We start from the raw sequence: 72,089 nt of genomic DNA on the forward strand, positions 1-72,089 counted from the left end.
CGGTTCACATCCACGCTGTCGCGGCATGCTACCAGTGTTAAAGACTGCGATGGAGCTCCGTATGCCACGGCAAACTGGCTGACACTGACGGCGGCGGTGCACAAATGCTGCGCAGCTAGCGCCATTCGACGGCCAACACCGCGGTTCCTGGTGTGTCCGCTGTGCCGTGCGTGTGATCATTGCTTGTACAGCCCTCTCTCAGTGTCCGGAGCAAGTATGGTGGGTCTGACACACCGGTGTCAATGTGTTCTTTTTTCCATTTCCAGGAGTGTATTTAGGAATGGTGCTTAATCTTCGTTTAGGGCGAATCCTTCCAACCCTTGAGCAATCGATAAATCACAGGGAGCATATGAGTATTACCTTTGGAAAAGTTGATGACGTTTTCTGAGACAAACACCTCACCACATCAGGCTCAAAATAGTGAGTGATAATGTTCACTTTTCTTCATTCTCTCCATCTCTGCTTCAGACTCCATTATCATCATTGTAACACATTATTATCAGCATTCCATATGCGCAGTGGAAAGCCTCGTGATATTTCAGTGCATGGCATATGAATCCAGTTGTGTAGATGGACGGCACGAAGTTGAGCGAGCGGAACGTGAGCCCCTGGAGGTGCAGGCAACCCCGCAGTGCAGTTCACGCTGACCCGCTACAGCTGAGGACGTCTGTCGCCGAGCACGAGGCAGTCAGCACCGGAGCGAGGTGCGACATTTTTAAAACCGGGCACGGCGCAGTCGGCACGTCGTACCCCAAATGAGAACGCGAGCGAGATATTCCCGTGAAAAATACCGGCTATCATTTATATGAGGGGGAGCAGATATTGCCGCGAATATTTTACACGCCAGGGATACGCCGGCCCGCCGTGACGCCGCCCTCGCGTTGGGCTCGCCTACGAGGATTTTTATTAAAAAGAATTTTCATTGCACGAAAGGCATTTTCGGAATATTTATTACTCCTTTGTGATTTTTTTCAACGGTTGTTTAGCTGCGCGGGAATATCGGTGTATCGATCACTTCCAGTCTTAATGAAGAACGACAGAATCTCCTTTTGACGTACATCCACATAATCTCAGGTCGCCTTTATCGCAGGTTTGTTTTCTTTAAAAATCAAATTATATCCCAATAAAATATTTTTCGGGGAATGGAGGCACGTGCCGAAGCATTTAATACCTTCATATCGGCGTGAATTAGCCACACCGTGCTTGAAAAAATATGCGATGGGCGTTGGAAATCGAACGTCGCATATTTTTCTTCTTAATATTTGTCGCACGAGCTTAATGTCACTCTACCGAATCGGATATTTGAGCTTTATTCGATAGTGGAAACAAACAAAGTGACATTTTTGAACCTCTGACAAATGAAATGTGCTTTTCACGAAACGTATTGCCGCTGTGATCACGTACTGCTAACGGTACACTGGAGTACATACCATTCTATTTGCCCGTCGTATTTGGCAGTGCGCTCCCATCACCATCGGCCAAAAAACAACAACAAAATTTAAAAAAATAAAAGGAAAACTGAAATCACACACTGAAAAAAGGTTTCACGGCCAGTATATACATCCTTAGAATTTGTTTCTTTTCTTCCAGTTTACAGCAATCATAAGGCTTTTGTCCAGCACTATGGTTTTCGGTCAGTCCAATATGTTTGAAACATATCCTAATAGTATAATATGAAAAGGCCACAGCCTACAATGAGCCAAATATAGGCTTCAAAGTCGAACACGTTCAGCAAGTGGAGCTGTCTATACACATCAGTGCTACAGTTGGATTGTAACGTCATTACGCCTCTTCCTAAGATCACGTAGTTTCATCAACCTGTGTTATAGGACAAGTAGCTCTGACGTTTTGGCGACGACTCCTTTAACAAAAGCATTCCACAACTTTCCCGTTATCAGTACTTCTCCATTTCTGTTAAAGATGTGCTTTTGAATTTATATGGACTCTGTGTATGTCCTAACACATTAATCTTCATTTGCAAGACTACTCTGCAAATAACACTTCAGTACCTGGCAGGGATGTTATCGAACCACCTTCAGACTAATTTTCTACCATTCCACTACCGAACAACACATTTCTCATTACCGGTGCAGTTTGTTTGCTGCCCTGACTTGCAACTTTCGAAACACGCTAAAAATATTTTTATTTTAAATGCTACTTTCATTCCTTGTTTAGCCCGCCGTTGGGGCCGAGTGGTTCTAGGCGCTGCACTCTGGAACCGCGCGTCCGATACGGTCGCACGTTCGAATCCTGCCTCGTGCACGGATGTGTGTGATGCCCTTAGGTTAGTTAGGTTTAAGTAGTTCTAAGTTCTAGGGGGCTGATGACCTCAGCTGTTAAGCCCCGTAGTGCTCAGAGCCATTTGAACCATTTGACCCTTGTTTATGTTATTACCTTGTCTGTATCAGCTTTTTTTCTCGGTGAAGCCATGGCATAATTCCCATAATCGGTTCCCCAACTTTGCTACTTAGTTTCATACTCTTTTTCGAAAGAAACTAATGTATTACAATACATTTGCTGTAAGTAAGACTCGTATCCATGATTTTGAGAGGATCACTCCGGCATCTGATGTGTTGAAGAAGGTGTACCCAGAAATGAATAATGATTACATTCCCAATCTTTCCCGTTTTGGTTCTTACACATCTAATGCGAAATAGAAGGCGGTCATACAGACAGATGTTTTTGCATATGGGTTGTCCTATGTAATAGGATTTTCCTGTTTCGTTAGTGAGAATATAATTTAAACCATTTATGAGGTTTGTACTTTTATGGAAGACTCTTCCGGGTATTATGGCAAAAGACTAGTTTCTATTTATCTCTACTTAGCCTTCAGGCACTGATAATCTACAACATAATACATTCGAAAAGACTGGAATTCCGTAAATTAATAGATTTCGGTGCGAATAGTACATTTTCAAACTTTTATTCTTACCACAGCCATGTAGCAGAAGCCTCCCTGACTGAGGTGCTAATCGACGTTATGACAAAACACTTCACGTAGACGAGAGATTGCGACACCAGTCACAAGGCATGTAACAGCTAACACGGTGTGATCAACAGCGAAGTAATATTTTGTAACTTGGGCGCCTGCGTGCTACTGTGAAAACCACACGTTGCGAAGTTAACCGTGCCTAGCAATCCATGGGGACTGATGACCTCAGATGTTCAGTCACACAGTGCTCAGAGCCATTTGAGCCAATCCATGCTCGAAGAATAGAGAGCTGGGAGAAGCCGACAGAACAAGTAATAGGAAGCTAACTTCCTCGTCTTCCTCCAGTAGGACTACATGTGAGGCGTAGCTATAAGTGTCTAAACAATAGAGCTTAGAGGCTCAAAGCATTCAGTCGTGCCATGACGGAAATGGCGGGCATTTGGGTCTCAGAGAAATCTCGCCCAGTCCTGCTGACTACCTCCTCACTGACTGACTCATCGAGTTCCGGCGAGGTGCGCCTACCAGCGTTGTAATCAGAGGCTCGTGAAACTTCATCGACACGGGGAGCTGGTGTGTAGAATCAACCCTCTAACGGAACTGGACGTAGGATCACAAGATGTCTATGGTCCGGCCTCCTCTAGACGCCAATGGCTCCTGTCCTGGTCGATCCCTGGGAGGATGGGTGCACTGCTGCGTGGCACGGACGCCTGGTGTCGGTTTCCACACACAAATACACGGCAAGGGAACTACAAATAAAGGTAAGGTTGTGAAGCTGGCAAGGCTATGGAGAACCTGGGTGGACCACGCTCGTACTTCTTCAGAATTCATGCGTGGTGCTTCCCGGTGGTGGGCTGCTTCGCATCGTAGTAGCTGCCACCTGTGAACTATGACAATGGGCGTCACCAGAGGATTGGGGTGTAAGCTCATCCAGCAGTCGGCAGACACCGTGTGTCTGTGAAGATGGCTCAAGTGCTGCACAGAGTTGTTTGAATAAACACGTGTCAACACTACTATCCCGTGGTGTTCTCTGGTTCAAAAATGGTTCAAATGGCTCTGAGCACTATGGAACTTAACTTCTGAGGTCATCAGTCCCCTAGAACTTAGAACTACTTAAACCTAACTAATCTAAGGACATCACACACATCCATGCCCGCGGCAGGATTCGAACCTGCGACTGTAGCGGTCGCGCTGCTCCAGACTGATGCGCCTAGAACCGCTCGGCCACTCCGGCCGGCACTTTGGTTCTTCAGGCTGTTCTTGAGGTTTGGAGCGTGCCGGTCGAAATGCATTCCGGATCTGCTTCTCGGAGTACCCGTTCTGGGCCAACACAGAGCGGAGATGGTTAAGCCCTGCCGGTAAGCTATCCTGATCTGAGATGGTTCTAGCCCTATGCACTAGCGTTCGTAATACACCGCTGCACTGTGAGGGATAATGATAGCTCGTAGCTTGTAAATACATGTCTGTGTGGGTACGCTTCCGGAACACACTGTGACCCAAGGAGCCGTCTCCTTTTCTACGAACCAAAACATCCAGGAACGGGAGCTCACCATCTTTCTCTACCTCCGTGGTGAAACAGTTGCTTGGATGGAGGGAGTTCAGACGTTCGAGAAAAGAAGCATTGCTGTCCCAAGCGGCCATACCACAAACGTATCACCCTTTTTTTTGCTCATGTGTCTACTGACTTGTTTGAAGCGGCCCGCCAAGAATTACTTTCCTGTGCTAACCTCTTCATCTCAGAGTAGCACTTGCAACCTACGTCCTCAATTATTTGCTTGACGTATTCCAATCTCTGTCTTCCTCTACAGTTTTTGCCCTCTACAGCTCCCTCTAGTACCATGGAAGTCATTCCCTCATGTCTTAGCAGATATCCTATCATCCTGTCCCTTCTCCTTATCAGTGTTTTCCACATATTCCTTTCCTCTCCGATTCTGCGTAGAACCTCCTCATTCCTTACCTTATCAGTCCACCTAAATTTCAACATTCGTCTATAGCACCACATCTCAAATGCTTCGATTCTCTTACTCCAGACGTACATCCTCAGAAATTTCTTCCTCATATTAAGGCCGGTATTTGATATTAGTAGACTTCTCTTGGCCAGAAATGCCTTTTTTGCCATAGCGAGTCTGCTTTTGATGTCCTCCTTGCTCCGTCCGTCATTGGTTATTTTACTGCCTAGGTAGCAGAATTCCTTAACTTCATTGACTTCGTGACCATCAATCCTGATGTTAAGTTTCTCGCTGTTCTCATTTCTACTACTTCTCATTACCTTCGTCTTTTCGATTTACTCTCAAACCATACTGTGTACTCATTAGACTGTTCATTCCGTTCAGCAGATCATTTAATTCTTCTTCACTTTCACTCAGGATAGCAATGTCATCAGCGAATCGTATCATTGATATCCTTTCCCTTGTATTTTAATTCCACTTTCTTTTATTTCCATCACTGCTTCCTCGATGTACAGATTGAAGAGTAGGGGCGAAAGGCTACAGCCTTGTCTTACACCCTTCTTAATACGAGCACTTCGTTCTTGATCGTCCACTCTAGTTATTCCCTCTTGGTTGTTGTACATATTGTATATGACCCATCTCTCCCTATAGCTTACCCCTACTTTTTTCAGAATCTCGAACAGCTTGCACCATTCTATATTGTCGAACGCTTTTTCCAGGTCGACAAATCCTATGAAAGTGTCTTGATTTTTCTGTAGCCTTGCTTCCATTATTAGCCGTAACGTCAGGATTGCCTCTCTCGTCCGTTTACTTTTCCTAAAGCCAAACTGATCGTCACCTAGCGCAGTCTGAATTTTCTTTTCCATTCTTCTGTATATTATTCTTGTAAGCAGCTTCGATGCATGAGCTGTTAAGCCGATTGTGCTTTTCCGAAAGTCAGATGGTATATCGCCAGACTCATATATTCTGCACACCAACGTGAATAGTCGTTTTGTTGCCACTTCCCCTAATTATTTTAGAAATTCTGATGGAATGTTATCTATCCCTTCTGCCTTATCTGACCGTAAGTCCTCAAAAGCTCTTTTAAATTCCGATTCTAATACTGGTTCCCCTATGTCTTCTAAATCGACTCCTGTTTCTTCTTCTATCACATCAGACAAATCTTCACCCTCATAGAGGCTTTCAATGTATTCTTTCCACCTATCTGATCTCCCCTCTGCATTTAACAGTGGAATTCGCGTTGTGCTCTTAATGTCACCAATGGTTGTTTTGACTTTCCTGTATTCCGAGTCTGTCCTTCCGACAATCATATCTTTTTCGATATCTTCACAATTTTCCTGCAGCCATTTCGTCTTAGCTTCCCTGCACTTCCTATTTATTTCATTCCTCAGCGACTTGTATTTCTGTATTCCTGATTTTTCCGGAACATGTTTGTACTTCCTCCTTTCATCAATCAACTGAAGTATTTCTTCTGTTGCCCATGGTTTCTTCGCAGCTACCTTCTTTGTACCCATGTTTTCCTTCCCAACTTCTGTGATGGCCCTTTTTATAGATGTCCATTCCTCTTCAACTGTTCTGCCTACTGCGCTATTCCTTATTGCTGTATCTATAGCGTTAGAGAACTTCAAACGTATCTCGTCATTCCTTAATACTTCCGTATCCCACTTCTTTGCGTATTGAATCTTTCTGACTAATCTCTTGAACTTGAGCCTACTCTTCATCACTACTATATTGTGATCTGAGTCTATATCTGCTCCTGGGTACGCCTTACAATCCAGTATCTGATTTCGGAATCTCTGTCTGACCATGATGTAATCTAATTGAAATCTTCCCGTATCTCCTGGCCTTTTCCAAGTATACGTCCTCCTCTTGTGGTTCTTAAACAGGGTATTCGCTATTACTAGCTGAAACTTGTTACAGATCTCAATTAGTCTTTCTCCTCTTTCATTCCTTGTCCCAAGCCCATATTCTCCTGTAACCTTTTCTTCTGTTCCTTCCCCTACAACTGCATTCCAATCGCCCATGACTATTAGATTTTCGTCCCCCTTTACATACTGCATTACCCTTTCAATATCCTCATACACTTTCTCTCTCTGTTCATCTTCAGCTTGCGACGTCGGCTTGTATACCTGAACTATCGTTGTCGGTGTTGGTCTGCTGTCGATTCTGATTAGAACAACCCGGTCACTGAACTGTTCTCAGTGACACACCCTCTGCCCTACCTTCCTATTCATAACGAATCCTACACCTGTTATGCCATTTTCTGCTGCTGTTGATATTACCCGATATTCATCTGACCAGAAATCCTTGTCTTCCTTCCACTTCACTTCACCTACCCCTACTATATCTAGATTGAGCGTTTGCTTTTCCCTTTTCAGATTTTCTAGTTTCCCTACCACGTTCAAGCTTCTGAAATTCCACGCCCCGACTCGTAGAACTTTATCCTTTCGTTGATTATTCAATATTTTTCTCATGGTAACCTCCCACTTGGCAGTCCCCTCCCGGAGATCCGAATGGGGGACTATTCCTGAATCTTTTGCCAATGGAGAGATCATCATGACACTTCTTCAATTATAGGCCACATGTCCTGTGAATACACGTTACGTGTCTTTAATGTGGTTTTGTGGTTTTAGGGTTTTAGGGCGCAAAACTTCTAAGGTCATTAGCGCCCACGTGTCTTTAATGCAGTGGTTTCCATTGCCTTCTGCATCCTCATGTCGTTGATCATTGCTGATTCTTCCGCCTTTAGGGGCAATTTCCCACCCCTAGAACAAGAGAGAGCCCTGAACGTCTATCCGCTCCTCCGCCCTCTTTGACAAGGCCGTTGGCAGAATGAGGCTGACTTCTTATGCCGGAAGTCTTCGGCCGCCAATGCTGATTATTTATCAAAATTTTGGCAGTGGCGGCGATCGAACCCGGGACCGAAGACGTTTTGATTACGAAACAAGGACGCTACCCCCCCTTTTTTTTTAGACGCTACCCCTTTTTTATATTTTATTTTATTTATTTATTTATTTTTTTCCAAAGCCAAACTCTTTTTCCTTTAAGAACAAATTGGGAGGAATAATAACGAAAAGTTTTTTTTTTTCAAATGAAAACAAAGACTCCAATTCTACTGGTTTCTCCGTCCAGTAAACAAAAATGTGTCTCCTTCGTCTTGTTGGCGAAGAAGCAATCTTTTGGAACAAAAAAAAGTTTCTCAAAGCCAAAATCAATATTTCTTTTTCCTTTAAGAACAAATTATGAGGAATAAATAAGGAAAAGCTTTTTAAGTCGTCGTGCTACTTGTAGTTAAAGTCCAGTTCTTACAGGAGCTCCTGAAGTGTATCCGCCTACAGCATGCCAACTCGTCCAAACGTGTCTTCTCATGGCGTAGGCGTGGGTTCTGGGTAGCAGATCTATTCAGTTCGGTTCGGTTTATACAGTTTTCAGCTTCTCAGGGCTTGGACGTTCCAGCTACTAGGTGGGTCATCGAAAGTGCTCCGTAAGAAATTGGTAAAATATTGTTTATAGCGTGGGTTGCGTATCAGGACGCAGTGTCGGTCGTTGAGAGAAGTCCAATATCCTAGCGTAGACTTGTCGCCAGAAGTAAAATGACAGCGGATCGTGTGGCCACAGATCCAATTCACAGAGTTAGTTTTGGCGGAGGGGTAGAAAGTCTTATCGGGATACAAAAGCATGTGGACGTCGATCTGAGCCGGTGTCTGGCGAGTAAGAAATGCCAAAATTCGCCGCGCAAGTGTCCAGACGTCTAGCGCTGTGCCACAGTGGAACCGGTGGACATCCGTGTCATCCACTCCACAGTGAGTGCAGAGGGATGAATCGGCGAGATGGATGCGGTGCAGATGATCTCGGTTAACTTGTTTGCCATTCACGGTGATGTACCACGCTGATTGAACATCTGATTCGAGAAAACGCGCATGGATCGCCTTCCATATGTGTCGCCACACGTACTGTGGATACTTACGTTTGATGGGGTTGGACGGGCGGCACTGTTGTAACAATTCGGAGACTGTTTTCGTGAGGTACAAACGTGTAAGTGAAAAGGACCGGTAGATATAACTGAACTCCAGGAAAAATCGTTGGATGTTATAAAAGGGGGTTGGAATGGTCGATATCAGTACTGGGGTGGACAAGGAGGCCGGTGCAAGGTTGTGAAGCAGGAGGCTAGTAAGGCTCTGCGGGCAACGATGCCAAAGTTTTATTTGGGAGCTGACGTATAGTGCCTTGACACGAGTCGGCACGTGGATGAGTCCCACCCCGCCACGATCTCGTGGCAGTGCAAGGGATTCATACTGCACCTTGAATAACATCCCCGAGCTGACGAAGGAGCCGAAAGCCAGCAACAGTCGTCGCGCCAGGAGATTTGGGACTGGTAGTACTTGAGCCACGTGTGGTATACGGAAAACATGATACATGTTCACGTATTGCGCGCGTTGGATAACGTCGAGAGCTCGTAGCCGGTGATCTGCGAGATTTGCTCTGATTGTCTGTAGCAAGCGTCTACCATTGATAGTCGCTGAGCGGCGCAGGTCTGCTGTGAAACCAAGTCCAAGACACCGTATGGTGGCGGCGACACTAAGGGGGGCAGCGCATCTCTCCGGCAAGCCCTCACCAATGAGCAGGACCTTGGATTTTGACACGTTGAGGCAGCTCCCCGACGCTTCTCCGTAAGTCGCCACCCATGTAAGTGCTGCTCGTACTTCATATTCATTTCGCAGATATAGTACTATGTCGTCTGCGTAGGCTGTACAACAAAAACGGTGGTCTCGCACAGCCATGCCTTCCAAACGTTGGCGCATGCCCTGGAGCAGGGGTTCCAAGGCGAAAGCATACAAAATCATCGAAAGAGGGCATCCTTGTCGTACAGATCGTGCGATGACCAGGGACGGTGTAAGACGTCCATTGTACATGATTTTATAGGTTGCACTACTCAACAGGCGCACTACTCAACAGGTCCAGGAGATCTGTTATCGGAACCCGCCTTGATAGCGTCTACCACTTCATCTGTGGTTACGTCGTCTTGGAGGTCATGCACTGCATCCTCCGGAAGAGTGTTCGTAGTAAGATGAGCGACTTCTGTGACCAGTGCTGCAGAATGCGGAACGGCTGCGTAGAGCCCGGCAAAATGAGCATGGAGAGCACGACCGATGCTTTGTTGGGTGTCGTGCCGGCGCCCTTCCACATCAGTGAGGACTTGGATCAGAGCTCTTCGTCGTCGTTGTCTTTCCTGAAGGAGGTGGTACATCGACGGACGTTCTTCAGGGATTCGATTAGAAACTCGAGAACGGACTACAGTGCCTTCCAAGTTACGCCGCATGATCAAGGAGATTTGCGCCTTCGTGCGATGGACCATCGACTGCCGGGCTGGCGAGAAGGGCATCGTCGTACAGTCACGTAGAATGGTGTAGTAGAAGTGCAGGGTATTAGGTTGCCACGCCTTTAACTCCTTCCCATAACTCATCAGAGTCTTCCTGAGGGTCGGCTTCGCACAGGAGAGCCACCATGGTAGGGTGGAATCATAGGCGTCTCGACGATGGTGGCAGCGTGCCCACGCTTCTCCGACCATACGGCGACAGTCTGAGGAGGTCAGGTGAGCGACATTGAGTTTCCACAGACCACGACTATGCCACACTTGCTGTCGGGCGAGAGTGACATCACAGAGGTACGCATCATGGTCTGAAAAGGCCAAGGGCCAGACTTCCACATGACATGTGCCATCAGCAAGGGAGCGGGTAACGTAGATGCGATCTATGCGGCTTGACGAGTGAGAGGTGTAGAATGTATAGCCCGGTTGAATTCCGTGGAGCTTCTTCCATGTGTCAACAAGTCGGAGACGGTCGATGAGCACTGAGAGAGATGCACAAGGGGAATGTCGCGGGAGTTGGTCCGCGGGCTCTTGTGTCGAGTTAAAATCCCCACCGAGTACCAAATCGTCCTGCGGACCGGAGAAGAGGGGTGTGACGCTTTCGGCAAAAAAAGTTTGTCGGTCATGACGGCGGCCAGTGCCGGACGGAGCGTAGATATTAATAATACGCACGCCGAACAGTGTGAGGGCCATACCTCGCGCAGTGGGGAGGTAGATGACGTCCTCTGCAGGGAGTCCGTCGCGTAGCAGGATGGCGACGCCGCTACCGGTATCGGATGCGGGGGAAACATGGGCGTTTTATCCGGTGGGAACTAGGAAGTCAGCCACAAACACCTCTTGTAAGAGTGCTATATCCACATCCGCAGAGTAAATAGTGTCTCTGAACATGTCCAGTTTATGGGGGGCACGAATGGTGGCAAGATTCATCGTGGCGATACGATATTGCTGTGTACGGCCACCCTCAGTATTTGCAGAACGTGCAGTAGATGTAGCCGTCAGGTGGAGACCCGCCGGTGGTCCCGCCGTGGTGATAATTACTGGCGGGGCGCCAGCCCCAGTGTCGCTGAGGTGGACTCCTGTGCAGACACGCTGGCAGTCTGTTCCACTTCTTCTTCAACGTCATCGGCCCAGGAAGCTGACGACGTGGACATGTGACGGTCACGTACTTCCGGAACGGGTGTTGTGGATTCCGCAACATGAGTGGCAAGGGGACCGCCGTCATCATTCGTTGACAACGGCGAGGACACGTCCCTGGCTGGGAGAGTAGGCGTCACAGGAGGGGCGCCTGTTGCTGCCACATCGCGTGACTGGACGCAATGTGGGAGATCACCGTCAGACATCAGGTCGACATCTCGAGGGGCCGTCTGAGAAAGGGCGTCATCGGAAGGCGTTCGTCGTCGTTTCCTGTGTTTGCGAGGCGACCGCTGTTTTCTGATGTGGCCTTCTGAATCAGAATGTGGTCGCCCGTCGTCTGACGCCGAACCCGTCTGGACAAAGGCAGACGTCGGCACGACACCGAGGTCGACGTCCATGGTTCCAACAGCAGCATCGGGTTCGGTCTGCAAACCGGACGGTCCTGAAGCGAGCACTGGAGGCGACGCCGTGCTTGTGTCCTCGGCGCGTTGTGCTGCGGCGGGTGGCGTTGACGATGCTGCTAGCGCAATCGAGATTGGTACGACGGGGTCCTGTGCAACCTTGGCGTAGGTGATGGGTAAGGACGTGACCGTCGAAGCCTGGGTCTCTTCACGTAACGGCGTCTGTATTAAACGGCGGTGTAAGCATTCGGAACGTACATGTCCCTCCTGGCCACATCCTGCGCACGTTCGTGGCTGTCCATCATACATGACGATGGCCCTCACACCGCCAATCAGCAGGTACGATGGGACATGTTTCGTCAGCTCAATTTTTATTTACCGGACGCCATTTAATACGGGATAGGTCGTAAATGTTTGCCACTTCTCCGCGACGTGACCCAAGACGGTGCCATATGGTTGGAAAGCGGCAATGACTACATCCTGAGGCACCTCGAACGGGAGCTCAAACACCCGCAATGTCTGGAGACCGAATCCAGCATGGGCGACCGTCACAGCACCCATATGTCCATCAGAGTGTTTAAATTTCAGTCCGGTGGCATGACGGTGAATTATGTCATTGCAAATTTCCTTCGTCGACATGTTGATGTAGACAACACTTCCAGTGATGGAAAAATGTATGCCGATTACGTCCTGGGGGTTCAAACGTAGATCCTCACGTAGGAACTGTTCGACTTCGAAAGCTCTGGGTCGTGGATGTTCTGCCTGAAACGTTACTTTGATCGTTGCACGGCGGTACGAGTGCGCCATGGTGTACGTTAGTACTGGACTCGATAGACACAAACACCGCGACGCGGAAGTAAACACCGCCGAGAGCGGAGCGTCGGACGGCGCGTGGAGCAGCTCCGCACGCTAGCACGGCTGAGAGCCGACTGACTAGACCGGCACGTATCACCTACGTATCTCCAAAAACATTTGTGTTACAAAACCGCCGTCTGAAGTGCTTTGTCCTCGAAATCTTACAGAAAAATTTAGCTACTATGGGAGAGTAGGGCTACCCATAGCAACACCGTCAGTCTGCTCAAAATACTGGTAGTTGAATAAAAAGTTAGTCGACGCAAGCACGTGTTTGAAAAGGTGTAAGATGTCCTCTTCCAGCTTAGCTCCTGTGAGTTGTAATGGGCCCATCATAGGCACTAGTGTGAACAAAGAAACCACATAGAAACTCACTAGTAAGTCGGTAGATTCAAGGCGCAGGTTTTTCAGTCGTCGTATAAAATCTTCTGAGTTTCGAATATGGTGTTCACATTTCCCCACCATGAGACTTAGAAGAGAAGCCAGATGTTTAGCTAGGTGGTATGCTGGGGCACCTACGTTACTGACGACAGGGCGAAGCGGAACATTCTACTTATGTATCTTTGGCAGGCCATAAAGTGGTGGGGGAACTGGCACTCGTTCTCTTAAACTCTTCTTCAGATGCTCAGGAAATTGGCTGGACTTGAGGAGAACTGATGTCTTCCGTTGTACGACATCTGTCGGATCTTTATGGAGACGACGATATGCTGTATCCTGTAGTAAGTCTATCATCTTGCCAAACTAAGATGTGGTAGGCAAAGAACAGTGGCGTTACCCTTGTCAGCTGGTAAAATTACTATATCATTGTCTTCTTTTAAAGAACGAAACGCTCTTCTTTCTTCAATGGTGACGTTCAGCTTGGGTGCAGGCATCCTGGTTATTGATCTGCAAGCCTCTCGCCATATTTCTTCAGCAGCATCATTCGGAAGTCATAAAACACCTTGTTCAACGGCACTGATGAACTCCTTGATGGGCAAGGTCTTGGGAGTAGGAGCAAAATTAAGTCCTTTTTCTAACACTGACATTCCAGCGACACTCAGTAGTTTATCTGTGAGATTAAACACAGTACGTCTGCTAAATTTCTCTTCTTGCAATGACCGGTGTGTAAGGCGTTGAAACTTAGAAGTTTGACGCGCCGTGATTTGCTACCGCGCCCAGTCCGAAAGCGCCCAGTAGAGCTGTCCACCCACTCCCAGGAATCCTCTGACAGGCACGACGAGATCTTCAGATGAAGTGAGAGGAGGCTTCTGGAGACTTGGTATAATACTCGACTAGTATAACAGATTCTTTCTCTCACCAGTGCCTGCTTGTTCGTTGTTTAATTCTCCTGGTCGCCGCAGAGTCCACATAATGGGTAAACTTGGCGAAAGTAGGTGTAGTCTGCTGGTCCCGACATCTCAGAAAGAACACTAGAGAGTACAACAGTCTCTTTCTCTTGTTGCGAAGTTTATCGAACTCACGTATTGTGTTAACCATCTCATCCCGTAGAGGTACCAGATGTACTGTTTGGGGCTTTCCCGGCGCTGCATCTGCTTGATAGGTTCCCGGGAATTACACCGGATAATATTGTAAAAGCCGCAGAGCTTAGTCATCTTCGTTCTGAGTTAGCCCAGAACGGGTACTCCGAGAAGCAGATCCGGAATGCATTTCGATCAGCACGCTCCAAACCTCAAGAACAGCCTGAAGAACCAGAGAACACCACAGGGTTGGTTCCTCTACCGTATGTCGGTGGCGTGTCTTTTGAAATAGGCAGAAGTTTTAAGAAATACCGAATTAATCGTGTTTTCCGTTCTCCAGCACCAGTGTTTATGAATGCTGTGCTCTGTTAAAGACAACCTCGGCCTGAGGAGACCAGGAATATATAAAATCCCGAGCCACTGTGGGAAGTCTTATATTGGCCAGACGTGTCGTACGGTTAAAGACAGATGCGACGAACATAAACTTCACACGAGGTTGGGTCAGCGAGAGAAATCTGCGGTTGCTAAACACTGCCTTGACACGGGACACGGCATGAACTATGAAGAAACTAAGATCCTCTCGTATGCTTCCACATACTGGGACTCCGTTATCAAAGAGGCTGTAGAAATACGTATAAGCAGCGGCCTAATAAACGGAGACACGGGGTTTCACCTGAGTAAAGCCTAGTAGCCAGCCTTGGCGGCACTAAGGAATCGTTAGTCGCAGATTAGCAACTGCACGAGTCAAAGCAGATGGGAAACCTTAGTGCAGATGCTTAAATCGCGCGCCAATAACTCTCGCGCGCAAACGGGGTCCGTCGCTCCCGGCCGCACTTACCGCGCCGCGGCGCGCTTCCACAGACCGCGACCCGTTTCTCCGGCAGAGGACTCTGGTATTCGACGCCATCTACGATTGGTCTTCTATTACGTTATGCCTCCGCTGGCGCCTGCGCTTTTTTAGAAAGCCAACGTATAAATGGGTGAGCTTGTGAGCGACGCGACAGTAGCACTTGAAGATAGCGGGCAGTTGTCTCGCTGAAATATTGTGCTGTATTTACAATATTATCCGGCATAATTCCCGGGAACCTATCAAGCAGATGCAGCGCCGGGAAAGCCTCAAACAGCACAACACTACCGCTGTTTGACTGCAACTCCCAGAGTAAATTTGCCCTCTCCATTTCTCTCACCCATCCCGATGCATTGTAGCCTGGAATGGGTTGGGTCGTTACAGTTGGTGTCATAAAATGGCTATTACACTTGACGACACCGGTTGTATCAGGAAGCGTTCGTTCAGTGTCAAAACACTACAGTTTGGTGAGAGAATTGCAAATATTTATAGTTGGAACCACTACTGCCTCGTGAGCGTTAGCCCGGCGACTAGCCTGAAATAGTGCACGCAGTTCCACCGCGTTACCACGACATCCCTTACTCCGCGAGAGGCAAATAACCATGTTCAGTCCTTTTTCAGTGTTAAACACTCATCGAGATTCAGTGGGAGCTATCACAGGTAGGCGACAAACATCGAAGATCATCCAAAATAATTACACGTGCCGTCTCTTCAAGAGATGCTACAAAGACGTTCAACATTTGACTCAGTTTCGAGATTCTAACTATAGATTCTCCCCCCCCCCCAATCCTCTCTGGCCAAAAAATGGGGAAAGAACTTACTTCCAGCACTACTACTCCAGCGTGGACTGGAGACGATGGAGGCAGGTTCACTTACTATAAGAAAATTATTGTATAATTTACTGACTGTACAAGTTTTATTGTTTGTATGGATGAGGTTTGACTGGTCTGCCTTTTTCACATACTTTTTTTGAAAAAAGGACCTGGTTAATTCTTCGATTACAAATTGCTATTGACGAATGCCTTTATATAATTAATGGAAACCGATTTTCCGTAAAAAAAGTTAGTTTAATTCAGGTTTCCCATACACCATACATAGACAACCAATTCAAACAAATCGCATTAATGAGTTTTATTACCAAAAGGTAAATGACAATACTTATCGTTGACAATTACACAGATGTGTCGCAAGCAAATAGCAACATACAAACGAAGCAATTTCTTCAGTGCAACAGTTCTCAAATCTTTGTATACAAGCGAAGTAACAAGCGTTGACGCTTCTATCCAAGTCGCTAGTCCTGAACCTGCTATTCAACTAGGGCGTCACCAGTCGGTCGTAGTGCTTATGTCCTCTTCACATATGGGTGCTGCTGTTTCCATGTCGTCCTGGAGTGGGGTCGGTCAGCCTGCGATTAACTGACGTCTTCTCACAGGCATCTCTTCTCTATCGTTTCGACTGGCGTGCCGGCCCCTGACTTTACGCCGTAACACAGTGCGACTGCGTTACACTAGCTTACATGGAGGGCCTGTACGCCCGCACTGTACCACCATACGGGTCGATGTCAGAGCCAACGGCTCGCTGAACGCACAACCTCCTCATAGTCCATGTGCTGCTTCCCACGTAGTGCACTCTTCATTGGGCAAACAGATGCAAGTCGGAAGGTGCCAACTCTAGGCTGTAGGATGGCTGAGGGTGAAAAGTCCAGTGAAGTTCTGCGACCTCCTCTCGGGTGCACAGAGTGGTGTGAGGCCTTGCGTTGTCACAGAGAAGTTCGTTTTGCATTTTTGTGGAGAGGAAAATGCTGAAGTTTGTTTCTTGAATTTCCTGATGATAGCACGTTACACTTCAGAGTTGCACCATGAGGGAGGACATCTAACATAATAACCCCTTGAGGGTCCCAGAAGCCCGTCGTCATGAACTGACCGACTGAGTGTTCGGCTTTTAACATTTCCTTTGGAGGAGAGGGTGTGTGACGCCACTCCATGGATTGCCGTATGCTTCCGATTCGTAGTGACGAATACATTTTTTAACGCCTGTGATGACGTTCGATAAAAAATGTCTCGATGAGCCTCGTCACGCCCAAGCAATTCTACACAGGTGGTCTTCCGCAAGGCGGTGAGGACCCCAGCGGACATACACACATTTTGGTACCGTAACTGGTGGACAGTGTCACCACAAGCAACAGCGACGTCCAGTAGAGCAGCGAGGTGTTTTGAGAGTGTCTGCATGTTCCAACACCGCAGGAATCACAGCTGTATGCTGCCAGCTGGCGCTCGAGAGATCTCTCTGGTTTGCACGACCTTGGTGCTATGATGATAAACGCCTCATCGAATGACTCAGAGTGTTTTTATTCACTCCCAGGACGCCGTAGACATTCTGAAAGCCCCTGTAAATACCTGCTATGCTGTCGTTTTCCATCAAAAGAAACCCAATGACAGCTCTGCTTGGAACGCGTGTCCGTTACACGGTTCTAGGCGCTACAGTCTGGAACCGCGCGACCGTTACGGTCGCAGGTTCGAATCCTGCCGCGGGCATGGATGTGTGTGATGTCCGTAGGTTAATTAGATTTAAGTAGTTCTAAGTTCTAGGGGGCTGATGACCTCAGCAGTTAAGTCCCATAGTGGTCAGAGCCATTTTTTGTCCGGTACAAACGCCGCTTTAAAAGATACGTATAGCGCCGCCAACTACCGATGTTACAATAACGTGCCGTGAAACACGCTAATGCAACCCTCTGAGAGGATTTAGAAATTCGACAGCGCGTGTGTCTAATGGAAAAGGGTATCGGATTATAATTTCGAATTTTGTGAAGTTAACGGAAAAACCAAATGGGCCTTCACCGTGCATGTTGACAAAAGTAGTAAAATCATCAATGAATGAAAAGAAACCAACGGTCGCCAGCCTAATTATACACATGTATTTGGAAATATATATATGAGAAAATAGGATATTAGTTACTGAAGTTATTTTTGTTGGGATTTTCGTTTGAATAGCAAACAGGCTACAAAATGAAACAGTGCACTTTGTACTGTGTGTGTGTGTGTAGCAGCAGCTACCAATAACACACACACACACACACACACACACACACACACACACACACCAACACACAAGTAAATTATAGATAGAAAATTTTCACCGATGTCATACTAATGACAGCCATACTCAAGAGCATTACTTAACCAAATACTGAAACGTCACTGCATGAAGTGTAGGACTAATTTTGGACATAAGTGAATTCTATCTTGACTGACATGAAAAAACACAAAGACGAATAAATTTTTTTAGTATTGTGCAACTGTAAAATGTAACTATATTAGATTTTTAGCCTCCAGTTGCATAAGCAAAGAAACTTTACCTAGGATTCTGCTATAATAACGCAGCCTTCTTCAAATGTGTCACAATATAGAATTAAAATTAAAACATGGCAGATATTGACCTTGTCAAACTTTAAATTTTACAGCGCCTGTAGTACTACAGCACATAGTTATAAGACTGCGTCAGTAATACTAGTGTTTTGCAGATAGGCCACACAAACAGCCCAGACAGGGGGGCCGCGGGCGCTGAGTCGTACCTGGGCGCCGCGGGCAGCGAGCTCAGCTGGTGGTCACGCGCATGCGCGTGTGGAGTAATACTGACTTAAAACCAGAAAATTTTAACCGAGATTATTATGGAAAATAGTTTATTACAATATTTTGGGCTATTAATGGCATGAAAACCATAAGTCACTGAAATTACCATTTCATAAAAGGGAGAGGACGTAAAACTAGTGTACTTTACATACGTAAGAACAAAGATTAATTGATAATATTATTTGTTACAACAGCCAAAAATGTTACTGGTAAATAAACCACAATAACTGAAGGTACAGTTGCATGAGAGGAAAATGACATTATATAGCGTAATCGAAACTTTTAATAACAAAAGCTGCTACTGTACGGACAGCTGATCGCTCCGCCAAGTCCATTGCCCGTGGTTGTTCAGTTCGCAGCATTAGTCAAAAATCTTTGATTATTGCAATAGTAAAGACTATATCTAAAAGCTAATCATTCACTTAAATTACTTTTCAAGACAATAAAATACCACACTGAGCTTAATTAACTTCAAAAAGAAACCTTTCATGATGGTTACCAAAACTACACCTTCTTTGACAATGTGCGTAATTTTACTTCTAACAGCACTACCGTAAATGTGTTCGTTAAAGGTTTATGTCTACTTGAAATTAAATTACCTGTGAAGCAGGTATTCCTAGAAATAATATTTACACAATCTAACACTATAATCCTACAAAACTAAACTTTATAATAAAGTACGGACACTAGCAAACGCCTATCCAACTTCACTTTTGTGGTTTTAGCTTTTAAATAATTAAAGTCTTCACTTTCCCATTAATTGATCTTTGAATTTTTGTACTTAAACTTTCTACCTTAACAATTTCACTTGGAGTAGTTGATTAACAAATCATCCAAATGGCACTCTTACTTTAGCTTTCACTACTCGTTTTACTTTAGACAAAAACCACTTTTAAACAAATGAATACAAGAACTATTCGTTTAAATCAGGACATTCGGTTTTAGTAGAACTTAGGTGAGAACCCTGCGTAGGTTCATGATCAGGATTGAAATTATGGTTCCGGACACGAATTTATGTTTTATATGATTATTATTGAAACAACATACAAATTAACTGGTCTATACCCATATACATTACTTAACTGAATGTATTAAGTTTGTGAAGCAGTAGCGAAGTTTGGTGGCAGGCTCAATGGCGGCTAACTGTACTCATGGTTCTTGAAGTGCGAATGCTCTATCAATTCTCTTCAAGGCGTCGGATTTTCGACTTAGAGCCATTCCATTATTCCGTGAATACCAAATAATATCCACATCCACATCCTTTCTATTGCAGCTCCTAATTGCCTCTCATAGCACCGTCGATGTGTACTGTGCTAAGGCTAGCCACACACTGGGTGCAGTTCACACAAAGGAGCCGCTCAGTTCGACCGCCAAACCCACCTTTTACATTGCGCCACGCCACTTTCGTTGCGGAGGTACTTCTCTACAGCGTTTACACGTTACAAATACAAGTGCCCTAAGTATGAAAGAGCTTTTAACAAACGTACTCTTTTTGATAAACATATTCGTATTATAATAATTTGAAATTTCTACACATTCTTTTTCTGTTTCCATATATACATTACAAAACTCTAATTTTCTTGACATACATCAAGGAGTTTAAACCACACAGAATGCACAATTGACAAACTGAAGATATAAAGTTGTTGTTGTTGTTGTTGTGGTATTCAGTCCTGAGACTGGTTTGATGCAGCTCTCCATGCTACTCTATCCTGTGCAAGCTTCTACATCTCCCAGTACCTACTGCAACCTACATCCTTCTGAATCTGCTTAGTGTATTCATCTCTTGGTCTCCCTCTACGATTTTTACCCTCCACGCTGCCCTCCAATGCTAAATTTGTGATCCCTTGATGCCTCAAAACATGTCCTACCAACCGATCCCTTCTTCCAGTCAAGTTGTGCCACAAACTTCTCTTCTCCCCAATCCTATTCAATACCTCCTCATTAGTTACGTGATCTACCCACCTTATCCTCAGCATTCTTCTGTAGCACCACATTTCGAAAGCTTCTATTCTCTTCTTGTCCAAACTAGTTATCGTCCATGTTTCACTTCCATACATGGCTACACTCCATACAAATACTTTCAGAAACGACTTCCTGACACTTAAATATATACTCGATGTTATCAAATTTCTCTTCTTCAGAAACGATTTCCTTGCCATTGCCAGTCTACATTTTATATCCTCTCTACTTCGACCATCATCAGTTAGTTTACTCCCTAAATAGCAAAACTCCTTTACTACTTTAAGTGTCTCATTTCCTAATCTAATTCCCTCAGCATCACCCGATTTAATTTGACTACATTCCATTATCCTTGTTTTGCATTTGTTGATGTTCATCTTATATTCTCCTTTCAAGACACTGTTCATTCCGTTCAACTGCTCTTCCAAGTCCTTTGCTGTCTCTGACAGAATTACAATGTCATCGGCGAACCTCAAAGTTTTTACTTCTTCTCCATGAATTTTAATACCTACTCCGAATTTTTCTTTTGTTTCCTTCACTGCTTGCCCAATATACAGATTGAATAACATCGGGGAGAGGCTACAACCCTGTCTCACTCCTTTCCCAACCACTGCTTCCCTTTCATGCCCCTCGACTCTTATAACTGTCATCAGGTTTCTGTACAAATTTTAAATAGCCTTTCGCTCCCTGTATTTTACCCCTGTCACCTTCAGAATTTGAAAGAGAGTATTCTAGTTAACATTGTCAAAAGCTTTCTCTAAGTCTACAAATGCTAGAAACGTAGGTTTGCCTTTTCTCAATCTTTCTTCTAAGATAAGGCGTAAGATTAGTATTGCCTCACGTGTTCCAACATTTCCACGGAATCCAAACTGATCTTCCCCGAGGTCCGCTTCTACCTGTTTTTCCATTCGCCTGTAAAGAATTCGCGTTAGTATTTTGCAGATGTGACTTATTAAACTGATAGTTCGGTAATTTTAACATCTGTCAACACCTGCTTTCTTTGGGATTGGAATTATTATATTCTTCTTGAAGTCTGAGGGTATTTCGCCTGTCTCATACATCTTGCTCACCAGATGGTAGAGTTTTGTCAGTAGTTCTAATGGAATGTTGTCTATTCCCGGGGCCTTGTTTCGACTCAGGTCTTTCAGTGCTCTGTCAAACTCTTCACGCAGTATCTTATCTCCCATTTCGTCTTCATCTACATCCTCTTCCATTTCCAAAATATTATCCTCAAGTACATCGCCCTTGTATAAACCCTCTATATACTCCTTCCACCTTTCTGCCTTCCCTTCTTGGCTTAGAACTGGGTTGCCATCTGAGCTCTTGATATTCATACAAGTGGTTCTCTTCTCTCCAAAGGTCTCTTTAATTTTCCCGTAGGTAGTATATATCTTACCCCTAGTGAGACAAACCTCTACATCCTTACATTTGTCCTCTAGCCATCCCTGCTTAGCCATTTTGCACTTCCTCTCAATCTCATCTTTGAGACGTTTGTATTCCTTTTTGCCTGCTTCATTTACTGCATTTTTATATTTTCTCCTATCATCAATTAAATTCAATATTTCTTCTGTTACCCAAGGATTTCTATTAGCCCTCGTCTTTTTACCTACTTGATCGTCTGCTGCCTTCACTGCTTCATCCCTCAGAGCTACCCATTCTTCTTCTACTGTATTTCTTTCCCCCATTCCTGTCAATTGTTCCCTTATGCTCTCCCTGAAACTCTGTACAACCTCTGGTTCTTTCAGTTTATCTAGGTCCCACCTCCTTAAATTCCCACCTTTTTGCAGTTTCTTCAGTTTCAATCTGCAGTTCATAACCAATAGATAGTGGTCAGAATCCACATCTGCCCCTGGAAATGTCTTACAATTTAAAACCTGGTTCCTAAATCTCTTGCTTACCATTATATAATCCATCTGATACCTTTTAGTGTCTCCAGGATTCTTCCAGGTATACAACCTTCTTTTATGATTCTTGAACCAAGTGTTAGCTATGATTAAGTTATGCTCTGTGCAAAATTCTACAAGGCGGCTTCCTCTTTCATTTCTTCCCCCCAATCGATATTCACCTACTATGTTTCCTCCTCTCCCTTTTCCTACTGACGAATTCCAGTCGCCCATGACTATTAAATTTTCGTCTCCTTTCACTACCTAAATAATTTCTTTTATCTCGTCGTACATTTCATCAATTTCTTCATCATCTGCAGAGCTAGTTGGCATATAAACTTGTACTACTGTAGTAGGCATGGGCTTTGTGTCTATCTTGGCCACAATAATGCGTTCACTATGCTGTTTGTAGTAGCTTACCCGCACTCCTATTTTTTTATTCATTATTAAACCTACTCCTGCATTACTCCTATTTGATTTTGTATTTATAACCCTGTAATCACCTGACCAAAAGTCTTGTTCCTCTTGCCACCGAACTTCACTAATTCCCACTATATCTAACTTTAAACTATCCATTTCCCTTTTTAAATTTTCTAACCTACCTGCCCGATTAAGGGATCTGACATTCCACGCTCCGACCCGTAGAACGCCAGTCTTCTTTCTCCTGATAACGACGTCCTCTTGGGTAGTCCCCGCCCGGAGATCCGAATGGGGGACTATTTTACCTCCGGAATATTTTACCCAAGAGGACGCCATCATAATTTAATCATACAGTAAAGCTGCATGTCCTCGGGAAAAATTACGGCTGTAGTTTCCCCTTGCTTTCAGCCGTTCGCAGTACCAGCACAGCAAGGCCGTTTTGGTGAATGTTACATGGCCAGATCAGTCAATCATCCAGACTGTTGCCCCTGCAACTACTAAAAAGGCTGCTGCCCCTCTTCAGGAACCACACGTTTGTCTGGCCTCTCAACAGATACCCCTCCGTTGTGGTTGCACCTACGGTACGGCCATCTGTATCGCTGAGGCACGCAAGCCTCCCCACCAACGGCAAGGTCCATGGTTCATTGGGGGGGGGGGATATAAAGTTACATAAAATAAATGTACTCCTAATCGATATAAGTGTTACACCAGAACTTTATGAAATTGCTTTTCTTCGTTTTCACTTCTCTGTAGACATTCTTTAGGCGCCTATTAATATCTGCGACGCTCTGGTTTTCCGCCAAAAGAAACACAATGACAGTCCCCTGCTTGGAATGCACCTCCTTTACAGACATCATTTTTGAAGGATGCGTATAGCGCCGCTATATGTCGAAACTTCATGCCACTATGGGGCCTGAATCGGATAGCCGACACGCCTTAAAAAAAAAAAAAATAAAAAAAATACGCATTTTTCAAGAGAAACTGCATGAGAAAGATGTTTTGCATTACTTTTTGTACGGCCCTCGTACATCGAAAAAAATGTACAGTTATGCTTGTATCCTGCTCATTATAAAAGAGAAATAGCACTTCTGTCGTCAAATTTAAAACAAATATTTGTTATTTCTCCTTGTTTATGAACCACATCCTAGAGACAGCGACGATATTAAATTCCTGTCGAACTGCATGCCTTAGTATAAATCTCTGCGCAGAAGCTGATAGTGAGTGGCGTGGATGTCGTGTGTGAGGGACACGTGGCATTTCATACGGAAGCGGCGAGCACTTAGGTGATTTATGGCGGGTCGGGACACGTGGACGTGGCTGGTCCTGAATCGCTGCCATCCGCAAGATTGATTTGCCGGCGCGGCCGCCTGCCACATGTCGTTAGGTACCGCCGCCGGGGTATCTTCCTGCAATTGATATCCGCCTGATCGCTATCCCATGGCGTAGCTCCATGTGTCGTCGTTGAGATCGTGACGTCATATTTTGTCTCCAGTAGTCACAAGGCATATCACCATCTCTCTCTATCTCTCTCTCTCTCTCTCTCTCTCTCTCTCTCTGTGTGTGTGTGTGTGTGTGTGTGTGTGTGTGTGTGTGTAGTTCCACGCAGTGTCTTCGCGAAAGATCTATGGCAGCATGTGTAGTTAACAGGAGTATATGCAGGTGAATCAGTTAATTCATACACTTACAGTACTGACATGGAAGGTACTATTCATATGCAGTTTTAACATAAATGGAATGGAACGATGGGGACAAGCCTGCAAAGCCGCGGTGTTAGCATGGCGCTTCCGTGACTTGGAGAGGCGTTTTGGCCTAGGATCAAATGCACCCAGCGGGTCATCTACAAGGAAGCCGGCCAGCCTGGATGTTCTTTTTAGGCGCTTTCCCACATCCGAGTATAAAGACTACAAGCTGTTAACCACGTCCCCAATCAGTTACGAGAGCCGTAAATCCTGAAAAAACGTTGGCATATTTTCACATGAGAGCACCAGACTCTGACGGTTGGAGTGCACCAATTCTGTTCCGGGTGACGGAGGGTGAAGGGCGGGGGGGGGGGGGGGGGGGGGTGAATGGCGTGGCGAGAGGAAACGCATCCGGTCGCCCTGTGCCACTCTAACGTTGGCTACTCCAGTAATTAACATACCAATCACGTGAAGATACGGTATAAAGGTCAGGACAATCAAGAAGAAACAGAAGTGTGAAGATGGCGTCACCAGAATTGCAGCGCACACAATGACTTTACTGATCACCAGAAAGTCATGTGTTTTAAATGGAGCAGTACCGGTAGACATTAACAAAATATCGGATTTCTTAGCATTTCTCAATGCCAACATTCCCTATTTCTTACTTCTTGAACTGTTATAGAATAACTGGCTGTGGAACCAGCGTTGCGGGCGACAAACATGCAAAAATCTTTCTCTCGTCAGTAAGCAGTTGAGTAGTGCAGACAATCTACGACTGATAATTGTACTACAGTACAATAAAAAACACTTTACGTTGATTTTATTTTGTTAATGTGAAAGGGCATTGATCCATTTTTAATAATAAAATAATACATAAACAGCGTTTTCCATTACAGGAATGTATGGGGTGTAGGTTATAAATGATTCATCTTGGATAGTATACGTGTCGTTCAATCTCACATTCCCCAAACCCCCAACCCAGTGCGCAGTACTCCTTCTTCCCCCGTCCCTCACTGTTCCATTCGAAGATTTTGCCAACGAAAAGTGACGACAGGATAGTACTCTATATAAGTTGGACTTTCTTCTAGTCGTCATTACTCCCATGCCAGAGTAAGTAACTCGTTTAGTCACGCATCTTAGTACGTCTGCACACGGATTACTAAGCAAAAATATTTCATCACGCAGGCTGGAAATTTGCGTCGTTTATAACAATGGTTTTTAAAAGTTCGGAGACATTCTTGCACTGACCAGTGGAATGCCTCAAGAACAGAGTAGCAAGTCTTAAAATCTTCTGATATTCTTCTCCTGTTACAGTAAAAGCATGCAAGATACAATGGTGATGAGTAACAGTCACGAAATGTTCGGATTGTGCTTTCTCCAGCGAACCGTTCCATTCTTCCCATTAATCTCACATAGCACATACATTTCCATAATTAATTGTGCTAAATCTAACTCAAAAAAGGATATACCCCTATATGAGAGCCGGACATGGCGTTCTAACTTCACGCATGCAGGGCGTGCGGGCCAAGACTCGGCCTGTCTCGGCATCGCAGTCGTTCTTTGACGTGACCGACGTCATTGCGTAGTGCAGCGTGGCATTTTTCTATCGGCACAACTCGCTTCATTACGGCAGAATCGTGGTCCCAGAGCAGTTTACCCTTCGCTACTTGTTCGTAGTATCGATCTAAACACGGGATTCATTGTCCTCTAAATCAAGAACCACCCTGTGCTAAATTTGCAGGCATGGAGCACTTGAAGAAATTAGTAGTACAAACAGTAAAATTTCTAAAGTCACACGTTTTCATCCACTGGAAGTTACAACAGTTTTCGATGGAACTGAGCGAAGAGTATGGAGACTTTATTTGGTACTGCAAAATAGGTTGGTCAAGTCGAACAGCATGCCTGGAACGTTTCCTGATTTAAAGCACGATATTGTTGAATTTTTGTTGGAAGAAGAAGTGCAAGAATGAAAATTAAACACCCGGAATCGACTGCAGACCTAGCGTTTCAACAAAAAGTGACAGCACAAGTGCACACAAAGACGTTGCAAGGTGAGAAAGGACTTTTTCTGATGTGTTAGGGATGCATTTAAAAAGAAACTCGCGTTTTAGAAGGGACACATTCTGAGAAACACAGTCCAGTTGTCTAAGTTAATTGGCCATAAAAAAACATGAGTTTTAAAAAGTTCATTGCGGCCTTGAAAGAATTACAAGGATAGTTTTCTAAACGTTTTGAGGACGTTGCAAAACTCCCATCTGATTACGAAGTGTTTAAGAGAGCGTGTTCAGATTCAACTGAAAACACCCCCGTGCATGTGCAGATGTAAGTGATGGATCTGCAATGTAACGTTAAAACTCGCCAGGACGTCTACTTTGCTTTTCTCAGGTAGAGTTTCCACATCTACAGAATGAAATTGACAGAGTGCAACAATATTTCGACTATACGTTTATAGATTATGAAACTAAATATGTAACGATGAAATGACAAGTTGAGTGCAGAAATCTGTGGAATTGTCTGCGTCTATCAGAATGCCTACGGCTGTAACAGAAAAAAGTTATATTTTTTGTCTTCATTGCTAAAAAAATAATTAAATAATACTGCAAAGTTCTTTTACATTTGGTCTGTGCTGTTGAGACACGTGAAATATAAAATGTAGCCGTTTACAGTGCGACTCCATTCCCATTTAAATACGGCACGTTCGCATTTTCTCCTAGTGGTCATACAGTGCGCTGTGGCGGCGGGGGAAATATGCCAGTCAGTCTGAGCGCTGTGGCTCCCATGCCACGGCATGGCTCGCGGGCCAAACTCTTGGCCACTGCTGCCCTAAACACTATTTGATCCAAGAGTATCCGGACACCTATTAGTGGTCATTAATACGGTGTCTCCACTCTTTGTCTTTATGGTACCTCGAATTTCGTGGGACGCTATCAATGAGGTGTCTGTATGTCTTGTGGAGAAATGACAGCTTATTCTTCCTCAAGAGCCAAAACCAGGAAAGGTAGCGATGTTGGGCGCTGGGGTCTGGAACGAAGTCAACGCTGTAACTCATTCACAGCGTGTTCCATTGGGATCAAGTAGGGGCTCTGCGCACACCAGTCCATTTCCGGAATGTTACTGTCCACAAACCACTGCCTCATCGGTGACGCTTTATGACAGGGTGCATTGTCGTGTTAATACAAACAATCATGGTTTCCGAACAGCACACAATGTCGTAAAATGTGATCATACCATTCCCCATGTTGAGTCTTGTTAAACGCAATAGCGAGACCACATCCAAATCACGGAAAACACCCTTATGCCGTAACACCACTGTGCCATGCGGTAGGTACATCGGTCATTTATTCTTCTGTTTCGATAATAACCGTAGCTTCACTGGCGGCGGGCCGACTTCTAGACGTCGCGCCGGTGGGTTCAAATTCAAATGGCTCTAAACACTATGAGACTTAACATCTGAGGTCATCAGTCCCCTAGAACTTAGAACTACTTAAACCTTACTAACCTAAGGACATCACACACATCCATACTCGGGGCAGGATTCGAACCTGCGACGGCAACAGCAGCGCTGTTCCGGACTGAAGCGCCTAGAACCGCTCGGCCACAGCGGCCGGCAGCGCCGGTCGGAAAGGAGAGGCTGGAAGGACTCACAGTATGGAGAGATCGTGTTTAAGGGTGGGAGGAATGAGCTGGGAGTGTGCTGAGTATCTCTACTCTGCTGTTGTATTGAACTTGGCTGTGGAGTGGTGGCGACGTCAGCTAATGTTTGTACGCAGCTGAGGCAAGGGTAGTTGTGTTAGTATTCACAGAACCAGTGTAGAATTGCCAGGTTACGAGAAGGTCGCTTTTAAAAATATAAGGGGGTTCAAAAAGAAACGAACCGGAGGCATAATTACAGAGACCAGTACTTGAATATTAGAAGTATTGACCCTTTCTGTTGAGACACTAGTCCTACTGTGACGCAGGCGGTGAATGGCTGTCTCTTAAAACTCCTGGACCTGCGATATTAACCAGTTCAGCACGTACAACTGGACGTCGTCGTCCGAGGTGAATCGTTGCCCCTCAGAGCTTTTTAAGGGGACCAAAATGTCGTAACCACAGCGAGAGAGTCCGGGCGGTATGGAGGGCTGCCGAGAACCACCCATTTGAATTTCTGCAGGAGTGCCGCGACTGTGTTGGCCGTTTGAGGCTTTGCATTGTCGTGTAGCAGAATGACCGATGGGTGAGACTGCCTGGTCGTTTTGATATGATCGCTTGGTGAAGGGTGGTCAAGGTTTGCCTGTACCGCTGAGCATTCACTGTTGTCCCGAGCTGCAGGAAGTGAATCAGAAGGGGGCCTTCGTCAAAGAAGAACGTCAGCATAACCTTTTCTGCACTGTTGTGGATGGCATTGGCTTTCTTTGGTGGTGGTGACCCTGGATGCTTCCACTGGAGACGTTGTAGTTTTGATTCTGGTTCGAAGTAATGACACCATGACTCATCTCCAGCTACCACTGGTGCCAGGAACGCATTCCCTTCCCGACCATAGTGCTGCAGATGAGTAGCACAGTGGGCCATTCGACATGCTTCCTTGTGTGGTCGAAGACTGTGTGGGGCACCCATTGGGCACACACTTTGGGCATGTGCAGTCGTTCCTTCATGATAGTGTGAACACTTCCGACGCTCCATCCGACCACTTAGGCTATGACTTTCACTGTCACTCGGCGGTCCTGGGTAATGAGTACATCCACCAAGTGGACGATGTCACCGGTAATGCAGTGTGGTGCTCCAGAGCTTACATCATCGGCTATCGGCACCTGTCCTTCCCTGAAGCGCTTGTGCCACCCCTTGACCCTTGCAAGGGACATGCAGTGTTCGCCGTACACTTGTGACATTCGTCGATGAATGTCCGTTCCTCCTACTCCTTCCGGTATCAGAAAACGAACAACCCTCTTTGCTCTTCTTTTCATGCCTCCCTCTCACTGTTTTCAATGCGACTGGCAGCGCTGGACGGTTGATGCATGCTGTGTGTTCTGTATTTCTGTATAGTCACGTGACGTGCACGCGTGCCCTCTAGCGACGGGCTGTGAAGTTCCACACCTCGTTACTCATGCCACGATATTACACTACTGTCACCGGTTTGCGCATTCCAGACTCCAGCTCGTTTCTTTTTGAACGCCCCTTGCAAAGCCTGTGGGATTCGTTCGCCTTCCTGTTAATTACAAGTGTCACATTAGTGAGGATCGCCTAGTGTAAGTGCGACAACCAGTGTAGCGATTACCGTAACTTGTGACTTATGTAACTTGAATGTGCGTGTGTGTTGTCAGATATACTGCGATACACGATCTGTGTGGACATAGTGCTCATTGACATAGACGAGTCAAATCTTATTTTTGTTGTGGCTAGCATACACCACTTGTTATTACCTGTACGTAATTAAGTTGGAATTTAATTTTGGTCTTGGTGACGTTTCGTGGTTGTCATTGCTTAGTGTTAAAGACACATTTTTGGCGTATCTACCTGGAGTTATATGTTTCAGACAATGTTTACTGAATTTCAAGACCACTGGTCACTGATCCCTACAACATATATGTAACTGTCGGTTGCACGAAGTCTGTTATTTTTCAGACGAAATTGCGGTGACTGTAAATTCACGCAGGACTGTGTCTACTGACGTCAGTACTCCGTTGCGAAGGCGCTTGTATTCTATTTTTTGTATCTGTACGTTAACAGGAGTCAGCTGAGATCAGGAGAGGGTTGTCGTTGCGTCAGCTTAAAATTTTGTGCCGTCCGCGCCATTGTACCCTGTACAGCGGCGTGTTGTCACTTCGCTGATGCTGATAATTGTAACTGAAGTGCTTGCGTATCTGCTGGTTGACCAGGTGACTAATTTAGTTCCTTTGAACAGCAGTATCTTGAAGTTTCGAATATCTTTTTTTAAGGCTGACTAATATCATTTCCGCAGCAGGCGTTGTTACTGATACACTTTTAAACTTACGCCTTAATCACCACCTTTAATTGTCATTTGATTATTGTCGTATCGTAACTTATCGATACCGCCAGAGCCGGTGCCTCGAAGATTCTTGCAGGCGCCGCGCATTGCGCTTTGAACATCACCATCAATGAAGAACCTCCAGTCCGCCGAACAGTGAAGACTGGCAGGCCGGTGTTGTAAGCAGTGGCCACCTGCGCACACCTTTTTTGAGATTACCTGCGTGTCATTAGTTGCTGCCAGGTTGTTGGAAGCTTGCTCTACCGACAAACGTTCAGTTCACGCAGACTCACACTCGTGTCGGCCTCTGCTCTTAGCTATCGTCGTTTGTCAGCAGTGTAATAGTTCTTTCGCAAAAGGTTTTTCTTTTTTCGTCGTCAGTCTTTTGAGTGGTCATTCCCTGGTGCTTTAACAGATCTCATACCATCCTGTCCCTTCTTCTTGTCAGTGTTTTCCATATACTCCTTTCCGCGCCGGTTGTCCTGAGAACCTCTTCATTCCTTATTTTATCAGTCCACGTAATTTTCAACATTTTTCTGTGACACCACATCTCAAATGGTTTGATTTACTTCTCTTCTGGCTTTGCCACAGTCCATGTTTCACTACCACACAATGATGCGCTCCAAATGTACATTCCCAGAATCTACTTTCTCAAGTCAAAGGCCTATTTTTGATACTAGCAGACTTCTCTTGCCCAGGAATTCCCTTTTTTCCCTGATTAGTCTGCCTTTTGTGTCCGCTTTGCTCCGTCCGTCATGGGTTATTTTGCTGCCTAGGTGGAAGGATTCCTTAACCTCATCTGCTTCGTGATCACCTATCCTGATGTTAAGTTTCTCGCTGTTTTCTTTTACACTATTTCTCATTACTTCGTTTTTCTTCGATTTGCTCTCAGTCCATGTTACGTACCCATTAGTCTATTGACTCCATTCAATAAATTCGGTAATTCTTCTTCACTGTCAGTGAGGATAGCAATGTCATCAGCGAAGCTTACCATTGATATTCTGCCCATTGAATTTTAATCCTAGTCTTGAACCTTCTTTTATTTCCGTCATTGCTTCTTCGATATATAGACTGAACAGTAAGGGTGAAAGACTAATCCCTGTTTTACACCATTTTCTATCCTAACACTTCGTTCTTGATCTTATACTATTATCGTTCTCTCTTGGTTCCTGTACTTATCATTATATTACCCATGTATCCCTACGCTTTACCCGCTACTTTGCTCAGGATTTCGAACATCTTGCACCATTCGACATTGTGGAACACTTTTTTAAGTGCAAAAATACTCTGAAAGTGTTTTGTTTCTTCTTTACTCTCATTTCCATTAGTCCGGAATTTTAGGCCAATGGAGATATCGTCACGATACATTTTCAGTAACAAGTCACATGTCCTATGGATACACATTAGGTGTTATTAATCCAATGGGTCCCATTGCCATCTGCGTCCTCATGCCGTAGATCACTACTGTTTCTTTATCCTTTAGGGGCTGTTTCCCGCTCTAATGCAAGAGAGTGCCCTGCACCTCTGCACCTCCGCACTCTTTGACAACGCCGTTGGCAGATTGAGGGTGACTTCTTATGCTGTAAGTCTTCGGCCAACATTGCTGATGAGTTTCATTCGAAAATTAAGCATTGGAGAGTTTCGAATCGGGACCGGAAATGTTCTGATTAACAATCAAACACGTTACCTGTAGACTACAGGTGTGTAAATTACATTTATTTAAAGTGCGCGTGTGTCAACTAATGTTGTGCTTCCCTGTAGAGATTCATACGACAGTAGATCCCTTTGGCCATTTTTCCACCCTTTTATCATTAGTAGCGAGGTCATAACGTTGGGCTTCTTGTAATGTAACGGTCACCGGCTCGCATCATAACAATTGCACCACGAAATTAATTGATACGAAGCATGTGTTGCTAAGTCTCCGGTGTGGAGCGGTCATTACTGTAAAATTTTGATAGGCTGCTTTTATGTTTGTGGTTTATTCTGTGGTTATCCTTGATGCGATTTGGAGCCGCGAATTCCATAGTTACCCTTGCCTGTTAAAAATATCATATTCCATTCTAATGAGACACCGTCGGTGTTATATTATTTTCCACATCTAACAGGTATCTAAATTGTGTAAGAAGAAGAATACGTGCTTCTTTTAAGGGAATCGCATCTCACGTCGAGTTAGTGAATAATTTGGAATTGTTTTAATTGAAGGTTGTGTGTTTTCTGAATATCTGTGGATTCTGTTAACAAATCTTTTGTTTCCTTAAAAGTGACATCGTCACGTCTAAGCTATATTATATCTTTGGATTCTGTTAAAGAGAATTTCCGTTTTCTTAAAGGTGGCAGACGTCACTTTTAACCATATGACATCTTTGCCTTAGTCCAAGGAACACCTTGTCTTCCTCCAACGCTATGTACACTATGTGATAAAAAACAACCGGATATCCCCAAAACATACGTTTTCCATATTAGGTGCATTGTGCTGTCACCTATCACCTAGTACTCCACATCAGCGACGTCAGTAGTCATTAGACATCGTGAGAGGGCAGAATGCGGCGCTGCGTGGAACGCACGGACTTCGAACGTTGTCAGGTGTTTGGGTGTCACTTGTGTCATACGTCTGTACGCGAGATTTCCACATTACTAAACATCCATAGGTCCACAGTTTCGATGTGATAGTGAAGTGGAAACATGAAGGGACACGTACAGAACAAAAGCATACAGGCCGACCTCGTCTGTTGACTGACAGAGACTGCCGACAGTTGAAGAGGGTAATATGTAATAGGCAGACATCTATTCAGACCATCACAAAGGAATTCCAAACCGCATCAGGATCCACTGCAAGTTCTACAACAGTTAAGCGGGAGGTGAGAAAACTTGGATTGCATGGTCGAACGGCTGCTCATAAGCCACACATCACGCCGGTAAATGCCAAACGACATCTCGCTTGAAGTAAGGGGCGTAAACATTGGACGATTGAACAGCAGAAAAACGTGCTGTGGAATGATGAATCAGGGTACATAATGTGGCGATCCGATGGAACGGTGTGGGTATGGCGAATGCCGGTGAACGTCATCTGCCAACATGTGTAGTGCCAATGTTAAAATTCGGAGGCGGTGGTGTTATGGTGTGGTCGGATTTCTCATGGAGGGGGCTTGCACCCCTTGTTGCTTTGCGTGGCACTATCCCAGCACAGGCCTACACTGATGTTTTAAGGACCTTCCTGCTTCCCACTTTTGAAGAGCAATTCGATGGCGATCGCATCTTTCAACACGATTGAGCACCTATTCATAATGTACGGGCTGTGGCGGAGTGATTACACGAGAATAACATCCCTGTAATGAAATGTCCTGCACAGAGTCCTGACCTAAATCCTACAGAACACCTTTGGGATATTTTGGAACTTCGTGCCAGGCGTCCCCGAGCGACATCGATACATCTCCTCAGTGCAGCACTCCGTGAAGAATGGGCTGCCATTCCCCCAGAAACTTAAAGGTGGGCCAACACCATATTGAAATCCAGCATTATTGGTGCAGGTCGCCACGAACTCTTAAGTCAATTTCAGCCAAGTGTCGGGATACTTTTGATCACATAATATATTTCACGTTTTGCTAAACGGAACCTTTTAATACTTTTGGAGTAATTAAAGGTGACACATGTCACGGCTTAACTTTGAAATATCCTTCTATGCTATTCTTTGATAGACTTAAATGTAAATGGTCCAGACCAATTGTAATTTAGCACTGTATCCACAGGGAAAGTGTGATTAATGTCTTAATAAAAGTTTTTTTATAGTTTAACAAAGACTGTTTATACTATGTTGTAGCACTGTAGCATTCCCCTCACCCACTGCCTGATTCATATGAACCACCTCCTCGATACATGATGCCAGACAACGTTGTCCAGGTAGTCACCAAACCCTTCGGGCGGACTGCCGTATTATGAGTATACAGGGTGACTCAAAACTGCGGTCACCTGTTTCCAGTCCTGCAATGCCCAGTGGCGTCTCACTTCACGCCAGCCCGAGAGTCACTTGGCGTTGAATTCGGAAAGTCTGGATTACGAGGAGCTGCTCAACCGTTGCACCCCAATCTGTTAACTCCTTCTGCACATTAATCTTGTTAGCTCGGCTGCTGGTAGCACTTCCAGGTTGGCAGCATATTACGTCCACTGATTATAAGCGGTTTCTTACGTCATCATTATCCGCAAGGCTCGACGTTCCCTGTCCAGCAGTACGTGAGGTCTGCCTGGTCTTGGTTCAGGTGTGGTTGCTCCATCGTGTTTCTACTTCACAATCACACTCACAACCATCGATTTGGTCAGATTTATGGATGACATATCTCTGGAGGATTTTTTGGGCTACTTCCAATTGCTAGTCGAATCCACTGAGCTCTCCTGACCGATCCGTTCTCTCTTGTCACTGCTTCACTACTGACAACACTGTAGTCCCGCCTATTTACACCGAGGGTATGCCTATCGCGACATATAGTAGTTAACTGCGCATTACAGAGGGGTATCAGGGTACTTGTGACCAGACTGCGTGCATCGAAAGTGGTGCTAAAATCTTGATATTATGCTTATATTATCAATTAAGGGACGCTAGTATGGACTTGATATACTGAGACTCGTAACAGTGGCCAACGGCTACACAGCGAAGACGTCGTTAACTTCCTTTATAAATTAATAAAAGAAGCGGAGAAGCAGTATAGATGGTACAAGCCAAAGTAAAAAAAAAAAAAAGGAAAACTCCTTTGTACTGACCGCAGAAAATGTCGGCTTTTCCTAAGAGAAAACGATAGTAATTTCCGTACTGATAGCCAACATCGACAATGTGACGTAAGGGAAAGGTAGTTGACAATGAATTCCCCAATGTATCTTACATATCTGCGTATTACGTAAAATGTGGTGCTCTCAGCAGTTTTATGCAGGCCAAACAGGGCAGATCGTTTCGTGATCACTATGGAGAATATTGTCACGTGGGTAATGATAAAACAGCTGTTGTTTCTCATTTTAAAAAACCGAATAAGCAAAAGATTCGCGCTCTGAGAGTTCCGTAGAGATTTATATAGATAATAATAGTAATAATTTCTGGTGGCTCAGTTCCCTACTGTAAGCCTTACTATTGGTAGACACATCTGCTAATTGCGTAGACCTAATCTACCCAAGTTATCCAGCCAGATAAACGGAATCTATAGTTTAACCTGGAATCCGAACCACGTATTTCTGGTAGCTTCTCACATCGTGAAAAGGTGAATACTAGGTTAAAACTAAGTCTGAAAAATCCCTGTTCCGAGTGAAATTCTATGCCGCACTTTCTCGATTTTATTATCTTTCTCTTCTTCGTCTTTCAGTCCGTTTCTACTTCGGTGTATATTCATTACTTCTTCCCTAATATTGGGTGGTATCTTTCATATGCTATCAGTACTGATAGTACTAATGACAGAGTTTCTGAAAACCGAAAGATGTGATGTACATCGAGGTGACAAAAGTCACGTGATATCTCCCTTACACTGTGTCGGATCTCCTTCTGCCAGGTGTAGTGCAGCATCTCGGTGTGGCATGGATTCTACAAATCGTTGTTAGTTCCCTGCCCTACTGCCCCATGCTACCTCTAAGGCCGTCCATAATTGTGAATGTTTTGCCGATGCAGGAATTTGAGCGTATACAGATCTCTCGATTATTTCCCGTAAATGCTAGATGGGTGGTCAAATCACTCGCTCGAGTTGTCCAGCATGTTCTTCGAACCAATCGCGAACAACTGTGACCTGGTGACACGGCCCATTGTCGTCCATAAAAATCCATCTTTTTTTGCGAACTTCGAGTCCACGAGAGTCTTCAAATGGTTCCCAAGTAGCCGTACGTAACCAAGACTCAGTCCGTTAAACATAAACACAGCCCACACCACTTTGGAGCCACCACCAACTCGCACAGTGACTTGTGGACAACTTGGTTCCATGATTTTGTGGGGTCTTCGCTACACTCGAACCCTACTATCAGCTGTTACCATCTGGAAAAAGGACTCGTCTTACCAGGCCACGGTTTTCCAGACGTTTACGGTCCAATCGGTATCATCCCGAGCCATGGAGAGGCGCTGCAGGCGATGTCATGCCTTTAGTAAAGACAATCGCTCGGTTCGTCTGCTGCCACAGACTACTGACGCTAGTCTTCGCAACACTGTCCTAAAGGATACGTTCCACAGTGATTTCTGCGGTTATTTCAAGTATCGTTGATTGTCTAATAACATTGACAACTCTTCACAAACGCCGCTTTTCTCGTTCGTTAAGCACAGGCCGTAGACCACTGCGTTGTCGGTGATGAAGATTTCTTTCTTTTCTTTTTTTTCTTTGGGTCTTCAGTCTTCTGGTTGGTTTTATGCCCCCCGCCACGAATCCCTCTCCTTTACCACACTCTTCATTTCAGAGTAACACTTCCAACTGACATCCTCAATTATTTGCTAAACATATCCCACTCTCTGTCTTCCTCTACAGTTTTTACCTTCTGCAGCTCCTTCTAGTAACACGGAAGTCGTTCCTTGATGACTTAACCGATGTCCTACCGTCCCCTACCTTCTTATTGTCACTCTCCGTAAAAACATCGCATTCGTTAACTTATCAGCCCAACCAATTTTCAACATTCTTCTGTAGCACCACATCTCAAGTGCCTGAAATCTAGTATTCTTGGCACGCTCTTGACGCTGTACATCGGGGACTACCATTCCGCTTTCAAAGTCCGTTAATTCTCATCGTGCAGCCATAACCACGCAGGAAACGTTTTCACATTGATCACAAGAGTACAAATAACAGCTCCGCCATTGTACATCCTTTTTATAAACTGTGTTCGCTGTACTACATCCAACTATATAAGTGCATCTCATTTCCCATGACTTGTTTCACTGCAGTGCATATGGCCGTATCTTTTGATTGCATTGACTCAAAAGCTTAAATTATTTACATCGCCTAGGGCTCTTAGTACGTGACATAAATTTCAACGTGATACCTGTAACCTTTCCTGAGAAAACGAGATCATAACAGACAGACAGATAGAAGGGCATACCGGTAACAAATAGCAAAAAATGTGTTTATCTGGTATACTTCTATATCTACATCTACATCCACATGGCTACTCTACAAATCACGCTTAAGTGCCTGGTGCAGGGTTCATCGGATACAATTACAAATTAATAATTTTTGAATTTTTCCTCTTACATCTATTCTGAGAAAATGGGTCGTTTGAATTTTGATTCTAGACCAACGATAAGTACCCTATGGGTTATAATGACTAAGTTTGCGAGTATCGATATTTGTGATATGAATCACGGTATCTTATAATTTCTGTGACTTAAAGCTTAGATTTTTTATACCAAGGGGGAACATACACCTCAGTAACTGACATAAATTTCAACGTGATACCGCTATTCGTTCTCGAGGAAAAGCGGTCCTAGCTATCGGACAAACGGACAGACAGACAGGCAGACTATATGAGGGTTCCATTTTCTGCAGATTCAGGTACCGAACCCTTAGAAACTCCGGACGTAAAACGGGATCCACAAGATCAACATCCAGTACTTGTCAGTATGTTCCTAAAGAATTCCATTTGGATACACTGTATAAGGTTGAAATTTGAGCTCACATCATGAGCAAATGGACTCCAGTAACTGTACACTGTATCGGGACAATGTCTGATCTGTCGTCAACCATATTTTTATTTTTTCGGACTTTCTTTTTCTGCGAGTTGGCTGTCTTTTAATAATGGCTTGATGTAACAGTTGTTTCATACTGCCTGTTTAGGGCACACGTGCGGCTACCGGCGACCAGTTTGCCACGCACGTTGGCGGACTTCACGCGGCTATATTATACGTCCAGCTTACTTGCAGAAGTATTTACGGGATTTCACTCGAGGAGGGAGTGTTTTATATATTTAACCTTATATTTATGATTTAGAAGTTCTTTGTTTTTAAATATTATGTGAATTGTTTAAATAAACAATTAAAAAAGTAATCATACAGTGGAACACTTGCTTAACAGCCAATTAAGTATCAAAATAAGTTACATCTAAATAGAGCTAATTAAAAATAGATAAAGAAATCTGATCTATTAACAGCTCGTGGCATTGACCTTTGGAGTAGCGACAAGTCATTTAACTTTCCAGTATTCAGGAAACGAGACTGGCAGCCGGAAGCAAGTTTTCGGAAACGCAAGGTATGTAAGCTGCCCTCATGAGATGACTGCGTCCACTCGTCGTCACCAATTTCAGACAAATTTGTGATACACGAGGGCTCGACTGGAAATGAAAGTCACAAAAGTGGGAACTGAAGGTGACCAAGCATTTAGAACATTTTTACCATGGGTTGGTTGAAACTTGGGCCATTTATGTTAGTGTGGTTTCCAGGCAGCGATTGGCGCAGAGGAAAGACTACAGAACGATGATTAGAAGGTCGTGTGAGCTAGTCTCTTTGTGGTAACTCTTTGCGGTTCCGTCTTTACTTTACATACGCTACAAATAAACATAAATGATGCTCTGTGTGTTGTATTTAGTAATATCTTCATAAATGGCGTGAAAGGAAAGGTAAAGAACAATTTGGGATAGGAAATAAATTTTCAGTAACGGATTGTAAGACGTGCACGATAACTTCGTATATAAAATTACTTACGTTATTGCGTTATTGCTATTTATGATGCATTCGTGCTGGGGTGCATTGATCGCAAAAGCGATGGAAGCAGTTATTTTCTTTGCATGCTGCACATTTTAGAGAACCCCGATATTCACAATTGTATGGCTGTTTCAAAGTTTGTACAGAAAAGCAAGCATGGCATACTTTCGTATCATCTCAGAGGTTTTCAGCAAACTGGTGATTCACAATGGAATGTATTTTGACGTCGTCATCTCGGGATGTGATTTCTTTTTCTCTCTTGACGTCATGAGCAGTTCTGAAACTTTTTGATAATTTCTTTGCTTCGCAATGAAAAAGAACATCTCAGGGTTGCACTAACGCCGTACATTTCGGGGAACCACTACAATACTGCACGATGACAATCTTTCAAGTTGAAAAATATCGTCTTATAGTTCTAGGTTTGTTTGTCTTCTCCACGAGTCAGTTAAAGGAGAAATTCGTTCTCCTTCACGTAGGGCCTCATCACAGCAGTAAAAAAGGGGTAAGGCTGTTGTAATTTCCCCATATTTTGAAGAAATAATGACAATTTTTGTATATTCTGCTGCGTACTCTTTCACTTTTCTTTAATCCTCGGTCCAAAAAACCCAGTACTCTCTTTTAGGCACACGTACAATGTTGGGGATTATTTTGCAGAAAGTCTTACAACATAATGCACTTTATACGAGTGGATTGCTTTGTTCATACTTCGGTTTGTTTCCAGTGCAATTAACGTAAATATTTTAAATACAAAATTTCATCACGATCCTGAGATTAGTGTTCCGCACTCTTTCCACTTTGCCAACGGCTGCCTTGATACTACGCAAACATAAAAGTCTTATGGCTCGCACCACCTGCATCGAAAATATTTTTTTAACCTTTTGGCCATCTGGAGCTGCAAATTCTGTCACTTTCATCTCTTGCCAAGCCCTGCATATACTATAAATTAGGACGGATTCGGTGATGACGAGTAGGTCTGGTCCACTTGCCAGGCTACGACTCCGGGCTGTTAGAGATCGCCGAACGCGAGGGCTGGGCGAGGTCTCAGCGATTGTTTCCAAGCAGACTTCATATTCAGGAGCCGTGTCCGCAGATCATGCAAAAGCTGATGAAAGCCTAGCATACAAATACTTGAATGATAGTAAAGTGTTACAATATTCGCTGAATGTACGAGTTTCTGCAAGTTAGTGTGTGGCACTTAACCGCTTTAGTATGTTTTAGACCCAGACTCTGAAATGAAATCGTAGACACAAGAAAAGTCTCACAATTCAGTAAAAGCCAGTAAACTGAATTGAAGCGGTAAAAATGTTCCGCAGAAGTTGGATACAAATATGTGATATTTACTGCATTAGTTAGACATAAAATAGGTTGTTTACATAATTTAAAATAGATGCTATACAATCAAAAATAGTCAATGCTTCCGCAGAATTAAGGCGGGAATGTTCATATATTTGGATTTCTTCTAAGAGAGTCTTTTTCTACCTCTTGTATACTATGAAGGCCTGCTGAAAAGTAATGCCTCTGATGTTTTATGTGAAAAATATTAATTTTTTTCAGTTCAAACATTAAAAACATTCAACATCTTTATTCGTCATGTCTACATATTTATTTCTCAACCGCGTCAACGAAGACATTTCTCCAACGAGAGATCAGTGTGTCAATGCCGTCACTGTAGAATGTTCAGCTTTGTTGCAGGAGCCACAACTTCGCCTCTGATTGCACGGTTTCATCACTATCAAAGTGAAGTCAGATGAAAATCGGATGGAACCATGGCGGAACTGTGTAGAGAATAATCGAAGACTGCGAACGCAAGAGGTCGGGTTGTTGTAGATGTCGCAGGGCTCGCAAGTGGTCCGGCATTGTCAAGCTCAACGAGAAAAGGCTCCATGTGTGAACGAACTCTTGCAACTCGAAACTCGATTACAACACATTGTTTCTGAGGCACGAACATACACTCCTGGAAATGGAAAAAAGAACACATTGACACCGGTGTGTCAGACCCACCATACTTGTTCCGGACACTGCGAGAGGGCTGTACAAGCAATGATCACACGCACGGCACAGCGGACACACCAGGAACCGCGGTGTTGGCCGTCGAATGGCGCTAGCTGCGCAGCATTTGTGCACCGCCGCCGTCAGTGTCAGCCAGTTTGCCGTTGCATACGGAGCTCCATCGCAGTCTTTAACACTGGTAGCATGCCGCGACAGCGTGGACGTGAACCGTATGTGCAGTTGACGGTCTTTGAGCGAGGGCGTATAGTGGCCATGCGGGAGGCCGGGTGGACGTAGCGCCGAATTGCTCAACACGTGGGGCGTGAGGTCTCCACAGTACATCGATGTTGTCGCCAGTGGTCGGCGGAAGGTGCACGTGCCCGTCGACCTGGGACCGGACCGCAGCGACGCACGGATGCACGCCAAGACCGTAGGATCCTACGCAGTGCCGTAGGGGACCGCACCGCCACTTCCCAGCAAATTAGGGACACTGTTGCTCCTGGGGTATCGGCGAGGACCATTCGCAACCGTCTCCATGAAGCTGGGCTACGGTCCCGCACACCGTTAGGCCGTCTTCCGCTCACGCCCCAACATCGTGCAGCCCGCCTCCGGTGGTGTTGCGACAGGCGTGAATGGAGGGACGAATGGAGACGTGTCGTCTTCAGCGATGAGAGTCGCTTCTGCCTTGGTGCCAATGATGGTCGTATGCGTGTTTGGCGCCGTGCAGGTGAGCGCCACAATCAGGACTGCATACGACCGAGGCACACAGGGCCAACACCCAGCATCATGGTGTGGGGAGCGATCTCCTACACTGGCCGTACACCACTGGTGATCGTCGAGGGGACACTGAATAGTGCACGGTACATCCAAACCGTCATCGAACCCATCGTTCTACCATTCCTAGACCGGCAAGGGAACTTGCTGTTCCAACAGGACAATGCACGTCCGCATGTATCCCGTGCCACCCAACGTGCTCTAGAAGGTGTAGTCAACTACCCAGGCCAGCATGATCTCCGGATCTGTCCCCCATTGAGCATGTTTGGGACTGGATGAAGCGTCGTCTCACGCGGTCTGCACGTCCAGCACGAACGCTGGTCCAACTGAGGCGCCAGTTGGGAATGGCATGGCAAGCCGTTCCACAGGACTACATCCAGCATCTCTACGATCGTCTCCATGGGAGAATAGCAGCCTGCATTGCTGCGAAAGGTGGATGGATATACACTGTACTAGTGCCGACATTGTGCATGCTCTGTTGCCTGTGTCTATGTGCCTGTGGTTCTGTCAGTGTGATCATGTGATGTATCTGACCCCAGGAATGTGTCAATAAAGTTTCCCCTTCCTGGGACAATGAATTCACGGTGTTCTTATTTCAATTTCCAGGAGTGTAGTTACAGTACACACCCCCACGTTACACCCTCCACTTGGGAGACCTAGGTGGCAGTGGGCTATCAGTATGTAAATGTGAAGAATAAAGACGTAGAATATTAATAACGTTCGTGTTATTAAAAAGGGTTTCACATAAAAAAATTCTGGGGCACTACTTTTCTGCACGCCTTGGAAATATGGAATATTTCCATGTTAACAGGGTCAATAAATGTTGTAACATTTCACTAGCTTTCTACTATTTGTACGCTAGGCTTTAAACAGCGTTTATATCAGCTACGGACACCGGTTGTGCCAGTGAAGTAGACCCGGAAACAATCGCTGGCTCCCTTTGCACTCTTGCAGATCGGCGTTGTCCACTTTCTGGCATCGTAGCCTGAATACAGTTGATTTACCTGGCGTTTTGCAGACTCATGTCTCACTGCCAGCCACGTCTAGCATATTGAAATGTTCATTTATATGCCAGCACTCCATCGACCCACAGCGCCACCATCAGCTTTTAAAGTAATACAGTACATTTCTTTACATACCTACATTTCTTTTTGTACTTGACTGGCCGTTGAGCATTTGATCCAATGTATAATAATCTTTTTATAAGCTTATGTTAAACACTTCGCATCTTCTTACAAAGTTCTACGGTTGCTAGTCCTCCTAGGCAGTATATAGGTGTAATCACTTCAAGTTATAAATCTTTTACTAGCTGTTCATCGTATATGTTAGCAATTATCTAACGATGTAACGCTTTTTATTGTTTCTGTAATGAATGTGTGTGGTTTTCTGTGATGCTCAAAAATTGTACCTTCGTTTCTAAGAAACCTTTTAAACTTTTCTGATGTTCAGACATTGTATATTTAAATGTGTTACTTCATCTTCGTAGGATATGTTTATCGTCCGATCCTAATTTGACATGGGCTTACGTATGATTCAAATACGTATCGAACTTCTGTCGATGACAGATTAATCTGTCGAAACCATTAAATTGAAATTAGAAATTTATGTGCAGCTGCGATTTTCATTTTGACGAGGAGAATAAGCATCGCAGGTGCTGAACAACACCTACGACTTAAGTCATCCTAATTTGACATCGGATTATCTATGATTTAGGCATTTATCAAACATCTGAAGATGACAGATCAATCTACTGAAATCGGAAGAGTAAAATTCGAAATTTTTGTCCCGATGACCACTTATTTTTGTTTTTGTGAAAAGAATACGCACCGCAGCTGCTGAACAACAGCTATGAACGAAATCCGTAGTACTGATGATCTCATATTACGTTGTGACAAGATTTAAAACTGTTCTTAAAAATTGCCTAGGACCGCAAATGAGCATTTGTGTAAAAATAATATAAAAATCAGCAGTTACATACATTTGGGAGTAATTAGAAAAAATTCATAGCAATGGTGGATCCAAGAACACAGGCAATTTGTGATGTACTCGTGTTACACTGTATAAGCTGTAAATGTATGGAGCTGCATATAGTGGAAATAACATGCTCAACACAAAAGTACTTGCCATGAGTGTGATGTACAAAATGTTTAACAATTAATACACGAGCGTTACCAACTGAACAGATGAGTACTAGAAAGAATGAAGGTAACAAATGAGTAATTCACGATGCCTACAGCCAGCTCACTTTCATCTTTCTAGCGTGGTGTATGTGACTACTACATATTATCTCCGCCAAACAACCATCTTTCAAGATAAATTTCGCGATGGAGACAGCCGAGAGGGCATGGCAAGTGAAATTAACAATGACACTTGCCTTCTGCCACGTGGGACGTGTTTTAATGCCGACGGAATCGGATTGTCCTGAAAGTTTAATACAATTCTGGCGTTCACTGGGCAACAAAAAAAGGGAGAAAGGCCCCCTTCGACGTTTGCTTCCTTTTAGAGAGTGAATGATAGGCGCATACTCGGCCAATTGAAGCGGACGTGTTCCCCTCGTTCCGACAGTCCCGCCCTGCGTCCCCCTTCCCCCCTCCCCCCAGACCCCCTTCGCCACTCCCTCCCCCTCCGTCACACGAGCACGGTCCGTCCCTTCCAACCTGCTTTTTAATCCGACTCTTCGCAGAGAGAGGACGTGCAGTCTGTTTATTTTCCAGACATGCCGAGGGAATTTAGCATGCGCGCGTGTTCCTCAAATGGACTCTGCCGATGTTAAAGCAGAGACACACGGGAAGCGGACCGTAAAAGCTTTTAGTTAAATGAAATGAGAGCGGCACTGGCGGCTATCTGGCGCCGCCAGGGCACCGTCCACGTTGGTGTCATCGCCGCGGCGGCTGGCAGGGAACGCGGGCCGACAATCACAGCCGAGCTTAGCTCCGCCATCCACCTGTTATCTGGATCCGCAGTGAAACAGGCGGAGCCGCGGAAAAGGCTCATTCATATTATTTGATTTCTTTTGTCTCTTCCAGTTTCATAATCCAGTTGCCCTCTCAGACAGGGCGTTATCTATTCACTTTAAACCGTAGTACTTGCCTCTGTGTGACTTTTTTTTGGCTTCTTACTGCAGCATGGCACCAATTTCTCTCCTGTGATAGAGTAGCACTTGCAGCCAATGTCGTCAGTTATTTGTTGGAAACCCTAAGGTTTTTGCACTATACACCCTCAATCCCTATGGATGTTCTTCATTGATGTCTTGACACGCGTCCTACCATATTTCTACTTCTTGTTGTCAATATTTTGTACCTGTTCCTCTCCTCACCGTTTGTGTGGGGAACCTAATTTTCAATACTTTTCTATACTACCATATCTCAAATGCTTCCATTCTCTGCTTTTCCTTGTTTCCCCATACTCCGTTGTTCACTTTCATAGAATTCTATGCTGAAAAACAGGACTCGCAGAAATTTCTTCCTGATATTAAGGGTACCATATGAAACTTGTCAGACTATCACCGGCAAGAAGGACATTCCTGGCCAAGAGACGTCTGCTACTATCAAACATACGCTTCAAATTGAGGCAGCACAGTACGTACGACAGTAAAACTTGGACTATGAGAAAAGTGGAACAGAAGAGGATCGAATCATTTGAGATGTGTTGCTAAAGAAAGATACTGATAATTAGGTGGACTGATAAAGTAAGGAATGAGAAGTTCTTCTCCTCAGAATGGGCGAGGAAAGGAATACGTGGAAATACAGAGAAGAAGAAGGGACAAGGTAATGTGACATCGATTAAGATATCAGGGAACAGCTTCCATGGTACTACAGTTAGTTGCAAAAGGTAAAAACTGTGGAAGAAGACAAAGATTAGAATAAAGGACATAGGTTGCAAATACCACTCTGAGATGAAAAGGTTGGTGAAAAGGAGTAATTTCTATTGACCGAATCTTCCCTTTCTTTTACATATTTCATACCATCTCTGAGGGAGACTGTAGGGTGCTTGAGGACGGAGCCCTTTTAAAACTGTTGTTTCAGTGCAGTGTTGGCACTGTTTATTTTTAAATTTGGGTGCTTATTTGGATTTGAAAAATTTTGATGCAGACTTGAGGTAGGAAGATGTTGATATCCATTTTGCTGAATCTCGACATTCGCCTTACGACTGAGGAAACCCTCAGTGTAGAAAAATCCACACCTAAGATTGTTAATCTCAGGCATTTTGAATCTTAACATTTTCTGTGGTCTATATATTGAAAATGACTATTACAGTCTTTTTCTTGTTCTATACATTCATACATATAGTCTGCAAATTTTTGCTGTTTTTTAGTGCTGGATCACGCCATATCCTAAAGGGCGTATTTCATCTGAGAAGGATCTCCTTAGCCTCTTCATTGTCAAAGAATGACGTGAAAAGGTAATATGTGTCCGAGACATAAACAGGTCACGTCCTAGGTTCGTGCAGAAGGAGTGGTTTGTGGTTCCAGCGTGCTGTAATTTGTTGAGTCAGAATCTAGAACAATGTTCCTTGAATCTGTCCTGCACTTTCTCGGTATTGAGATTTCTATATTCTGAGGAAGTAGGGGACGCTAAGCCTCCAGCTATTCATAACATCCCCCTGCTTCTAAACATAGTCTTCTTCGTTTAGTTTGACTAGGTGGTACTGTCCAAGCTTGCATTCGCCGCAAGTGTTCTACAGGGTGCGTTACTAACTATTGCCACCTAGAATAAAACCGAAAGTATGATAATAGCTGAAAAGTTTGTGGGACAAATATTGCATGCGACAACGGGGGCCATAGTATGACGGGTCATAATATGACGTTGGTTTTTTGTTGCTAGGTGGGGTCGCTTCAGAGATATAAAAGTCAGCTTTGGTTTTTAAATGGAATGCTATAGTTTGGCACCTATTTTCTGATAGCGGCTATCCAGACGAATCCAATGATGTGTAACAGTAAGGTCTTTGAACATCACCGAAGATCGAAAAGATGGCACGAACGTCCCTTTAGAGAAGGTGTTTGAAGTGATGACCATTGGTATCGATGCAGTGCTACTATCTTCTTATCATGGACTGAGTGGTATTCCTTATCACTTCGGCACATATCGAAGTGGCTATCGAGACAAATCAAATGATGTGTAACAGTAAGGCCTTTGAATGTCAACGACGGTCAAAAAGGTGGCAGGAACGTCCCTTTACAGAAGGTGTCCGATGTGATGACCATTGGTATCAATGTAGTGGTGCAATCTTCCTATCATGGATTGAGTGGTATTCCTTATCACTTCGGAACTTATCGAAGCACATGCTCTGACAATTCTCTCTCGTCTATCGAGCAAATAGTAAATATTCGCCGAATACGGCGTATCCATCTAACGTGCCATTGACATTTAAACACCATCCGATGGTTTTTCAGTACAATACTAATAGGAACGGTAAGACTAGTATCGTAGAAACAAGAGAATGGGAATGATGTACTCCTTCGAAGAACAAGTCGATATGCTTCTAATTTACGGAGAATGCCATCGAAATTGAGTGAGAGCTAGAGACTTATACGCGGAAAGGTATCCTCAACGTACTCATTCCAATACGTACTCATTCCTACACGTCGTACAAATATGGGTATGATAAATTGAGAACAATTGGATCTTTAACGCATCGGAAACATATCCGGCAAAGGAGAGATACTAACGAGGAAACGGAAATTGGTACTCTTGCCATTGTGGTTCGAGATCCTTGTTTTAGTTCGTTGCAAATGGCAGGGGAACTGGCATGAGCCAGAGTAGTGTTGTTCGTGTTCTGCATCGTCATAAACATCATTCTTACCACATCAGTCTCTACCAAGAATTAACGGATTGTACGCGTCGCACTGAATTCTGCCGACGGGATCAATTTCAGATTCAGAGGGATGACACATTTATTAATTAGATTTTATTTAGTGACGAGGCTACATTCACGAACCATGGAAATGTTAATCTGCATAATATGCATTATTGCTCAACTGAAAATCCACGTTGGCTGCTGCAAGTTGCACGCCAAAAGTCGTGGTCGGTGAATGTATGGTGTGGGATTCTGGAGGACAGAATTATAGGCCACTATTTCATCTAAGGAAATCTTAATGGCAGGAAGTAGACCACATTCCTGCAAGAAAAATTAGGTCTGTTATTGGAAGAAATACCTTTCGGAACAAGGAACAGAATGTGGTGTCAACACGATGGGTGTTCGGCACAATTTTCGCTGATGGCTAGAAACTAGTTGCAGAGAGAATTCCAAAATTGTAGGATTGGATGCGGAGGAGATGTATCGTGGCCGGCTTGTTCATCAGACTTTACGCCTCTGGATTTTTTCCTGTGGGTATTCGTGAAAGACATTATTTATGAAGACGTTCCAACTACACCTAAAGATATGCGAGAGGGAATTGTCAGAGCACGTGCTTCCATAAGAAGATAGCAGCACTACATCGATTTCAATCGTCATCACTTCGAAAACCTTCTGTAAATGTACATTCGTGCCACATTTGTGACCTTCGTTGACCTTCAAGGACCTTAATGCTACATATCATTGGATTCGTCTCGATAGCCGATATCAGCATCCCATAAAAAAAAGGTTGATCTTCATATCTCTGAAGTGATCCTACCTAGCAACAAAAACGCGACGTCATATTATGGCCCCCGTTGTCCCATGTAACTTCTGTCCCACGAACTTTTCGCCTAATATCATTCTTTCGGGGATATTCTTAATGCCAATTGTTAGTGACTCACCCTGTATATTTCGTGAGTCGTACTAGTTGTAGTATATTCCGATATTTTCTTACTTCTCTCTATTCATTGACCAATTTAAAAGTTGGTTGAAATGGGTTTCAAGCGTGCTTTTCGAGTGATTAGAATCTTTAGTCGCTGTGGTTGTAGTTAAAAAATTTTCTTACCGTCATATTAAGTTTTAATGTTATTTCACTCCACACCTTCTTTTGAGTCGACATATTTTTATACTGGGAATGTCTACATTGCCAAATGTCTGTCGTTTCTTGTGCCGCTGTGATAATATCTCCAAAGGATTTGGCCCTTCCCTCGTTTCACGCTCGAGAAACACAAACTGATATGCATTGCACGCGTACTCCCCTGGACGCTGTTACTCCCGGCTGCAACGCGCCTCTCTGTACACATGCCGCCATGACACTTCCGTATCGTCAAATAGGTTTTAGGTGCACGCTGCGTTTGGATATGAACAGTGTTTGCAGTATTCACTCAAGGGTATAACCACGCCCCGTTGAAGATTTACGTACTCTTGCTTGGTGAACTTCAGCCATTTGAATGGGGGTCGCATTGTGGGCCTGCCAGTAGCGGGTGGACGTATCGGTGGACTGCTGCCTATGTTGAGCGCTGTGTATCTGGTGTGTCACTGCTTTCAGCAGTGGTCTGTGGAACATTCCCAATCCCGCACGCTTAGTTGTGGATATCTGCGTAGCACAGACGCACGTCAAGATCGACACACTACGCAAGCAGCGGTGGCCGACCAGACAGTACCCAGGGAAGATATCTAGGAACACATTGCACCTGCTGTCTTTGCATAACGCTGGACGCTGTGGCCGAGCGGTTCTAGGCGCTTCAGTCCGGAACCGCACTGCTGCTACGGTGGCAGGTTCGAATCCTGCCTCGGGCATGGATGTGGGTAATGTCCTTAGGTTAGTTAGGTTTAAGTAGCTCTAAGTCGAGGGGACTGATGATCTCAGATGTTAAGTCCCATAGTGCTCAGAGCCATTTGAATCATTTGTGTTTGCATTATTGGGAACCGTGTGCTTGCATCAGAACTAAGACCAAGTGTGCCTTTGGCAGATCTACCTTCGACACCATGAAACTACCAGGAAGGGCTACTCTTGTGTCGTGTAGGTGTCGATTGGAGAGTGGAATGGCGTTTTTTCTTTTCAGCGAAGAGATTAGGTTCTGTCTGAATTCGAGATATGGACCGACACGTGCACTGTGTGGACCTGGTGAGCTGCCAATTCTGCAGTCCATCCGCTCGCGAGACACAGGTCCTACCCCAGGCTTCATAGTATGGGAGGCCATCAGCTACAATTTTGGGTTACATTCGGAGTTTCTGCACTACAAATGGTTCAAATGGCTCTGAGCACTATGGGACGTAAGTCATCAGTCCCCTAGAACTTAGAACTACTTAAACCTAAGTAACCTAAGGACATCACACAACATCCAGTCATCACGAGGCAGAGAAAATCCCTGACCCCGCCGGGAATCAAACCCGGGAACCCGGGCGCGGGAAGCGAGAATGCTACCGCACGACCACGAGCTACGGAGTATGCACTACATTTCACATGTTACATCCCCGTGTTCCGGACGTGATGCAAATCTTTAGCAGGACAACGCACGTCCACATACAGCTACTGTGGCGCACCTTGCTTCTCGTTATGTATTAAAAGTGCACTGGCCCAAAAGGTCACCGTATCTCTCGACAAGTGAACACGCATGGGACATGGTGAAGTCGCAACTAACCATTGCCGAATTGTAACAACAGGTGTTGGACGCTTCGGACGATCTATCGCAGGATGGCGTTCGGCACCTTTGTGATCGTCTACATGTGACAATACACGCCAGCGTTGACGCGCTATATGGGGGTACACAATGATTTGACGCGACTGTTTGGACAGCCTATAGTGTGGCAAATAAGATTCATTTGTTCGGAATTTGTTGTCATATACTCCTACAATGATCAACTGCCTGTCGCAATACTTGTTACTAATGTCACCTTGTGCTTGAGGGTGCTACATTTCATTTTGCGCCAGTGTGCAGTCATTAACTTCTACGTTAATTCTGTCACAAACTGGAGTACGACAACAATATGTATGAGGCTATACTTACAATTCACCATCGAAGTTTAGGAATGTCAGCAGTATACATTGTGCATAATTGTGAATATTTTGATTGTTCCCTCACGTATACCTGCTTTTGTCGTTAAACTTGTCAATTGGTCACCAATTTTGACTTCAACTTCCCTGTCGTATATGGTGTTTTCTATTAATTGAACAGTTTCGCATGGCTAAGTTTAGGCTTAAACTTTTAATAAGAACCCCAGCATGGAACATCTTATCAGATGCGCGTTCGATATCCAAAAGGAGTGCTGCGGTTCCATCTATCATGTTCCATTCAGCTCTCGCATTGCTGGTTAACATTAAAACAGTGTGGTCTGTGGTGTGGCTACTCCTGAATTCTGCTCGTTCATGTACGATAAATATTTTTACTACTCGTTCCTCGGGTACGGGTTTAAAAGCATAAAGTCGGTAATTGTAGCGAACATATCGCACACTGCACAGGTTATACCAAGTCGTCACCAGCGAGATTTCCGAACAGTACACAAGCCAGTAACGTCAGCAGCACACATAATATGCCGCGCGGGATTAGCCGAGCGGTCTGGGGCGCTGCAGTCATGGACTGTGCGGCTGATACCGGCGGAGGTTCGAGTCCTCCCTCGGGCATGGGTGTATGTGTTAGTCCTTAGGATAATTTAGGTTAACTAGTGTGTAAGCTTAGGGACTGATGACCTTAGCAGTTAAGTCCCATAAGATTTCACACACATTTGAACATTTGAACACATAATATATCAAGACAACAAACCGAGAGATACAACTAAACAAGCAACCGTTTATGTGTGGCTGAATATTAGCAGGACCGGTCGCTAAAACAGCAAAACCCACAAGTGAATTGACTGGGCGGCACCAGCGGCACCTTTGCTATACTACGGTCGATAGCTGCTATAGCCAGTTCACCGGTTGGCAGCATAGTTGATTACGCGTCCTTTGTCGCCATGGTATTCTCGGGAGGGGCGAGTACCAAATCCCTCATCCTTTAATGGGCACGTTAGGACGAAAGTGCGTAAGTTAATGTATTAAATATTTAGGGAGAGGATAGAGAGGCGCGAAAGCCCAGATGGACTCAATATCCTCAGAAGTGGTTGCCGTGGCCAAGGGAAGCTCAAAATTCAACTCTTGTTTGCCTTGGTCAACGGGCTGCTGATGTGTCGTTGGAACAAGCGGCTCAAAATACATTGGCTGCTCGCCCTGCAATGTGGACGATGAAAATGCAGTGACCTTAAATAATACTTATGGTTGCTGCGCGTCCCGCTACCTTACACGCTGAGAGGAAATACTGACGTCGTCTGTACAGATGGCGGGAGGGAGGTAAGGCGCGAAAGATCCAACTATAGCCGGCCGGAGTGGCCGTGCGGTTCTAGGCGCTACAGTCTGGAGCCGAGCGACCGCTACGGTCGCAGGTTCGAATCCTGCCTCGGGCATGGATGTGTGTGATGTCCTTAGTTTAGTTAGGTTTAATTATTTCTAAGTTCTAGGCGACTTATGACCTCAGGAGTTAAGTCGCATAGTAAAAAAAAAGAAAAGATAAGATCCAACTATACGATGGGCCGTCGTCCATGCAGAAACTCTGATACACTACGCTCGTTTACCGGCATGGTGCGGTACGAGGCTAAGAAGTGCGAAAGTGCATTATCTACTGTCACGGCTTACACCGCCTTTTTCAACTGGGCCTGAAATATCGTGATCATCCTCTAGATCTCCGAGTTAAATGATGGACGGAAGGTCGCGGTGGTCATGTGCTGATTACCACTGGATGACAGAACGCCTGAAATTCTAACTAGGGGCCATTACCAGATATCAGTATGTCTGATACACTCTCTACTGCAATTATATAATTTTGATCGCTGTTGTTTATTTATTGACTTATTTAACCTGGCAAGATTAGGGCCATCAGGCCCTCTCTTACATCTAACCAGGCATTCTACTTATTTTACATTCATATGTTTTAGTAGGCATGTTAAACTACACCTAGTACAAAAAGTGAAATAAACAATTTGAAAGGTACACCTGGAAAAATACATACATATAGAGTTTATATTCTTAGGTCACAAGTACTGTTATAATTAGACATTATTGAAGAGACAGCTTTTAGATAGGAGTGCTGGCAGCAGGGCGTATGAGGGAGACTCATGGTGAAGGGAGGAGAAGAATAGAGACATGATGAAACATAATTAAGGAAATATAAAGGAAAAGAAGATTGCGTGGCTAATAGAGATAGATGAAGAGGAAGGCATCTCAGGAGCAAGATAGGAGACGCTAGCTTTGCTATTTGACAGATGAGGGGATTGTCCTTGTACATTAATTTTGTGGAGAACTTTGTGAGGATGAGAGTAGGAAATGCTTCAACTTCTTCTTAAAAGCAGCAGGAGATCGAATTTTGCGCAAGGTAAGGGGCAGTTTGTTCCAGAGGCGGACAGCGGCAACTGAGAAGGAGTTTGCAAAAGTTTTTGTTTTGTGAGTGGGCACAGTTAGGATACCAAATAAGAGTGACCTCGTGTTTCGATTATGATGACATGACAGGTTTTTAATCTCTGAAACAAGGTACTGAGGTGCTTGCGCGACGAGGAGTCGGTGGAGTAGACATAGAGTGTGGTAGTCACGCAATTTGTCCGGCCGCAGCCACCCTAGCTCGGAGTATGAAGCACCAACATGATCATATCGGCGAATGTTGCAGGTGTAACGCACACAGGCATTCATGGTTAGCTCTAGCCGTCTTTTGTTTTCACTACTCATGCCTTGTTGAATCACATCACAATAGTGGAGGTTCGGTAGAACGAGTGCTTGCACGAGCTGGCGTTTCAAGTCCTGTGCAAATGTGTTCCGAAACTTTTTGAGAGCATAGAGACAATCAGACGTCTTTCGGCACACTGCGACTGTATTCTCCGCCCAGTTGAGATGCGCATCCAAAGTTACACCCAAGTTCTTCACTGTTTTCTGATATGGTATTGGAGTACCGTCGAGCAGAATAGGAGGTAGCCGTTCGCGGAAATCTGAACTTATTAATTTCTGATGGGCTATTAAGATTACTTGCGTCTTTTTTGCATTTACTTTAAGCCCCAGGTTTTTCGCCCATGTCACTACTGAAGACAGATCATCATTCATCTGAGCGATTGCAGTGTTTACATCTTCAGGTCTGACGCTTAGGTAGAGCTGGAGGTCGTCGGCATAGAAATGATATTTACAGGAGGTCAGAACCGACGAAATATCGTTGACGTATAAAGAAAACAAAAGTGGTCCTAAGACTGATCCTTGTGGCACTCCCGAGGAAACATGTTTCCAGGAAGATTTTTCATTTACGCAGACAACACATTGCTGTCTGTCTTTTAAGTAGCTTTCAAACCATCTCATTGCACTATCAGAGAAATTAAGCTGTTGCATTTTTCTGAGCAATATGTCAAAGTTAACAGTGTCAAAAGCTTTGCTGAAGTCCAGTAGCGTCAATATTGTTGCCTTTCGATTGTCGATGGCATATTTCAGGTCATCAGTTACTTTAATTAGAGCAGTGTTTGTGCTGTGGTGTTTACGGAAACCGGATTGAAATTTGTCATATAGGCTGAATTCATGCAAGTGTTCAGTGATTTGGTCGTGAACAGTATATTCAAGTGCTTTGGAAACAGCAGGCAGTATGCAAATTGGTCGGTAATCACTAGGAAGTTGCGGGTTTTCGATCTTAGGGATGGGTCGAATTAGGCTTCTTTTCCATGCAGTGGGATATATTCCGTTCACGAGGGAAAAATTAAATATGTCAGTTAAGACAGGTACCAAGATATCGGCAACATTCTTAATCATGGTTATACCGATACTGTCGTTGCTTATTGCATCAGAAGAGATTCTCATTATTGCTTTTCTTGCCGTATTTGTTGTTACATGTTTTAGATGGAAGGTATCGTTGTTAGTTATCCTGTTTGGGGATTCTTGTGGACGGTAATTATCAGCTGTGCTGGTATTCAGAGGTGCAGAGAAGAATTCATTTAATTCGTTAGCTGACATATGAAAAGTAGTTTCCGATTTTGCCTTTCCGACCCCCAAGCTACGGAGATTCTTCCATAGAGTCGTGGGCGTCAGATCGCTGCATACAAGGGAGCGAGCGTGCCTGATTTTAGCATTGCGAATGCATTGTTTCACTCTGTTCCGTAGCTTTCTATATTCTTCGAAACGCTCGGGTTTCGGATCTGCCTTGAAACGCCTGTGGGCAGCATCCCTATTAGTCATCATTTGACGTAATTCAGCTGTCAGCCATGGAGCAGGAGATTTTCTTACACGGATTGTGCGCACAGGTGCATGTTTGTCATAGAGGGCAGTGAGTTTATCACCAAGTTCATTAATTTTGACGTCGATTGTGGGTTTTCTGATTATTTGATGCCATGAGATTTCTGAGCAATCGGCTGTTAGAGCGTCAAGGTCAATACGTTTCACGTTCCTACAAGTTATGTAACGCGATTTGATTCTTGGGGGCTGCACAGAGTAGGCCAGGAATATTACATCATGTGCTGAGAGGCCAGGGGCCGATGTTTGACCAACATCTCTTACTTTGTCAGTCTGTTTCGTTGCGATTACGTCTATAAGAGTATGACTGTGCGCCGTATGGTGTGTAGGTTGTAATGGAAGAATGTTCATGCTATTGCAACTAAGCAGTCTTCTTAGGTTTATTGCGGAGGGAGTGTCTCTTAGCAGGTCTATGTTCAAGTCACCCATTACGATGACATGTTCGTATTGACACTGAAATGAATGTAATTCCGACTGGAAGGAACTCATTGAGCTTATTTTTGGCGGCTTGTACACGACGCCAGTCAAGAATTTCCGACTTTGTATATTTATTTCAATGAACATGAATTCAGCCTCTTTTTCTTCAGCAGGATTTGACATACATAAGACTTTCGCTTTGAGATCTGTTCGTATATACGTGCCGACCTCGCCACCTCGCTTTTTTGATCTGTCTGCCCTAAGAAATGTGTACCCTGGGAGATGAAAAGATGCAGAGGATATGTGTGGTTTCAACCACGTTTCGGATAAGAGGATTACGTGGTAGTTTAGTTGGTTGAAGAGGAGGCTAAGTTCTTCATAATGCGCAGGTAAAGACTGGATCTTGCAGTGAGCTGCTAAAAGCTCTGACGCGTTCCGCTGAGCATCCTGGAGTAGGGTGGCAGACTGGTTTGTCCCTTTGTTAGGGACTACCTGCCGCGAGGGGCTCTGGCCGCTGCTTCCACCAAGTGACATAACACAGGGGTGTCCGAGATTTTGCACGCCCTGTTTGTGACACCGCGAGTGCCGAAAGAAAGGCGACTGCTAAAGATTTCCTGAGGTTGCGGGAGTATAGAAAATGGATTAGTGGTATTCGGTGCAAGGAGAATATGACCAAAATAGTGACGGCTGTGTGTCACTGTGTATCCTCTGTCGTAAGAGGAGAAATGTAATTAGCGTATTTGAAACAGCTTAGGGTGGAAATAAGGGAGAAGGGAGTGATTTAAGAGGCCGATGCTGCCAGCAGAGAGAAGTAAGCTTAATAATTAATAGATTATCGTAGGAAGCTAGAATTAAATTGAAATTTACTAAAGTGATACTGGTAGTGATTATCGTAGGAAGCTACAATTAGATTGAAATTTGCTGAAGTGATACTGATAGTGATTTTTGTTATGAACAATTTAAACCGAAGAGATGGGTGATTAATGAACTAAAGGAGAGACTAATAATTGCAATAGAACTATTTCAGAACGGAAGAGAATAAACTGAGAAAATGAAAAAAGTATTAGCAGTAACTAAAATTAAGTAATGGTTAGAGCTACAGACACAAAAAAAATAGTGAAAATTTAATACAGTTACAAAGACAATTAGTTGAAGTTACAAATATGGGTATAATTCAAAAATTAATAAAATTACAAGACTATAACTGAGTATTGGGGCTGTTACAATTGCAAATGGTGTTAAGTTTGCACTTTTGGCTCGAGTAGCTTCACTTAATACTATTCAGTTCTGTCATGTTTGTGACTGTCTTCTTTCCAGCTGCTGTCTTAATGATTACTCTGCCATCCTGAGTCCACACATTCTGAAGACCGAAAAGGGATATGGCACTGTTTAAAATCTTTAGCCGTTCGTGTGTCAGATCTTCCCTTATTGTAAGCCCTGTCCTTGCTAACTTCTTCTTCTGGGTAAAGATCTCGGCCCTTTTTCGGTACGAGACAAATTTAATTATTATTGGACGAGGTTTGGTGGCACCTGGTAGTTTTCGTCCCACCCGATGGCTCCTGTCAATGTCTGCCTTGGTCACTTCAACGCCTAATTTTTCACGCACAACCTGTATAAGCAGGTTGTCCGTGTCTTCTTCCTTATTTTCTACTACTCCAAACAGTCGTAGACTATTTCGCCTTTGGTACTGTTCTAGTTCGTCAGTTGCGGCAGATAGTTTCACTTCCAACTCTCGTGCCTTTTTCTCGTATTCAGACACAGACTTTTTTAGTGCTGTAATTTCGGCAGTATTGGCCTCAACAGTTTCACGCATTTTGGCCAATACTGCTGCCGTTACAGTATCTGATATAGTGCCTGCTATCAGATCGAGATTGTTTTTATCGCGAAGCGCAGCGTTTACCTCAGAGCGGACCAGCTCCGCTATACCGGGAGCCGCGGCCGCACCTTCCGCCAAGAGCGGGCCCGCCGCACCTGCTGCTTCCCCGCTGCTGGACGCGCTGCTGTTCACTCTTCTGTTTACCATTTTCTCGTAGATATTGGCGGAGCACAGAAAAAAAAATAGCACTACTGCACAGAACACTGTTGTTTTCACGATTTCCGCTTGTACTAGACAACACCACCTGCGAGAACACCTTCGAATTCAACTAAATTTCGCGAGCCGAACTTAACACGTGTTACACTGCAGCTGCCATGACAGTTAGTTGTGGTGGACATTCGTACCAAATACGGAAAGTTGGACAGGGCACCCGCCAGCATCAACCACATTTCTCCGTCAAAGGGAACCGCGAAATCCTAGGGTACTCTATCATACGTCTGAGCCGGTGAAGGCTAAGGCGAAAAATTCTGGTAAAGGCTGAATCTTTCTCCGAAAAGGCGTGAGACTTGGTACTTCAGTATCGATATTTACAGGCAAAGTTTGTCTTTATGAGTGCTGTAATGGACGAGAAAGCAGGTGGAAGCGCTGTGGGCGTATAGGGGGACGTGTGCAAGAGCTAGTTTCTGTCCCAGTTACTGGTAAGGTGCGAGAATCACTCAGAGGTTGTCGCATATTGTGATTCCTCTTTCGGTGGGTGGGAATGAGCTGCCTGCCTCCGTCCTGCTGCTTGTCGATTGCTCGGATGCGTTCATACAGACATCAGTTTGAAAACGGTGAGCGTCCTTTATACCATCCTGTGTTTGAAGACTTTTGACAGTACAATATCAGGTTACTGATCGCCTGTGATACAGATCCACACATGTCGGCAGGTGATGTTTGAAGTGTTTGGTGTCTCAAAGATCTACGGATACTAGTCTTTGAATGCTGTCCCCTGTTTTGGCTGGACCAAACGTGTAAATCTTCTTCCTACACGTTGGTCATGGGGCCTGAAGATGGCTTAATACATCGCCCAAGCTGATAGCCCATTACATTAACAATTTGGAAATTTAGACGGCTGAAAGGTGGTTAATTTAACATTCTGTGCTGAACAGCCGAGGCCTTGCAACCATCTGCGAGAAGATCGACATGCAGAGGTTGTTTCAGGTTCGTTCATTTAAAGCATGCGTTATTTGATGGTAATTATTTTCGAGTGTACTTATTACTTGCGTGCGCAAGCTGTAAGTCGTGTAAAGTAAAAGGTGCTGATTGTTTTGCGTGTATGCCCTGAGTAGCTACCACTCGCGGATCCCCCTATTCATTTATCACATTTCAATCGAATCAGGTGGCGTGGTTACGCGGTCAAATTGGCTGGGATAACGTACACGGCAGTATTTAGTAAATGGTGTAATATAACTTACGTTCCGTCGCAGTGTTTAAGCGAAATTTTGTATTGTAATTTTGTTGGCATAGCAGATTGGAAGATAATGGGAGCAAGGAGTGCTATTGGACTGACTATCTTGGGGAAAAAATGCCTTCAGTATGAATTGTGGATTGGACTGCAGTCTGAGGAAGACAGCGTCACCCAGCAGTCAGCAGTTGCGGACTGTTTTGGGCTTATCTGAAAACACCACCGCCTCCTCTTTTGGGGAAGTAATTTCTGCCTGCTCCGCTTGTATGGCGCTATTCTCTAATGTGTCAGATGATGCCTTCGAGTTTAGTGTTGCGTCTCCGTACTGTAAACAAATCTTACGTTTACATGACTTTTTAGATCATTTAGCTAGTACAGTGTGCGATGTGTGCTGAATTAATGAAGATCCTTTAAGTTTGTCGGAAATTTAAATTTTCCTAGAGGTGGTGCTAACAGTACAACAACAAATGTCGTTCCTTAAGTGGCAAGATAAATGTGACGTAGTACATGTGGGCCATGAGGATACGAATGACAAGGCTCGATCCTTATGAAACATTTTGTAAATTTTTTCCTTTTGAGTCGTTAGTCTTCTGACTGGTTTAGTGAGTCCTGCCACGAATTCCTCTCCAGTGCCGATCTCTTCATCTCAGAGTATCACTTGCAATGAGTGTCCTCAGTTATCTGCTGGATGTATTCCAACTTCAGTCCTCTAGAGTTTTTATCCCGTACAGCTCCCTCTAGTACCATAGAAATTATTCTCCGATTTCTTAACTGATCTTCTATCATTCTGTCCCTCATTGTCATTGATTGCCTTAGCCGTACACGTAATTTCAAACATGCTTCTGTAGCTCCACATTTTAAATGCTTCGAATCTCTTCGGTTCCAGTTTACCCACAAACCAAGCTTAGTTACCATACAATGCTGTGCTCCAAACGTACAGTCTCAGAAATTTCTCCCTGAAATTAAGACCTATTTTTGATACTAGAAGACCTATCTTGACCAGGAATGGCCTTTGTGTAAGTGCTAATCTGAAATTGGAAAAAAAATCATCGCCAATACCGCCGAAGACTTTTGGTATAAGAAGTCACCCTCATTCAGCCAATGGCATTGTCAAAGAGGGCGGAAGAGCGGACAGTGGCTCAAGGCACTCTATTGCTATTGGAGGGGATGGGGTGGGGTGGGGAGGGGAGGCGCGAACTGACCCTAAAGGCGGAATGATCAGCGATGATTAACGGAATGATGATGTAGAAAGCAACGGAAACCACTGCATTACAAACACATGATCTGTATCCACAAGAAATATGGCCTCTAATTGAAAACGTGTCATGATTATCTGTCCATTGGCAAAAGATTCCCCACTAGTCTCCATTCAGATTTCCAGGAGGCGACTGCAAAGTTGAAGGTGACCAAAGACTGGATCAGCGAAACGATAACGTTGTGCTAGGTGTAGGTGGAGCGTGGAATGTCAGAAGTTTAAATGTGGTAGGAAAGACAGGAAATCTGAAAATGGAAATGCTAAGGCTCAATCTAGATGAAGTGAAACTGAAAGAATACAAGGAATTATAGCGAGATAATATCAACAACAGCAGAAAATGGTATAACGTGAGTAGCATTCCTTATGAACAGGAAGATATGAGAGAGAGTGAGTTACTGTGAACAGTTTAGTGACAGGTTCGTTCTCATCAAAATCGATAGCAAACAAACATCTAAAATTATAATTCAGTATACACTCCGACATCGCAAGCTGAAGGTGAAGAGACAGGGAGAGCATATGAGGATATTGAACGGATAGTACCGTGCACAAAGGTAAACGAAATTCTGATAGACTTGTGGGACTGGAATGATTTTCTAGGGGAAGGAATAGAAGAAAAGGTGAGGAAAAAGGGGCTTGGTACTAGGAATGAGAGAGGAGAAAAGCTAATGGAAATCTGTGATGAATTTCAGCAAGTAATAGTGAATACTCTGTTCAAGAATCACAAGATGAGGAGGTACACTTAGGAAAGGCCGGTAGAAACAGGAAGATTTCACTTAGATTACATCTTGGTCTGGCAGAGATTCCGAAATCAGGTACTGTACTGTAAGGCGTATCCAAGCGGACAGCCTCTAAGTTTAAGAGACCAGTCAGGAGGAAAGAAATGGAATACTAGCGTACTAAGGAATGAATAGATACTAGTGAAGTTTTCTAAGGCTTTAGACACTGATTATGAGTAGCTCAGTAGGCATTCAGTTAAAACGGTATGGACAACTTTTAAAAGAGCGATCATAGAAGATGGTAAGAAAACCAATGAAGGTAACTGCGATGAACCATGGGTAACAGAAGGAAGACCTCAGTTGATCGATTAAAGGAGGAAATACTAAGCTTTTCAGGGAAATTCAGGAATATAGAAATACAAGTCACTTAGGAATGAAATAAATTGAAAGTCAGGGAAGCTAAGTCTATGTCTCTCAATGAAAAATTTAAAGAAATGAGAAAGAAACTATTATCAGAAAACTCAAAACAACATTCAATGGAATTAGAAGCAAGCGTGGTAACATTAAGAATTCCAGTGCCAAATACAGAGGAGAGGGCGGAAAGGTGGGTGGAGTACATTGAAGGCCACTGGGATGGGTAAGGTTTGTCTGATGAAGTGATAGAAGAAGAAACAGTAGCCAATACAGATGAAATGGGGATCAAGTATTAGAATATAAAAGATATTTGGAAGATATAAAATCAAGTAAGACAGCAAGGATGGACAATATTTCAACAGAATTTCTAAAATCATTCGGAGAAGTGTTAACAAAACCACTATTCACGTTGGTGTGTACCATATATAAGTTTGGCGATGTATCATCAGACTTTCAGAATAACAAAACTTATCCGAATCTGTGGAAAAATTAATATTTGTGTCAACATTTGTGAACCTGTAGTTCCTCTCTCTCAAACCCCACCCTATGGGGAGAGGGGGGAGTTTTAGTTTTAACGAATCAAAATTTACGAAGTAAATAAATAGTTTTTATTTATCTGCAACCATTTTCCACGCAAAAATGAGAACATGGCTTTTCTTGAATTACAGCACCAACTATAAAGAATCAAAACAAATGTTTAAGATAAAATGTACGTTTTTACGTAGAATCTGATTCTGCAACGAAAAAGGGGTTCCCATTTGAAATTTTAAAGTTGCCTCCAGCCCCACCCTCAGGAGGCTGGGGTGGTGGACATTTTTTCATATGAAGCTTATATTTCGATTTATTCTGGTTTGTCAACTTAAAATTTACACCCTGTATATAAAGGGTGAAGCGAAATTCAAGCACTTGGGCTTCGAAGCGCCACTTCTCACATACCAGGGATAAAAAATGTCTGTCACAAAATTTCGTCCGGCGAGTACACCTGGCAGAAAAAGTACGTTAAACAGTGTCAATCTGGCAACACTGTTATCACATGTATGGTAACTACCTCTGTCAGCACATATTTATTGTGCTGTATAGGTGGTTGCAGTTGATAAAGTTTTGGGCTAGGAATGCAGAAGTTCGAGGATTCAATCCTGGGGAGGGGGGCATTTTGTTTATTTGCTAATTTTATTCTGACCTTTCATACTGTAATATACACCATTTTTTAGGTCACATGTATCCTAAATTTACAACATTTTGTATCGATGAACATAACAAATGCGTGGTTAGACAAATAATAAATAGAGAATTTGAACAAATGACCTGTCATAGGACAGAATAATTACAAAAACAATCCCAATTTCGAGATGCTAAGGATGCTGTTTAGTACGTATTATTATTATTATTATTATTACTGTGTACGCAGCTTTACTGTGAAAAGCACAGAGCTGTATGATTGCGCAATGTAGAGCATCTGTTATTCTCAGTACAACGTATTCTGTGTATAAGGTCATGTGGTCATTAATATGCACATTATTATCTTCACTTGTTGCTAATGTGCGACATCTGAGCGCTCTATAACTTGTAATATAAGTGACAAGTAAATGTTGTGTTATTGTACAGCCACAATTTGTAGGTGCTGACAGAGGTACACTCCTGGAAATTGAAATAAGAACACCGTGAATTCATTGTCCCAGGAAGGGGAAACTTTATTGACACATTCCTGGTGTCAGATACATCACATGATCACACTGACAGAACCAGAGGCACATAGACACAGGCAACAGAGCATGCACAATGTCGGCACTAGTACAGTGTATATCCACCTTTCGCAGCAATGCAGGCTGCTATTCTCCCATGGAGACATCGTAGAGATGCTGGATGTAGTCCTGTGGAACGCCTTGCCATGCCATTTCCACCTGGCGCCTCAGTTGGACCAGCGTTCGTGCTGGACGTGCAGACCGCGTGAGACGACGCTTCATCCAGTCCCAAACATGCTCAATGGGGGACAGATCCGGAGATCTTGCTGGCCAGGGCAGATGACTTACACCTTCTAGAGCACGTTGGGTGGCACGGGATACATGCGGACGTACATTGTCCTGTTGGAACAGCAAGTTCCCTTGCCGGTCTAGGAATGGTAGAACGATGGGTTCGATGACGGTTTCGATGTACCGTGCACTATTCAGTGTCCCCTCGACGATCACCAGTGGTGTATGGCCAGTGTAGGAGATCGCTCCCCACACCATGATGCCGGGTGTTGGCCCTGTGTGCCTCGGTCGTATGCAGTCCTGATTGTGGCGCTCACCTGCACGGCGCCAAACACGCATACGACCATCATTGGCACCAAGGCAGAAGCGACTCTCATCGCTGAAGACGACACGTCTCCATTCGTCCCTCCATTCACGCCTGTCGCGATACCACTGGAGGCGGGCTGCACGATGTTGGGGCGTGAGCGGAAGACGGCCTAACGGTGTGCGAGACCGTAGCCCTGCTTCATGGAGACGGTTGCGAATGGTCCTCGCCGATACCCCAGGAGCAACAGTGTCCCTTATTTGCTGGGAAGTGGCGGTGCGGTCCCCTACGGCACTGCGTAGGATCCTACGGTCTTGGCGTGCACCCGTGCGTCGCTGCGGTCCGGTCCCAGGTCGACGGGCACGTGCACCTTCCGCCGACCACTGGCGACAACATCGATGTACTGTGGAGACCTCACGCCCCACGTGTTGAGCAATTCGGCGGTACGTCCACCCGGCCTCCCGCATGCCCACTATACGCCCTCGCTCAAAGTCCGTCAACTGCACATACGGTTCACGTCCACGCTGTCGCGGCATGCTACCAGTGTTAAAGACTGCGATGGAGCTCCGTATGCCACGGCAAACTGGCTGACACTGACGGCGGCGGTGCACAAATGCTGCGCAGCTAGCGCCATTCGACGGCCAACACCGCGGTTCCTGGTGTGTCCGCTGTGCCGTGCGTGTGATCATTGCTTGTACAGCCCTCTCGCAGTGTCCGGAGCAAGTATGGTGGGTCTGACACACCGGTGTCAATGTGTTCTTTTTTCCATTTCCAGGAGTGTAGTTACCACACATGTGGTTGCAGTGCTGCTAGATTGACACTCTTTAACGTCCTTTTTCTGCAAGATGTAATCGCCTGACGAAATTTTGAGACAGGAATTTTTTTATCACTGGCATGTGAGGAGTCTCGCTGCGAAGCCCAAGTGAGCGAATTTCGCTTCACGCTGTATAGTAAACTGTATCCTCTCTGTCTTCGAATGTGACTTCAGCGCCACTTCGTTCATCTAGAGTTGGATACTTCATTATGCTCCAGGAAAAAACTCATCCCCTCCCCCCCCCCCTCCCCCCGCTACGCGACTGCAGCGTGTTGCTCATCTCTTACACTTAATGAGACATCCACTGTATGTTGTATCTGACACACAAAGCCCTCCTGAACTGGACATTGTGTCAACACTACTGGATGAAGATGGCCGCATACAAACAGAACTCCCAAACTACTTATAACAACAACTTGTTATGATAGCCATTTTTCTAGGGAAGGTACATAAATATTTGAACATTGGCAAAAACCTTTTTTTGCAGTTGCCTTCGATTTTTGTATATAAGGTATATTCAGTGGTTACCTGTAATATTATATATTTCTTTTCCAGAATGTGTATTAATTACTGACTTAAAGCTGTACGAATTCTGTTTTTTAAATAGATGATTTACTTACAATTATGTTATGATTGACTTGACGATTACTACATTTTCTCTTATGTGGTGACAGATTAAAACATGCAATTCGTTTCAACTTGCGAAAATTAGATAAATATTCGCGATGAAATTTTCCACTGTCAACCTTTTCGAGATCTCATATGTGTGAACTATGTAATATGGACACTTAAACTGACGATTTGGCTGTCAGCAGACATGGTTATCACGAGAACTATGGTACTTGTATAATGGAAAAACCGTTTGTTTACTTGTATTGAAAATCTCACATTTTTCTGCTAATTTTGCTCTCTCTCTCTCTCTTTGTAAACGTGCAAGCGAGCCTGTGTGTCTTTGCGTCTGTATGTGGTTGTGGCATTTCTTTCTTTGTTACTGTAAACAAGGAGGTGGGCCAAAAAATCATGCTTATTACAAAGAATGTAATATCATATTACGACAGCGATGTTCTGGGCATGGGGAAACTCTAAGGGGAGAGAGCGGTTGGAGGAATTCAGAATAACCGGTCTGTCTGTGATACCTCACATTGAGTAGATGAGAAGGACGGATTAGGAGGCTATACCTGAGGCTAGACGTGCAAGGTGGAGCTGACCAAAGGTTACGGAGGGGCAAGGGAATATCGTGCCGAGTGATCATCTGTTATGTTGTTTTACCATTTTTTGTATTAACTCAAACAGTGTGATGTTTGCAGTGTTCGCTTCGTCCATTAAACTTGTTTTCTAGATTATTTTGGCATTGTTTGTCTGATAATTTTCTTAAAAATGTTACATTTTATTTCTTCTCTATAAATTGATTGTTTCCTTGTCTTCCCCTTTATATACTTGCTAGATGTGTACTGGCTTGTCGAATATTTTCAGGCGGACATCTGCTCTTTGTTCTGATCTCTTTTGTAGGGTCAGGTTTCCGCGTCGTAGCTCCATTGCTTCCAGGACCGACCTGCTTCCCTTACCCCTTTGGGTATCTGTTCCAAACGTTTCTAGGATATCCGCCTTGTTGCTTCCCATCTACGTGCTGTTCACACTTCTGTTCTATATGTACAGATTTTTTTTTTTTTTGCTATTGTAACTATTTTCAGATCATTTCGAATATCTTTGTTTCTCATGCAGTCTTTTCGTTACAAACAAACTGATTTGAGGAACTTCATTTTTGACGTCACTATTCGATTTATGGCTTCCTGCTTTGCTATTCAAGTCTCAAATCACTGGAACAAATAGCTTTTTACACAATTTAGTTTGATTTTCTTTTGTTGCCTTTTTCCTATACTTTTATTAATGCTCCTCAGACACCCAGAAATTTTATTGTTTTATTCTTTAAATCATTTTCATAAACAAAAATATGACATTTGGAATTGTGGACTGAAGTCTTGGATATAACTGCGTGAGGGTTTTTGCCTGTATGTTATTAGGTATCATAATGTGTTGCGTTTTTTATTACTCTGTTTACCTTATTTCTTGGCGTTTACTCATTCGCTGATCACGTCATATTAGACCATCTTATTACAGGGGATTAGGGCATGGAAACGGAAAGTACTTTTGTTTCGAAATGCTGGTGGTTGATCATAACAAGAGAGGTAAACAGTCTGCAATAAGGAACACTTTCTCCTTTTTCAATTTGAGAGTGCCTTATTCGAATGTTTATCGTGCAACGCGGTGTGTGCCAAAGTGCCTGCACGGTGCTGCGTGTATTTCCTGTTTACATGACATAAGGAAATCGTGTGGTAAATTCAGGTCTTCTATACGCATATGATTGTGTGAAAATATTTTCGTTTCATTGATAAATGCATTTCTTACGTATCAGTAGTAGTGTGGCGTCAAACAAAATAATATTCTTCAAAAACTTTTTATTAAATACAAATTCGTTTTTAGTCTGAATGTTTTGGCTGCAAGTACTTCTTTTTCGACGGTAGAATAAAAATTATGATTTATAACCTTAAAAATGAGTGGCGTGTGTTGACTCCTGTTATGGTCACTGCTTGTTTGTTTACTGGTATTGTCTGCGTTTTATATCTGTCTTTTACTTTCTATGTTGCTAGTATAACTATTTTCTGTGCTCATTTACATAATATTGCCTGATTATTTTTGGAGGCGTCTTTTGTTGAGTAATACTATGAGACACAAGTCACAGTGCTGCTTGTTTTCGTGTATACTCGTGCCCTGATGTTTGATGCACGATTGTGTCAACTGTTGTGGATTTAAGATAAATCTCGAATAAACGCGTCTTGTTTTTTTGTGCACAGAACTTAAAGATGGGAGCATTTATGTTTGATGTATACAATTAGAGAACTGCCTAAATCTCATTCTATCTGTATCAGAAGTCAGTTATGCATTTCAGCAGATCCAAGGAGAAAGAAATAGCAATATTTGATGTTGAGTTATTCCATGTAAAAGTACCGAATAAACCGCTTCACAAAAAAGAAGGCAACAAGACTAAAAAGGAAAAAAAACATGTATTTCTCTGACTCAATTTTGTAAGGTGCGTGTTATTCAGTAAAGGTAATATCATAAATACAGACCAAAGAATGAATGTCCATAGGGCAAAGGAACAATCGGATTTATATTTATGGTGGTTTATATTAGTTACCAGTCCTTTTTAATTCCTATTTTCTTCTTTGGCTTTTGGCTCACCACGTTGTTAATAAATCTTATTAATATACTAGCTATATTTTTGCGTGGGTTTAAGCTGGGTATTTCAGACAGACATCACCAACTGAAAATTAGATACGAAGTTGTTTGTTTTGGCATCAGGGTTAACTTATCCTCAGTTGAGGGCAAGCTAACATAGCAGCGAGTTAAGTGTTTCTCGAAAACCGCAGTAAACTATTTACTAGTTGTATGCTGCTGGCGTAACAGCAAAGTTCGATAGATGCTGTTTTACGAGCTCTCTGTACTACCGAAGTGTTTCGTATCGGTATACGCGTTTCTAAGAATAATTACATTTTATTTCGAAAATGTGATACTACTACGGCACGAAAAAATTTTAAGTCTTAAGAAGTATTTTCTTGCTACACTGACACTAAAAAAGCTGAAGAAAGTTCCCGAAATAAAGTGCTATCCATTCTGTTTAGCAGTATTATTAACGGGAATTAAATATACTTAAAGTTTCTTTGTTAAAAACAATTTTTCGGAGAGTGATTTCTTGAGAGGAATGAGATAGAAAATTTAATGAATGTATTATAATCGGTTTGTGTGAACGTTTTCAAATGTAAAAGTTCAATCATTCCAAAAAACGAGATGATTGCTACATGTTTGCAAGTGTATGGTTACAAGCCGACATTGACTATATCCTTGGCACATACAAACATAGCAAAACCTGTGGTTTTGATACTGTATTTGATCATTTACAGTTATGATGATGATCTCGAATAATTGTTATACTGAAATTGCTCTCACAGATTTTAAAATCGTGAGACCTATGTAAGAGGGACTATAACAGCAGGTTACTTGAAGAAACTACCCCCGCGATCCATGATGTGACTAACGTGACTAGTCTATTGTGTCACGCCTCTATGTGACCCATTATTCTTCGCACACCCTACCTCGGAGCATGATTGCGCAAACTATACAAATATGTGCAACTTCAAATTAAGCTTGTTTACATTGAGCACCTACAGCCACGATAACACCATGAGTTCTATTACCAAAGTGGCATTTTGTTTAAACTTCTAATGCAACAGCAGCATATCACAAATGTTAGCGATATCAAACTAAGACGATGAAACGTAGCTCTGTGTTTACTCACAGGCTGCAATCGATTGTCAGTGCCCCCAAGTTGGAGATCTTTCACATACAGCGACTATCGCGGAACTTGATACAGATGGAGTACTTTCTGTTCTAGTGTCAATAAATCTTTGTGCATGTCTTTGTCTCAGAGTAATGTTTACATTTCATTTATTTGTATTTTCCAATTCCAGTTTCTCTTTCCCCGTGTAGTTTTTGCTCTCTGCAGCAGTCCCTAGCAAATTATCCCTAGGTGCCTTAACAAAATGTCTTCTCATCCGGTTCCATATTCTAGTCAGTGTTTTCCAGATATTTATTTCCTCGCCGGTTTTGCAAAGGACGTAATCACTTCTTGCTTTTTGAATAATTTTCATTGCCAGCACTCTTCTGTAAAACCACATATCACATGCTTGGATTCTGTTCTTTTCCTGTTTTCACACAACCCATGATATACTTCCATGGATTTCTGTGCTCCATATGTAGTTTATCCGAAATATCATTCTCAAATTAAGGAAATTAATTTAGTGAGGAGTGTTAATTCTGCCCATGATAGTTTACAACTTTACGTCTTTGCTTCTTTGCTTCGTGTGAAAGACGTTGTTTTGTCATCAAGGTAGTAGAGTTAGTTACAACGTTGTCCTCAAATCTACGTTAAACGTATGGTATTTATTACTCCTTATTACTTTCGTCTTTCATTGGTTTTAGTCTCAATACACAATTTGTACTACTAATTAATTCTCACTTTCCCGGAGTTTAACATCGTCATCAGTGAATATTATGATTGATATATTTTCACATTGAATTTTAATCCCACTGGTGAATGTTAGTCTGGCTCCTTCATTGTTTCTTAGAAGTTGAGGTTCAACAGCAGGTAAGAAAGATGGTATATTTGCTATGTATTTGCCTTCAATGGTATATGTGCAGTGTGTCGTATATTTTACAAACAGAGTAAACTTTTGCTAATTAATTTGTAAACTGATATCTGCAACGAGGAAAACTGACTGACCTAGCTGTCAAGTACGAATTTGACAAATCCTATAGTTATTGCTTTGTTACGTGAAAGTATTCAGGCACAACAACAAATATGATAAAACCCGATTAGACAGATGTCTACAATGATTCAAAGTCATGAAATATCTTTTCATGTTGAGTAATCCTGTGTGATCCATATCACAGTTCTTAAAAAAGTCATTAGACTCTTAGAATGCTTTATATCAGACTCTATCCATTCTTTAATCAAAATTATTGCATAACATGGAAAATGTTTTCATTTGGTTCAATCAAGTGTACTACAGAGGGCAAGCACGAAAATTCTGATGATGTCACGTGAAGAACTGTGATTCTTCATTTCAGAGTATGTTGTTTGTTTCACTGAAAGATGTCACTACAGCGTTTTTGTAATAACAGTTCTTCTATATTTTCAGTGATCCGCAAACACAGAGTCTCGGTAATAGCAAACTTCGAGTGACAATGTATTTTCTTTAGGCACTATCGAATCCGATGAATCTCTGTTCAGCCGTATTTAAAAACCATTAGGATCGAAATGGCCTAGCAGTTGTTGTGACTTGTTAAGGTTTTCCAATCTCAGAAGTTTGGAACATATAGCACATTTTACGAACTTTAACAGATACATTGATGACCAGATGTAAAGAAATTTTCTTCCATTGTGTCAAATGTTCCGTCAGTGTCAAAATGCTCACAGAAAAATGAAATCATCCTTTTTTCAGATCAGACAGATGTCTGCAATGTTTTAAAGTTATGAAAGATCTTTCCAAGCTGAGTAGTACGTCGTGATCCATGTCTCATTTCTTAAAGATGTCGTTAGACTCTTAGAATTCTTTGTATCGGACTCTTTCTATTCTTTACTCAAAATTGTTGCGTAACATGAAAAATTTTTCACTTGCTTCACTCAAGTGTACCACGGAGGCATGCTGCTCAGCTTGCTCAGTAGTAACTCTTCAAAAAGGTTTCTGAAGAGTTCAGCACTCAGGGCCCCTGTGATGCCGTTACTCATGTGATTGCCCCCTCTGCCAGAACGGTGCCTTAGTTGTAGGAAAACGTGTCATGCATGGTGATGTGATTAAGTTTGGGGAACCCCACAGATTGTGTAGGACTGCAGTTAAGACCAACTATCACGGCGTGGTAAGGTGTTACTCGTACAGTCAGCGTCCTTTTCCATTTGTCGCTCCCATTTTATGAGAAGCTGAAATCTTCTGGCATCCGTTTCACAAAACATGCAGATACAAATACAATGCTAGAATTATTATCTTGCAGTTAGATACAGATTTGATATACACTACTGGCCATTAAAATTGCTACACCAAGAAGATTACGTGCTACAGACGCGAAATTTAACCGACAGGAAGAAGATACTGTGATAAGCAAATTATTAGCTTTTCAGAGCACTCACAGAAGGTTGGCACCGGTGGCGACACTTACAACATGCTGACATGAGGAAAGTTTCCAACCGATTTCTCATACACAAACAGCAGTTGACCGGCGTTGCATGGTGAAACGTTGTTGTGATGCCTCGTGTAAGGAAGAGAAATGCATACCATCACGTATCCGACTTTGATAAAGGTCGGATTGTAGCCTGTCGCCATGGCGGTTTATCGTATCACGACATTGCTGCTCGCGTTGGTCGAGATCCAATGATTGTTAGCAGAATATGGAACCGGTGGGTTCAGGAGGGTAATACGGAATGCCGTGCTGGATCCCAACGGACTCGCACCACTAAGAGTCGAGATGACAGGCATCACATCCACATGGATGTAACGGATCGTGCAGCCACGTTTCGATCCCTGAGACAACAGATGGAGACCTTTGCAAGACAACAACCATATGCACGAACAGTTCGACGACGTTTGCAGCAGCAAGAACTATCGGCTCGGAGACCATGGCTGCGGTTATCCTTGACGCGCCTGCGATGGTGTACTCAACGACGAACCGAGGTGCACGAATGGCAAAACGTCATTTTTTTGGATGGATCCAGGTTCTGCTTACATCATCATGATGGTCGCATCCGTGTTTGGCGACATCGCGGTGAACGCACATTGGAAGCGTGTATTCATCATTGCCATACTGGCGTACCACCGGCGTGATGGTATGGGGTGCCATTGGTTACACGTCTAGGTCCCCTCTTGTTCGCAATGACGGCTCTTTGTACAGTGGACGTTACATTTCAGATGTGTTACATCCCGTGGCTCTACCCTTCATTCGATCCCTGCGTAACCCTACATTTCAGCAGGATAATGCAGTTCCTGTACGGGCCTTTCTGGATACAGAAAATGTTCGACCACTGCCCTGGCCAGCACATTCTCCAGATCTCTCACCAACTGAATACGTCTGGTCAATGGTGGCCGAGCAATTGGCTCGTCACAATACACAGCCACTACCTTGATGAACTGTGGTATCGTGTTGAATCTGCATGGGCAACTGTACCTGTACACGCCATCCAAGCTCTGTTTGACTCAATGCCCAAGCGTATCAAGGCCTTTATTATGGCAAGAGGTGGTTGTTCTGAGTACTGATTTCTCAGGATCTATGAACCCAAATTGCGTGATAAGGTAATCACATGTCAGTTCTAGTCCAATGAATACCCATTT

Source organism: Schistocerca piceifrons, chromosome 2 (assembly GCF_021461385.2).
Source record: "Schistocerca piceifrons isolate TAMUIC-IGC-003096 chromosome 2, iqSchPice1.1, whole genome shotgun sequence".
Taxonomy (NCBI): domain Eukaryota; kingdom Metazoa; phylum Arthropoda; class Insecta; order Orthoptera; family Acrididae; genus Schistocerca; species Schistocerca piceifrons.